Source organism: Dasypus novemcinctus, chromosome X (genome assembly GCF_030445035.2).
Source record: "Dasypus novemcinctus isolate mDasNov1 chromosome X, mDasNov1.1.hap2, whole genome shotgun sequence".
NCBI lineage: Eukaryota > Metazoa > Chordata > Mammalia > Cingulata > Dasypodidae > Dasypus > Dasypus novemcinctus.
In genome coordinates this window covers 146819926-146892014 of record NC_080704.1, presented here as the reverse complement: position 1 = coordinate 146892014, position 72089 = coordinate 146819926, and the positions used below count along the sequence as shown (strand labels likewise).

Sequence of the window (72089 nt, the reverse complement as noted above, 5' to 3'; positions counted from 1 at the left end):
ATGAATAAACTGACCTTGAGAGTCCCATTATACCATATTCTCCTTTTCCTCCCTCCTTTCTTTCCTTCCTTCTTGCTTCCACTCTTCTTCCCTCCCCTCCATTCTGTCCCTCCCTCCATCCTTCCTATCCTTCCCTCCAGCCAACCTTCCTTTTTGAAAATATTATGTATGTCTTTCTTATAATAATCATTCTTACTCATTTTGGTTTCTTTCAGAAACTTGCATAGCACTCTATATTTAGCAGGTGCTCAATAAATATTTGTCAAGCAGCAAAACTGATCAGAAGTGGTGCAGGGACCCAAAATAACCAAGGGGTCAATTTTGGGTGACTGAAACAGAGGAGGATGCCAGGGGGAGCTGGTCAGGGTGAAAGAAAGGTTGAACTTGAGCTCCTGGCAACTTATCTAGCTGATGTGAAATCTTGGGATGTAAATACAAAGGATAGGGATTTTCAGGAGTATCCCTACTTTCACCCCCACTCCAATTGGGGATATAGTGGCTTGTGGTTAACAGCACAGATTTTGGCTCTGGATTCATATTCTGGTTCTGCCACTACCTAGTTGAGTGACCTCAGGCAAGTTACTCAGTCTCTCTGAGCTTCAGTTTTTTCACCTTTAAAAGTGGGACAAAGTAGTACTTTATAAAGTTGTTATCAAGACTAAAGGTGGGGGGAAATGGACTTGGCCCAGTGGTTAGGGCATCCGTCTGCCACATGGGAGGTCTGCGGTTCAAACCCCGGGCCTCCTTGGCCCGTGTGGAGCTGGCCCATGCGCGGTGCTGATGCGCGCGGGGAGTGCCCTGCCATGCAGGGGTGTCCCCGCGTGGGGGAGCCCCACGTGCGGGGAGTGCACCCATGGGGAGAGCCGCCCAGCGTGAAGGGGAGTGCAGCCTGCCCAGGAATGGCGCCACCCACACTTCCCGTGCCGCTGACGACAGCAGAAGTGGACAAGGAAACAAGACACAGCAAATGGACACAGAGAGCAGACAACCGGGGGAGGGGGGAATTAAATAAATAAATAAATCTTTAAAAAAAAAAAAAAGACTAAAGGTGGGAATTGGACTTGGTCCAGTGGTTAGGGCGTCCATCTACCACATGGGAGGTCCACGGTTCAAACTCCGGGCCTCCTTGACCCGTGTGGAGCTGGCCCATGCGCAGTGCTGAGGCGCCCAAGGAGTGCCCTGCCATGCAGGGGTGTCCCCCGTGTAGGGGAGCCCCACGCGCAAGGAGTGTACCCCATGAGGAGAGCCGCCCAGCGTGAAAGAAAGTACAGTCTGCCCAGGAATGGTGCTGCACACATGGAGAGTTGACAAAGCAAGACGATGCAACAAAAAGTAACACAGATTCCCGTGCCAATGACAACAACAGAAGTGGACAAAGACGACGCAACAAATAGACACAGAGAACAGACAACTGGGGTGGGGGTGGGGGGACAGGGAGAGAAATAAAAATAAATAAATAATCTTTCAAAAAAAGACTAAAGGTTATGTTAAATGTATTAGTATAACACCTGGGGTAAATGGTAGCTATTAGTTAATAATTAGTATTAAGGTTAGGGGAATAAGCATACATTGAGAGAAGAATATCAGATTATGTCATTTCCCTGCGTAAACTACCCAATGGCTTCCTGTTACACACAGAATAAAATACAGACTCCTTCCCTGGTCTTCCCAGCCCTACATGATCAGATCCCTGCCCACCTCTTGTCTAGCACATCATCCCCCTCACTGTGCTCTACCTGGGTTCCTTGAACACGGCAAGCTTTTTTTTGGTTTCCTGAGGGCCTTTGCATTTGCTCTTTTCTCTGCTTGGAATGTTCTTTGTCAGATCTTTCATGGTAGGCTTTATATATATATACACACACACACACTTTGTAACCATCAAGATATGGCAATATTTTGGCTTTTTGAGATTTAGGTTTCAGCTCAACATCCCCTCATCAACAAAAGCCTTCCCTGACCAAGTACCTCTGTTGTACTCTTTTAGCACACTGCATTTTATTCTCATCACTGTTCTATTCATGATCTTTAATTCCCTTGTGTATTGTTTATTTGTATATCTGTCCATCCCCATCCCCATCCCCATCCCCACCTCCCCTCCTAATAAAAGGACCGTGAAAGCAGGTCTCTTAGCTTATTTACCTCTTGTCTTGGTTTACCAGGATGCTATGATAAATACCACACAATGGGTTGATGTAAACAACAGAAATTTATTGGCTCATGGTTTCAGAGGCCAGAAGAACAAATCAAGACATTAGCTAGAAGACTTGTTTCCTCCTGGGGTCGGTAGAGTTCTGGCTGGTCAGAAATTCTTGGATTCCATGGTGATGCATGTGGCAATGTACATGGCGATGCCCTCTTCTTTCTCTTCTGGGATCCCTCTGACTTCTGGCTTCTGGTTCCTTCTCATGTTTTTCCTCTCAATAGGTCTGAAAATCTTCTACTTACAAAGGACTCCAGTAATTCAGATTAAGGTCCAAACTCATTCCATTGGGACACATCTTAACTAAAACATCTTTAACAGATCCTATTTACAATGGGTTCACACCCACAGGAATGCAAATAAAGATCAAGAGTATGTCCAAATTGGAGTACATAATTTAATCCATCACATGTCTATATCCCCAGCACCTTTAACAGTGTCTGGCACACATGAGGCACTTGATACACATTTGTTGAAGCAATGACTGATGGTGAAGATGCAAGAGGAGAGGTGATGATTGATGGAAGAAAGGCCAACAGCAAGGGTGCCAGGAGAAGGGCTCAAAAACCCAGGTGGAAGAGTTAGCCTGGCACAAAGGAGGATCACTTATTTCTCTGAGACAGTAAGAAGGAAGATGGATGAGGCGAACCAGGAGACATTTTGTGGTACAGCAAAGAAGTCTGAGAGAGTTTCTTCCACTGGACCATTTTGACAGTTTCATAAAATAAAAGGGGCAGATACCTGCTGAGAGCTGAAGGGGGGTGGAAGAGGGGATTGGGGCTTGAGGGTGATGGAGGGATTTGGGAATAATTAAAATATCTGCTATATATTTGGCACTTATGCACCAGGCACTGTTCCAAGCCCTTTAAATATATTAACTGATTTCATCCTAATGACAACCCTATGAGGCAAGGTAATATTTATTATTGTTATTTTACAGATGTGGAAACCAAAGCACAGAGAAGTTAGTTAACTTTTACCCATGCTCATATATCTGGTAAGTGGTAGAGTTGGGATTTGAAGTTAGGCAGTCTGGCTATTAGAACCTGCATGAGTAACCCCTGATTTCCTGCCTCCCCAAGCACAGTGGGACAGTGATATGAAAGGTCACCAAGAGTTGAAGAGGACGATTGTGGAATGGTACACAGGAGACTTGGGGCAGTCAGCCAGCATTCTTGTATCAGGAAGCCCAGGAATGGGAGAGGAGAAAGTAAATGGGATGAGGGGAGGGCTGATTTAGGGTGGATACAGTAAAGATGGATGTGGGCTGAGGCATTCTAAAGTGCTAGAGAGAGGAGTTTTCTGGCAAGAGAAAACAGCATGTGCAAAGGTACTTTGGGAAATCACTTAGCTTGCTGGGAGGAGTGAAAAGACAGTGTCAGAGTATAGTGATGGAGGAATGGTTAGGGTTACTGGGAGGTAGCAATTTAATCCTTCAGAGTGCTATCCCTCGAAGTGTGGTCCAACCATTCCTATATCAGAATTTCTGGGTGTGAGCGTGGGAACCTACTCTTTTAACAACCTCTCCAGGTGATCCTTCTGTACATTGAGATTTGAGACCCACCAGTGCAGGGCCTTGTGGGCCATGGGAGAATTTGGATTTATTGTAAATGCAATAGGAAGTTACTGAAGGTTTTTGTTTTTTGGGTTTTTTTTAAAGATTTATTTTATTTCTTTCTCTCCCCTTCCCCCTGTTGTCTGCTCTTTGTGTCCATTCACTGTGTGTTCTTCTGCGTCCGCTTGCATTATCAGGTGGCACCGGGAAACTGCATCTCTTTTTGTTGCGTCATCTTGCTGCATCAGCTTTCCATGTGTGTGGCGCCCACTCCTGGGTAGGCTGTGCTTTTTTCACACAGGGCGGCTCTCCTTGTGGGGCGTACTCCTCACTCATGGGGCACCCCTATGCGGGGACGTCCCTGTGTGGCACAGCACTCGTGTGCGGCAGCACTGCACATGGGCCAGCTTACCACACGGGTCAGGAGGCCCTGGAGATTGAACCCTGGACCCTCCATATGGTAGGTAGATGCTCTATCACTTGAGCCACAACTGCTTCCCTACTGAAGGATTTTTAACAGAGAAGTGATGAGATTGATGTACTTAAGACATGCCGGCTGCTGTGTGGAGAATGGATTGGAGGGTAGCAAAGTTGAGAAGAGGTGGATCAGTAAGGAGGCTGTTGCAATATTCCAGTCAAGAGATAATGGTGGCTTATCCCAGTATATTAAAGGTGGAGGTGATGAGAGGTAGATGAGTGTGGGGCATGTAGTAGAGGTGGAGTCAGTGGGACAGAGAGATATCAAAGCTAAGTCCTAGATGCTTAGTCTGAACAATTAGGTGGATTGTATTGATACTCTCTGAGCTGAGGGAAGACTGGAAAAGGATCTGGTTGGGTGGTAGCAAAGGGATTAGAAATAACAGAATTCTATTTTGGATGTGAAGTTTGAGATGCCTGGGAGACATCTAACTAGAGTTGTCAGCTAACTAGTTGGATATGTTAAGCAGAAACTCAGAAGAAAGGTATGAGCTGAGTCATGTGCATTATAGAAAATACTTAAAGCCATGGAAATTGATAAGATGCCACAAAAGGACTTAATGGACAAAAGGAAATAATTAGTAAATTGTTTGAAAAATTGGAGGTCACAGGATGGAAAGGTGGTTTCATAGACATGAGGGAGCAGAGGTGGCAGACTGAGGGATCTTCTCATATAGAGGGAAAGATGGCAAGGCTTGAGGTAAGACTGAATGCTGGGTAGATGGCTGAAAAAGTGGAGGTAAGGGTCTCAGGGCCTCTAAGCGAGTGTTTCAGGTGGCTATTAAAATAAGTGTTGAAGTCACCAAGGATGATGGCAGGAAATGAAATAGAAAAGGAAACTGTGAACTATATAAGGACATAATTATGTTGAGAGAGTCAATATCTGAATCAGTGATTCTTACTATAGTCCCTGAAACAGCATTTTCAGCATCACCTGAGATGTGATAGAAATGCAAGTTGTCAGGCCCTACTGCAGACTTACTGAATCAGAAACTCTGGGGGTGGGGCCCAGCTCTCCTGTTTTTAACAAGCCCTCCAGAGGATTCTGATGTACAATCAAGAAAACCGCTGGTCTAAGGAGCTTTTAATATATTGATGCCTAAACCCTAACCATGGAAATTTTTATTCCAATAGTCTGGAGTGGAGCCTAGGCATGATATTGAGTATACCAGGTGATTCTATTCTGTATTCAGGGTTGAGATTTAGACAAGTTTCCAGATATTGGTAACACTGTTGGCTGGCAGGTGGGTGGGTAGGGGGACCACACTTTGAGAATCACAGTCCTAGATAATTCAAATGAGAAGCCAGGGGTCAGAAGCACTCATCTAAATTGAAGAGAGTGAAGTGAATGGCACAGATCCATGGCTTCAAAGCCTTATCAAAGAACAGGCAAGGGAAGTGGATGTGGCTCAACTGATAGAGCATCTGCCTACCATATGGGAGGTCTAGGGTTCGGTACCCAGGGCTTCCTGGCCCATGTGGTGAGCTGGCCCATATGCAGTGCTGCCATACACAAGGAGTGCCATGCCAAGCAGGGGAGCCCCCCAACAGGGAAGTCCCATGTGCAATGAGTGCACCCTGTAAGGAGAGCTGCCCCACGCAAAAAATGCAGCCCACCCAGGAGTGGCACCATACATACACAAAGCTGATGCAGCAAGATGATGCAACAAAAAAGAGACACATCCTGGTGCCGCCTGACGAGAATGCAAGTGGACACAGAAGAACACACAGCGAATGGACAGAGACCTGACAATGGGAGGGGGAAGGAGGGGAGAGAAATAAATACATAATCTTTTTTTTTTTTAAAGAACAGGCAAGTCTGGTTCTTTTGTATGCCAATAATTATGTCATCTGTTATTCAGTAGTTAGGAACTGTGCTTGTTAAAATTTGCTTGTCCCTTTGCTTGTAAGTACCATCCAAAGGTTATGTTAACCTTACAATTGTGCCTGACACATAATACAAGCTCAAGTATTTAATGAATAATAATAAAAGAACAGGCAAGTCCCTCTTTTTTCCCCAGTGAGCTAGGGGAAGGGGAGTAGATGCCACAGGAGAGACAAGGGAGAAGGTGTTAGGAATTGAATGTCTCCCACTGTTGTGGCTTGGAGCTATGTACCCCAGAAAGACATCTTCTTAAACTTAATCAATTCCTGTGGGAGTGACCCATTGTAAATAGAACATTTTGATGAGGTTACTTCAGGTACGGTGGGCCTAAGTGAATCAGTATGGGTCTCAATCCAATTACTAAAGGCCTTATAGGCAAGGCCTCAGAGAGAAAGAAAGACACACAGAGCAATCAGAAGCTGAAAGTCAACAGAACCCAGAAGAGAAAAGAAGCCAGGACAGGCTGCCATGTGCCTTGCCATGTGACAGAAATGCCAGGGATCAAGGATCACCAGCAGTCATGCCAGTCTTCTGGGAAGAAAGCATCACCTTAATGGCCACCTTGATTTTGGACTTCTCCTAACCTTGAAACTGTAAACCAATAAACTCCCATTGTTTAAGACAAACCATCAGATGGTATTTGCTTGAACAGCTGAGAAACTAAAACAGTGGTAAAAAGAAAGTAGGATGCTATTGCAAAATAGCTTTGAAATTGGGTAACGGGTAAAAACTGGAACAATTGTGAGGCGCTTGACAGAAAAAGCCTAGATTGCTTTGAAAAGACTTGGTAGAATTGTGGATGCTAAAGGTACTTCCAATGAGGCCTTAGAAGAAAATGATGAATGTATTATTAGAAACTGGAAAAAGGGTGATCCTTGTTTTAAAGTAGCAGACAACTTGGCAAAATGGAGTTCTGATGTAAAGTGGAAGACAGAATTTGAAAAAAACGAACTTGGATATTTAGCTGAGATTTCCAAGCTGAGCGAGGAAGGTGCAGCCTGGTTTCTTGAAGTTTATAGTAAAATGCGAGAAGGGAGGAATAAGCTGAGAACTGAACTCTTAAGCACAAAGTAACCAGAAATTGATGGTTTAGAAAATTCTGAGCCTATCCAGATAGTGTGCTCTGAGACTAGGGCCAGAAGCGGCTCTGTCATGGACCTCCCTGAGCTTTCAGAAAGCAAGTCCCTGGAAAATAGGGCTCCATGTGAGAGTTTAACTGAACATGTATCCAGTTGGCCATTTCATTGGAAGTCAGCACTGGAAATGCAGTTATGCAGGAAGGATCTGTATAATGTTCTATTTTCTGATGGTTTGGACCCCTGTGAATTGTAACACAAAGCTAAGATTTTGATAAATTTGTATACTGCCAGCCTGGATTGAAAGGGAAAGAGATGGGATGAACTGAAAGATTTACTTCAAGGGTAGAACCATGGAAAATGAGGTCTAGACCAAAGAGATCTCCTTGGGCAAAAAGAGTGGGCCCAACCATGGGGAAGGGCGGTCCACCCCTTTTGGAGGGGGCAGGCTAATTTCCCTGGTACTTGGAGGTGGCAGGGCTTGTACCCTGCTGTTCACAGAGTGCTGCATGTCAATGCTTGGAGATGGTTGGGGCTTGTGTTCCAGCATTTGCAGAGAGCCTGGCCATCTTCCCAATGCTTGGAGAAGGTAGGACCTATACTCTGGTGTTTGGGGAAAGCACGGACTCTGTGCAAGCACCTGGAAGGGGTAGGGCTGCTGCTCCATCAGGCCTGGAGGACAAAACATCATCCCATAGATGACTCTCAGACCTTGAAATCTAATGCAGTATGCCCCGTAGGGTTTCAGAATTGTTTAGGACTCATGACCCATTTTCCATCCAATTTCTCCAGTTTGGAATGGGAATATGTGATGGTTAGGCTAATGTGTCAACTCGGCCAGGTAATAGTGCCCAATTGTTTGGTCAAGCAAGCACTTTGCTTATTGTAATACAAGGGCATTTCATGGACTTTAATCATCAGAGAGTTGATTGCATAGATAGTTGGTTATATCTACAATCAACTGAGGAGATTGCAGTCAGCAATGGGTGACATATCATCCAATCAGTTGGAGGCCTTAAGAGGTGAAGTGGTTTCAGCATTCAGATAGAATTCCCATCTCTACTTCAGAAAACTGGCATCTCCGAGGGAACTCATTAAGGACCTTCATCGGAGTCCCTGACTTGCAACCTGCCCTACACAATTTAGAACTATGCATCCCCATGGTCACGCATGCCCACAGTCACGTGAGACAATTTTATAAAATTTCATACTATTTACAAATATCTCCTGTGGGTTCTGTTTCCCTAGAAAACCTTAATACAGAATGTTTATCCTATGCCTCTCCTTCCATTGTATATTGGAAGCAGATAACTTGCTTTCTAGGTTTCACAGGTACACAGAAGGGAATTGTGCCCTAGGGCAAACCACACTCATAATAGATTTTGATGAGACTTTGTACTTAGCATTGTTATTAAAATGACTTACAGCTTTTGGGATGTTGAGATGGGATGAATGTATTTTGCTCGTGGGAAGAACATGTCTTTTGGGGGTCCAAAGAGCAGGCTATGTACCCCAGAAAAACATGTTCTTTTTATCTTTTAAAAAAAAAGATAAATAGATCACACAAAACGTTACACTAAAAAACATAAAAGGTTCCCATATACCCCACTCTCCACCCCCCACCCATCCCCACCCCCACCCCTCCAACATCAACATCCCCTTTTATCAGGGAGGCACATTCATTGCATTTGGTGAATACACCCTGGAGCACTGCCACTGCGCATGGACAATAGTTTGCATTGTAGTTCACACTCTCCCCCAGTGCATCCAGTAGGTTATGGCAGGATAAACAATGTTCTGCACCTGTCCCTGCAATATCATTCAGGACAACTCCAAGTCCCAAAAATGCCCCATATCATGCCTTTTCCTCCCTCTCCCAGCCCTCAGCAACTCCCAGGGCAACCGTCTCCATATCAATGACACAATTTCTTCCATGATTAGAGTCACAACAGTTCTATAGTAGACCACCAGCAAGTCCCCTCCAATCCATATTATATCCCTCCATCTTGTGGACCCTGAGATGGTGATGTCCACTCCACCTCTAAATTGAGAGGGGGCTTAGATCCCATATGGCTGATGGATGCGATTCTCCTGCTTGCAGTTGTAGACACTCTTGGTTACCTGGTGTGGTAGTTGACCATTCTTGCCTCCTCATCAGCTGACCTGGGTATGTACAATGAACCGGAGAGTAGGTGCGGAAAAACATGTTCTTAAACTTAATCTATTCTTGTGGGTGTGAATCCATTGTAAGTAGGACCTTTTGATGAGGTTACTTCAGTTAGGGTGTGCCCCAACTGACTCAGGTTGTATCTTAATTCTATTACTGAAAGTTTTTTAGGGCAGGCCATAGAGAAAGAGAAAGTCAGAGGGAGCAGCCAGAAACTGAAAGTCAGCAGAACACAGAAGGTGGGAAATAGACTTGGCCCAGGGGTTAGGGCATCCATCTACCATATGGTAGGTCCGCGGTTCAAACCCTGGGCCTCCTTGACCCATGTGGAGCTGGCCCACGCACAGTGCTGATGCGCAAGGAGTGCTGTGCCACACAGGGGTGCCCCCCGCATAGGAGATCCCCACGTGCAAGGAGTACGCCCCGTAAGAAGAGCCACCCAGCGCAAAAGAAAGTATAGCCTGCCTAAGAATGGTGCCACCCACACGGAGAGCTGACACAATAAGATGACGCAACAAAAAGAGACACAGATTCCCATGCCGCTGACAACAACAGAAGCGGACAAAGAAACAAGATGCAGCAAATAGAGACAGAGAACAGACAACCGGGGTAGGGGGCAAAGGGGAGAGAAATAAATAAATAAATAAATCTTCAAAAAAAAAAAAAGAACCCAGAAGGGAAGAGAGAGGCCAGGAGAGGCCACCATGTGCTCTGGCAGGTGACAGAAAAGCCAAGGAACCAAGGATTGCCAGGAGCCAGTTCCAAGTCTTCTGAGAGAAAGCATGACCTGGATGGGACCTTAATATCAGACTTCTCCTAGCCTCAAAACCATGAGCCAATAAATTCCTGTTGTTAAGCACTGTATGGTATTTGTTTTAGCAGCCAAGAAACTGAAACAGTAAGATTGGTTGGGTAAAGATCAATTTAGGTGAGGAGTAAGAGAAAGCACAGGTAGCAAATAGCAAATATCAAAACTAGAGAGGTATTTATCTATGAGGCAGAGTAGTGACAGAAACTAGGTACCCAGGAAAGAACAAAGCTTTTAATAGGAACGATCAAAAGGGAGGTTGGCAGGGAGGAATGGGCAGATGGGCTTACTCACTGGTAGCAGGTGTGGTTATTGAGAGTTGACGGCAATGAGATGTCACATGTTGGTGACAGTAGCTTGCTATTCATTCTTTAATTTATACCTCAATCTCCATTCCCCAAAAGATTTGAGGTAAGACTCTTAATAGAAAAGAATGGAAGGTGGTGGGGTATCTATCTGGTGGTGGGGAGAAGGAGGGAAGTTGAGTAGGCTGAGCATTAGGTCTATTCTTACCTACCTGACAAGGTTATTAACATCAAATAAGATATAACGCCTTAGATGGGGTAGTATAGTCAGTATAAGATAATATATAATATTATATGCAGTGGAACACTGTGGGGAGATGGATAAGAGAATAACAAGTATAAAGCACCTACGATGCACCAGGTACTTTGCCAGGCATACTTCATTTCTTTCTCATATAATAATGCAGAGCATTGTGGGAAAGTCTGGATTTCATTTTAAATGCATTGGGTAATCACTAAAGGCTTTTTAATAAGAAAGTGATGAGACTGATGTAATTACACCATTCTTATGAGATAGGTATTTTGCGCATTCCATTTTATAGGGAAATAGAAGTTAGCTAGTTCAAGGTCACACGCAGGGGAGGAAGTGACAGGACATAAACTGAAAACCAGATTTGAGTTAAAGCAAATGTGGCAAAATGTTAACAATTGGTGAATCTAGGTTAAGGGTATAGGGTGTTCATAGTATCCTCCTTTCCATTTTTGTGTATGTTTGAAAATTTTCATAATAAAAAGTTGGAAAAAATAATCATGTCTGGAAAGGAAGGCCACTTAGGCTGCTATGCCACACTGCCTGTTGTGGTATATAAATTTCTGGGTGTCAGTCACCCAGGCACAAGGGGGGAACAACTCTCAAAAGGAATCCCTTCTGTGGTAGTGTGAGGCTTTTATGGACCCCAGAAAAATCATGTCTTTAGATCTACTCTATTTTTGTGAGTGTGAACCTATTTTAGGTGTCACCTTTTGATTAGGTTACTTCAGTTGGAGCGTGGCCCAGGGTGGGTTTTAATCCTCTTACTGGAGTCCTTTATAAATGGAATGAGTACGGAGAGACAGACAGAAAGCCAAAGGAGCTAAGAGAAAGCCATGGAAACAAGTTGAAAGCAATGAAACCTGGGAGAGAAGGGAGAGCCCAGTAGATGTCACTATGTACCGTGCCATGTGATTAGAGGAGTCCAGGAGGCAACTGATCTCTGGGGAGAAAGTGCTGCCTGATGATGCCTTGATTTGGATATTTTTTCACAGCCTCAGAACTGTAAGCTTGTAAGTTAATAAATCTCCATTGAAAAAGCCATATTGATTGCATTTTAGAAACATAGCAAACTAAAAAACCTTCTTTTGCCAAGGCTTTGGGTGGGGCTAGAAAATCTGTTCATGACAACACTGAATCAGCACATTCACCAGGGTAAAGCTCACAGTTGGAGAGAACTGGAAGAGGGCCCTGGTTGACAGGAAGTCTTCAGCTGAGGCCTCTTCAGACTCAAAGGGAACAGACTCAGAATCCACAAGTTTACGATGGAGAATGGCAGGGGAACAAGGGTACCATGCTTAAATTGGGGGTTTCCTCTTGAAGAGCTAGAGTGCTTATTAGAGCCAAACAAAAAGCAAAACAAAAAACCAAAAACCACCACCACTAAACAAACATAAGTATTATATTCATGGACTCCACCACTATAAGAAGCATTAAAATTTTAAAACTGGTTTTCAAAAGCTGCAAAGTGGGTCATGTAAAAACAGCCTTTCTGGGGGGCATGTTTAATTACTGAGGCGATATCAACAAGGTCAATTGAGTTCTCCCAAAATATGTATATTGGGAGTTGTCAGATTTCTGGGGATAGAGAGATCATGGATCTGACCCAATGTGGTGTTTATGTGTATTAAGAATAAACTTTCCCTCTAACAGGGTCAGTTTATTGCCTGAATCCTTAGGATTAAAATAAAAGTACTTGGCTAGCCTCTGAAATACTTTACTTCTGTATTAGTGTCTGAAAAATTCATGGCTGCTTCTGAGGGAAAATATACTGAGAATTTCTCTGAAATGGACAATGACAGTATAGGCAAGTGGAACCCAGTGACATAAGCCTCCTCCCTTCTCAGTTCTGCCTCACCACAATCACACTTCTGATTTTTCACACAACATATATTTATTCAGAAAAAAATTGGCAATAAATTATAATAAAAAAGATGACATGAAATACAGAATCCCACTAGCAGCTTTGCTTAGTGACCATGACATTTGGGGGAATATAACAAACAATTACAGAATAAGAATCAGAAAATAGTGAAAGGGAGACTAACGCAACTTCACCACATGGATTTCAACCATCTCTTCCCTAAAACCAATAAATGCAGAGTCCTTCCCTACCAGTTGGCCTGAAATCCTACTTCAGAGGAGCTATGAAATAGTGCATTAGAGGTACTTGGGAATTAGAGAGGTTGGGGTCCTGGAATAGGCACAGTAGGGAAGTGGATTTCTTATGTATGGTCTATTTCTTGTCTCCCCTACCTAGAGATTGTCTAAAACCCTCAACCCTGTACACATCCCATGATCAGAGTTAGAAAAAAGATTGAGGCAGTAAACCAACTTAGTGCTTTTACCTTATGAAGAAATACAGAGGATGGCTACAATGTGCTGCACACAGCCCCCAGTAAGCTCATCTTTGATCACCCAAAGATCCCAGGTTGGCAAGATACTAGAGAACATGCCCAGGAAAGGAATGTCCCTCTCTGTTACCAACTTGCTCCAGTCTCTATAATCTGCCTCTCCTGTGTTCATTTCCTGATCTCATTCTTCCATTAACTTGTTAAATGCCCATCTCCCAATCACTCAGATCATCAGCTGTTTGGCACCAATAACTGGACTCTAATTTCATAACTCCCACTCAGGAAAGGGTTTAACCAGTTAATCACAAGATACGTACCTTTTCTTCCCCAAGAACCCAACTTTAAAGAGCTGGAGAAATTGGAGAACTGTTCGGTGGTGGGGTTTCCCAGGCCCCTCCCCTTAGATACAATGAAAGAGTCGTGGAGTTCAATGCCCAAGATCATACACTGAGCCTGTCTGTTACGCTCCTCAGATTTAATGTTATCAGGCAAGAATGCATCATCTCAGAGTAGTTTTAATGAAAGAAAACCAAGAGGAAGCCAACTGCATCAGGCAATTTTGCAGTCAATGGTTGGTGGTGGTTAGTCTGCCAACCAACAGAAATAAAAATTTTTTTTTAAAAAGGCTGCCCCACAGAGCTTGAAGAAATGAAAAGCTCAGAGGGTTGTCTTGAGTGGGAAAAAGATAAGTTGTTTGGTTGGTCCCATTGTCCACAGTCTCTTACACAGCACTGGATAAGGGAACTGTGGGAGCCCAGGGGAGGCTCTAAATCCTTTACTTGTAGGGACTGGTTGTAGAGCCCAGATTCAGTTCTGCTGAGGGAAGGGGCTAGATCTGCCCCTTACTACATCAGGAAACTGGAGGGGATATCTCAATACCCCTCCTGTGGGAAGGAATAATATCCATAGAGAGGCCAACTTGAGGTGCAAAGATTCTCCCCGCCCCCTCCCTTTTTTTTTTTTTACTGTGGTTGTACAAGTATAGCTCTGGAGGTGGATTTCTAAGTGTGGATGGGCCGCATAAACACCCAGGATCAGTCCTCACCTATCATCTGAAGAAAACGTATAGGAGGAAGCAGGATCTATCAAACATGAATACTCTCGCCCTTGAAATGCTCAGAGTGCTTCCGTTCTCTTGTGATTCTCTCACGTCAATGGGATGTTCTCTCCTGTAGCCTGTAAAACTATGCTACTAAATGTGTTCTGCAACAGGAGACTATGGTTCCATCCCGTGCAGATTCATGGCAAGGCCAATGTTAAAGAGACATACAGATGACATTATTGTAGAAATACACAAATGCATGTAACAACCACATGCAGACCATTAACTCACTGTGGGAGATACCCGGAGAGTCACTAGCCCAACCCAGACTTCCTTCAAAGTGATAGCACTAGTGGAGTAGAGTGCAAAGGAGTGATATGAGGAGGGGCAGGATCAAATGAGCTTTAGATGAACTACAGACAAGCCTGAGCTACGAGCTATAGCAAGTAGTGCTTGTATGCCCAGAATGTGAATGTCTCAGAACCTAGGCCTAGGATGCTAGGGACAATCATGACAATTGGGTGGGAGGACAACAAACATCTCCCTAGATGGAGGAGTGTAAATAGAGATCTCTTTGCCTTCTAAAGAGAAAACAGAAAAAACACCAAAATATGGTAGCTTTGGCTTGGCAATATAAGTCTAGAAATATTCTGCTGTGTAGGATATGGCAAGGGGTAGAGGAGGGATTAGGAAACTCTCTGCCTTTTTGCATTGTAAATACACTTTTTCATGCCAATAACCTTGAAACTTTGCAACAGACCCTTCCTGTGGCTTGACTTAGCAAACCCTTCTGAAATACTTTAAGTCCGAGATCTTCCACCTCTAGAATCTCGGAGAGCTGTAAGAGGAAAATAATTAGTCTTCATCGCTCCCAAGCAGAAACCCCAGGAGGAACTGGATAGCACGCTGGCGGTCGCTAGGAGTCTGTCTTGCCATAAGGTTGGGTGGAGGCCTTAGGAGAAGACTAGTGAAGAGAGTAGCTAGAGGGTGAGAGAAAGAACAGGGAAAAAACCTTAGTCAGACATAACCTAAACAAAACCTCAGTTTTGGGGGTTGGGGGACCGTGCATAAGGACAGCAGGAGGAAAGTGACTATCATGGTCTACCTTAAATAAGGTATACACTGTATTACACACAGTTGTCCTCAAGAAACACCACCAAACAGTCAAAATTATGAAGTACTCTTACCGATCATGTTGGCACTGACGTTGCTGTATTCAGAAAATTTTAAGAGTTCTCGAAGGAAAGCCATCAAATAACGGAAAACATTTCTATGGCATCTTGGAAGCTGTGAAATCACCTGTTTTATTTTTTTAAAGGGGATGGACAGTTGGGAAAACAGATAGAAGGGAGTAAGAAGAATTTAGAACTGCCATAAAAGTAATCCATGAGCAAACAGAGATTGAGGTGAGGAATTCTCTTGTTTTTTATTATTATTATTGAAAAAAAATAGCCTTCCTAAAAAAAAGAAGCAATCCATGACCCAGCCCTTACTGGATCCCATTCATCTGATATAAGCCTCCATTATTTACTCCAGACCAATATGATACCTGCCAAATGCTAACTTCAAGGTCAGAATGGTCATACCATCTGGCCCCCATCCACACAATGATCAGGCCATACAGTTGTCACACGTTTACATGCATGCCCTGCCTCATAAGCAGGTTGTGTTAATTTGTTTTCTTCCCATTTCCCCAAACAGGCAGTCATGGTATCTGTCAAGCTGAACAGTTTTCTCCACAATGCCACTTAGCATGGATGGGGGATGTCTTCCTGATACTTGCTAGTCTGACTCAGAGGTAGTCTCAGCTATTGTATATCAAAATTATTCCAGAATTAAAAGCAAACATCAAGAAGCAAAAAAGAAGAATGGCTCCTAAGTGTCACCCTTCCTGGTAGTGTCAGCCAGAATTCACAATTGCACAATCAGCTTTACCAATCTTACCCCCAGAATAGAGGCATCCACCACCCCATTGTTTTCTATAAATGGAAATAAGCCACCTGGGAAAAGAAGGCCAATCTAATAGGAAATAGCACAACCTAAAATTTAAAGGTCTCAGGTCTCAATGCTGGTGTGAGTCTGCCATGAATAGTCAATCCAGGCCCATCCCACCACAGAGCTGGCTGCATATTTATCCTTGTAAAAGTCATCATTTCTGTCTTAGGGGAAACCTGCCCCAAACACAGCCTCAGAACAATACAACTCACCTGTCGGCAGATGCGGGGATCATGGGCAGAGTCAAGGCATCGTTGATAAAGCTCATAACAGATGACTGGCTCTGGCAGGGCTTCCAGGAAAATGAGCAGGGCTTCAGCTACGGAGTGATTACTGCCAGCTGAATCAACTGAAGTCAAGGGAAAAGGGCTCCAGTAAAAAGGCAACACAGAAACTCCCCTCCTCAAGCTCCCTCAGACTGATCCCTTCCCTTATGCAGGGCACACTGATTCTAAGAGGGGTTTGATATTTGCTTGGCCCAGGTATCCCACAGTGGAGTTGTCATAGAATTAATCAAAGACTCTTGGAGGATTTGGCCCAGATTCAGAGTCAGGGAATATAGTCTGCAGAATGACAGTTCATACTGGGCCAGCCCCACAAACTGGCTGCCAATGTTTTGCATCCTTTCCCCTGTTCTAGTGACAGTACCTGTGCTGGCAGGAGTGATCAATCACCTGAGGGAGAACAGTACTGGTACTGTGGGCCCTATGTTTGAGGCCTACTGAAAAGTCATTGTCACCTCCCCCTTGATTCCTTTCAGGGAGTCAGATACTGAGAGGTCAAAAGCTCCTGAAAGGAACAGCAAAAAGACGGTCTAGTCAGCAACAGCCTTGTAATAAGAGACAACTATGAAGAAAATGAATATGAAAACACAAAAATCAAATGTGGATGGGAAGAACAGTATGGCCAAAGTATTCATTCCGCCTCCTGAGCCTGTACTGTAAAGGATACGGATTGTCTCAGGAATGCTGGTATCCAGACAATCTATGATCTGCTGTAGCTCTTCTTGCATTCCAGGGGTTTGGAACAGATCCTCCTAACAAAGAAGTCAGAATGAAGGGAACAAGGCAAGACAATCACCCCTAAGTTTCTAAAGATCACCCAAGGATCAGAGGAGGAGCAGCAGGAAGCAAAAGCAAAAGGGAAGGGTGGTATATGTATTAATAATTAGGAATGGAGGTGTGAAAAGTAGCATATTTTTCCTATATAATCTCTATAATCTGTGTAAAATTTGATTTCAAACAAGAAAATTATCTCCAAAGGTTTTTAGCCTATACCAGATATAGTAGGGGAATAGATCTTTAGACCAGGAAGCCAGATGTTTCACTTCTAGCCTCTATCAAGAAAGAGAAGGCAGTCTTAACAGTATAATCGCACTCAAATATTGATACCACTGAATACTGGGGCAAGAGTATATGGCATATGCATACTAAACCTTGCTTTCAAGTTATACTACTCTTCAGTGGATAAGAAAATATTACCCTTCAATTTGGTCCCAAGAAATTCTTTTTTGGGGAAATGGACTTGGCCCAGTGGTTAGGGCGTCTGTCGACCACATGGGAGGTCCACGGTTCAAACCCCGGGCCTCCTTGACCCGTGTGGAGCTGGCCCATGAGCAGTGCTGATGCGTGCAAGGAGTGCTGCATCATGCAGGGGTGTCCCCCGCACAGGGGAGCCCCATGCGCAAGGAGTGCACCCCTAAGGAGAGCCGCCCAGCGCGAAAGAAAGTGCAGCCTGCCCAGGAATGGCGCTACCCACACTTCCCGTGCCACTGATGACAACAGAAAGCGGACAAAGAAACAAGACGCAGCAAATAGACACAGAGAACAGACAACCGGGGTGTGTGGGGGGGGGGCGGATTAAATAAATAAATAAATCTTTAAAAAAAAATGAAATTTTTTTTTGGAGGGATAAGTTGGAACAAGGAGAGGTGGCTGGTACTTGTGATAGGGTTTAAAAGAAAAATGAGGACCAAGTTGAAGAAATGGGCTTGAAGTTTGCTCTGGACTTTAAAATCCATAATGCCTCCATGAAAGCTCAAGTAGGCATTACAGACTCAGAGAAAAGAGAATACAGTCAGGAGACATGTAGTCTCAGCTCTGGTTCAGGCTCCGCCACTACACTTACACTAAAATCTTACATAAACCCCTTAGTTTGCATGCTTCAGTTTTCACATTTGTAAAGAGGGATACTACCTACCACCTGCCCAGGCGATCTGACAGTGCTGCTGGGTGGAAGCAGCTTGGAAAAGCTAAAAGCACTGTACTGACATGAGGTATATTGATATCACACAGTACTCACCTATCTCCCAAAGCTGCAGAGCAGGCCTACTTTCACTTACCTGTTGGCAGGCATATCTAAATAAGTGATCTACTAGAAGCCAGATCTCCTTGGGGACCTGAAGGGGTCTCTCACTGGCACCTTCATCCAAGGGAACCATCTGTAGAAGGGATTTCTCCTAATAGATGAAAAGGGATAAGAATCAAAGAGGTCTTAGAATAAAATCTGTGTGTAACTTAACCTCCTCCAAATTCTGCAAAAGTAGGTACAATTTAATCTTCATCTCTTCATCTCCTGATATTTTTCATTTTTCTCACTGGGGACATCCCTGGTCAGAAGATATTTGATACTGATTCCCATATTTAAAGGATCTCTGTTCCTAATTAGTTCACTTAACCTTTAAGCTTCATTTTGGTTTATTATGTTTATTATGTGGATGTATTCTGGGTTAGTGATCCTTTCCAGAACAAGTGCTCTAGCAATACAGTCATAGTAGAGTCCACACAGCACCAGAGACTTGTGAACCATTAAGTTACACTTGTCAATGCAGTACTTTGAGAGACCAGGGTCCACACTTAGGTTTTTGCTTAGTTTAACTTATTCTTCTTTCAGGTCTTACTACACGTACTACTATTTTCATGGTTGATTTAAATGAGGTCCTGTGGTTCTCAGGAATTAACAAGTTTTCCACATTAGACTCACATGAATGCTTCAGGCTTGAAAAAAGTTCAAACTTAAGGCACTCGTAAGCCTTAAGATCAAAAAATAATAAACTGAATATAGGAAACCAAGAGCGAGAAATATCATGAAAAGTCTAGGGTCTGGGTCCAGAAATTATTCTTTATATTAAGAGTTGTGAAAAGATGTCTAAGGGCTTCCACTCCTTTTACCTATCTTTTCACTTTCTGTTAGATTCTTCTGAAAGACCATAAAAGTCCAGAAGTGACATAAATTAGATCAATAACTAAATTTAAGTTTGAAAATGGCTGGAGAATAAATTCAAATGCCTTATGTTTATAAAGTAAATATCAATGATATAAAAACATCCGACAGAGGTTAAAATGCATCTGGAGGCAGCTTTCAGCAAAATCCCAGTGGAGAAAACTGTGACTCATGTACTGCATCGTCCCCCATCCCCTATCTTCCAGCATAAGGTCATATAATATATATGTTCAACTTTATTTATAACTATAACTTATAATTTGTTAAGCAAATTCCATCCACTACCCCCAGCCACATAGTTTAAAGGGAAAGAAAATAAGCATTTCCTGATTTCCACAGAGACCATGTAGACTAAAGCATAACAGAGGTCTCCTTTAAACATTATGTTCTTTAATAAGCACTAATGAACTTTTAAAGCCTGCTGTACCTCTCTGAGGAGATAGGGAAAAGAAAAGGAGCATGACAGTTGGTTATTTAAAATCTACTTTCTTTAAATTCATTTCACTTCCTTTCTTTCTTATCCTGGGATTCTATCATTCTATATTCATGCTCCCTATAGTTCCCAGAAGATCTATCAATGGCTCATCAACTAACTTCTTTCAGGTTGCAAGTATTAAATCCAGGCATCCACATGATGTCTGAGCCAAAACCCTGTCCATAATGTACTCTGCTAAGTTTCCAGACCAAATACAACACATGTACAGATTTTCTTTAGCAGATGCCTCCAAACTTACCATATATATAATTTTTCTGCACCGATTCGTGTACTTTTTTAAAAACCTGACATCCAATTGGAGCTTTTTCTGTATTTAGGCATTAAGGCAACACAAGGCACTGTCCAGGAAAGATGAAAAGACATAACATGGCCTGCTATTAACAGGGAAGGGCTAGGAAGCAGAGCTATCTCAAACCTTAGTGGCTTAAAAAGGGCAATATTGTCAGTAGGTTATATATACCATCCACTTTCCATTTTCAAACTCACGAGTGAAAACACAAAATGTCATACTTGTGTCTCTGAAGTCTAGAGAAAGATCATGCACAAGAGAGAATACTTTTGAAAAATTGTACAAAATTATCCTAATTTTCAAAGGGAAACACTTTGTCTTCTCTCACCATAACACACTCAGTATCTGATAAGCCTACGCTTTGTAACCTTAGTGCTAATAACTAAAGCACCAAAACAGTATTCCATCCCCATCATCAAACTACATTAAACTCCAGCAAATGGGGATGTCATGTTAGAAACTATATGAAAGTACTTTAAGAGTTTTTATCAATCCCATATTCCTCTATTGAAGCCAGGCTGTTCTCCAGGTAGCTTATGGAGAGGCAAGAAGCTGCTGCAGAAGTGCTTCATGAGGCATTCCAAAGACCTAGGTTCTAGGATCCTCACCCCACACCTCTGCTGCCAGGAGCAGTATGATTTTAGCAAGGTTTTCAACCTTCCTGGGCCTTAGATGTCACATCTATTAGAATGGAGAAAATACCTTACCCTGTCTGAAGGCAAAGAGCTGAACCAGATGATTCCATAAGATCCTGTTCAGCTCTGTGATTCTATTCTATGCTCTCTTTCTGGACCGTATCTGTATATTCTTTCATAATTATTCATGATTATCATGAACCCCAAGTGATTCTTAATGCAAAAGAAAATGGAGGAGAACTAAGCATTACCCTTCTTTACTTCATGAGGTTTCAGATATACCAAGACAGCTCTTCATTTCTCATTTTGAAAATACAAAACTAGAACCTGGAGCCATGGTGCTTTTCTGTACTGCATCTCAATGGCTTGACCTGTGCAGTAAATATCATTCTTGTACTTCAGACACACTCAAAGACAACTGGCAGGACTTTTGGGGATTCTCACCGAGTCAGAGGTCTCTGACATGGGAAAGCCTAGGGATAAATTCCAGGGACCACAGTTAAGTGTTAATCGAGCACAGGGAAATTCTCATAACCACCAACGGACTGCATTACCTTTTCTAGGAAGCTGTCTTCTTCCTGAGAGCAGAGCAGGAAAAGAAAGTCATTGACAGATAGAAAATGATTAGAATTAGAAACAGATCAGTATTATTAGAACTCACTGGCTTATTAGACACATATGCTTTTAAAAAGCTTTGAATTCTTCAAATAAATTATCATGGCAGAAAACGGAATACATTCTCCATATGCAAATTCTCTAATAGGCATATGACATTTTGTGCAATTCATTGAGAGTATTGCTCAAGAAATACATAGGAACAGTCCTACACTTTGGTGCCCTTTGGAAGCTGCCAGTTGACCCAGCCAAATGCCCACAGATGCCTTCTCCTTCTTATCTGCTGCCTGGAGGCAGACCCTGCTGCCACACTGTGTGGCCTCCTACCTTACCCAAACACCACTTCAATGGATGGACTTGTTTGTGGGCCCAAATGTGGCCACATGGAAGGAAGTGGCAAGCTTCTCTCCTCTCCACTGCCATTCCTTTCACCCTAAATAACCTCCCAAGCAGTATCCCAGAATCCTTCCCATCTCTCCAAACCCACACTGCTTCTCAAAGGTCCCCAGGATATCCAAACGTAAACGAATTTCATTTCAGGCCTTTGTGGGCCAGAAGAACCATCAACATCTTTTACTGTGTTTTGTGCTTTTTGCCCACTAATAAAAGCAATGACAACTATCACTGCCACTGAGGAAGCAGGTACCAGGAAGTGAGCAGAGTGCTTATATACAATGCCATTTAATCTGCACATGTGTGCAAAGGAGATATCATTACCATTTTACACATGAAAAACCATAGGCTCTGAGAGCTTAAATTATCTGCCCAAGGTCACACTTACACAGGTCTGTCTGACTCCACAGCCATACGCTTCCTCAGCCAACTCAGTAAGGACAATGGGAGCAGCAGATGTGGTTCAACCAGTTGGGTGCCCACCTACCACATGGGAGGTCCCGGGTTCGGGTCCCAGGGCCTTCTAAAGAAGACAAGCAGACGCACCTCACCCGCCGCAACAAGGAGATGCCTAAATGAGCAGATGCTACAAGGCAGCAGACACCGCAGCCCATGGGGAGCGGATGTGGCCCAGGCCGTTGGGCACTTGTCTCCCATGTGGGAGGTTCTGGGTTCAGTTCCCAATGCCTCCGGGAGAAGGTGAGCAAACAATGAACAGACATATATGAGCAGACAGACGGGGGGAGGATAAATTTTTTTTTAAAGTAAAATAATAAATCTTAAAAAAAAAAAGGACAATGGGACTGCTTCCTGGACAGACAAAAGCTGGGGGAATGTATTCCACTCCAGAATGGGCTAATTGCAGTGAGAAATTCTAGTTAAAAGGCAGCATGATTAATGGAAAGAGTAGAGGCAAAGAAATGTTCTGAATGCACAGTAAAATCCAGCCTGGGAAGCAGCAGGAGCAGACTACAAAGCTGCCCAAGACCACAAAGGTATTAGAACCCAAGAACCCAGATCGGCAGGCAGGGAGAAGAGTCATAAACTGCAGATGCTGCACAAAGTGTGGAGGCTGCAACACAAGTCACAGCCAGCCTGTGAAGTGCCTCAGGTCTGGCACCTCCTTTCCAGCCAAATACAGAAACCCCAGTGCTGGAAAGAGCTAACCAGGGAGCACAAACTTTTTAAAAAAAAAATCTAGTACTATTTGTTATCAAATAGAGAACCCAACTGTCTGACAGAGACTTCTCTATTTTTCCTTCCATGAATACATGACACATTCCGAGTAAAACTACGCACTGTTTTTGTAAACTACAAGTCAAACAAGGCTCTCAAAGAAATTTTATTTGAGTGGGAAGGCAGGGTAAAAGGGTGGAACACAGAGATGAGGATACATAAAAGAAAAATGCATGCTTGCTGACTCTGGCTTACAAATGAGTTGGGGTGAGGAGTTCCAGAATTTATGGCCTTATGTTGATATAATTCAGAATGAGTTCTTAATAAATGGTTAAAAAATAAAAACAAAAACAAGTGGAACAGGGGTTTAAAGGAAGGAAAGATGGCTTTCAACTGGGGCTGTCACAGAGTTTTCACAGTGGAGATGGGACCCAACTAGCCCTTAAAAGATTCTCAGGATTTTAAAGGGTAGAGATGAGGAGGGAAGAGTTGTAAGCAGAAGGGGCAGAAAAAAGCAAAAGAACAGAGAAGGGAAATCACAAGGTGAAATTAGGGAATAGTCAGTCACCTAGTTTGTGGGGAGCACAGGGTATGTTGAAAGAATAGTGGGAAATAAATCTGAAAAGGGATGCTGAAGTCAGACTCTGGGGGACCTTGAATGACAGGTTAAGGAATCTGGATTATAGTCAGCAGGCATGGGGGAACTGACTACCTCTCAGTAAGGAAGTGATAGGCCCCAAAGCAATATTACAGAAGGATCAATCTGACAGCCCTGGATAAGGAGAATTGAAGGTTAGAGAGATAATGGCAAAAGGAATTGTTCAAAGGCTATCAAGATAGGTCAAGCATGAGAGATAAAAGCTTTAAGTAATGAAAATGAATATATTTTTGGAACGAATGGATACAAGAGAAAACTCTTGAAAAAAGACTCAGAAGGACTTTAAATAGACCCTGGTGGAGGGACAGCCGGTTTGCACTGCGAGTCTACATCTCTAGGTTCAGACATAAAGAAGTGTAAATTACATTTATTTCAACACTAGTATCAATTTTGAATCTAGAAACAGGTCACATGATCTCATTAATAAACAGCCTATTCCTAAGGGAGTCCTAAAGTTATTACTAACTCTCTGAAAACACTACATGATGATCACATTTTAAAAAGTGAACCTATGATGACTGCACAGCTCCAATAAAAGTGAAAGTCACTGTGTGTACACTTTGGATAGAACCTACAAGGCATGGGACTGTCTAACACAGTAAACCATGATTTGGAAGATGGTCCGTGGTTAACAGTACAAATATGAGAGTGTTCTCTCATGAACTATATAACAAACATTCAGTACTAATACATAGTGTTAATAATAGGGGGGGTTTGGAAAAAATATACCAAGTTAACACTATGGAACATAGTGGTACTAGTCTGATCATGTTCTTTCATAACCTGTAACAGATGTTCTACAACAATGTAAGATGTTGGTGGAGGGGTGATGTATGGGAATTCTGCATATTATGCATGATTGTAAGACCACAACTTCTCTAATAAAAAAATAAAAATTAAAAAAAAATTAAGAAGTGAACTTAGTCCAGGATTTCCCCAGTTGGGCAACTATGGCACACAATATACATAAGGCAAATCATTCTTTACCCAAATACTGGGGTTATCTCAGTAGTAAACACATGCTTAAATAGCATAAAAGAGTCATCTCTTTTATGGTAGAAGATTCAAATTTGAAAATAAAAAGCAGAAAACTGAACAGAAACTGAAGTTCTGAAAAAGATTACTTCAATGTGGAATATAGAGAGAAGAAATATAAACTATATACCTAAAGGATAAGAAATGGGTGGTTAGATGAATAAGAAAAAAATAAACATTTAGTGAAGAGATCACTGGGTACAAATTAATCACTGAGTTGTTATTCTTGTTCTTTCAAATTTTGGGTATTCATTCTTCTAATAGTCATGACCCCAAGCAAAAATGGTTTTGCCATCCATCCCTCGACTATTTTCATCTCTATATTTACAACTCTTTGCTAGTTCTGGCTAGTTGAAGCCTGGCCTCCTTTCCATCTGTCCATTCTATAAACATATGGCATGCTCCTTAAAGCACATCAATTTATAACCTCATACTGATCATCAAAACCTTTTGGTGGTTCTAGAGTTCTAGATGCTCTCTGGCCCAAGCATAAACTCATCTATTGACTATAAGACTCTTCTATCATTTCCCCAATCCTACCTCACGAGCTTTACACTCTTTGTTTTCTTTTCACTCTTTCCAATTTTTCACTTTCATCCTTCTAACCTTAATTCAACATGTCCCTTAAGCCTAGAAGATCCAATGCATTAATGTATGTCCCTTAAGTCCTTGGACTTGACTCAAAATACTCTATGACTAACTCCAAATCACATTCCTAGTCTACTTCATTCTTGTGTGATAAATTTATCACTTCTAGTCATGCTAATGCACATGCATCCAATATTCATTAAACTCAAATTTGGCTGATTCTGAGATCAATTTTTATAGAGATTAGCTGGCCAATCAATAAGCTTTTATAGTGTATAAGGTCTTGAGTAAACAGCGCAGGAAAGCAATCTGCTGCTCATATAACTCTATCGCTCATATAAATTAAGCTCCATAACATTTATTTTAGGTGTCTCTCCAAAATATTGACTTAACAAACACACTGGACATTAATCAGTAAAGGAAGTTAAATACTTAGAATATCTCTAACCAAACAGCCTATTAACCATGATTTAAAATTTAGACTTATTGTACACACCAGTATACTTTTATTACCACTAAATTATAGAAACCTACATAAACCCTGTAATATTTGATATCCAGAGTGTAACTAATATTGATTATATGCTACTTAGTTAATAAAACAGAAAAATATATCTTAATCGTGGAAAAGAAAAAAGATAATTACAAACATATTCTCATCTGTTTGCCACTTGTGCTAATTTAGACAATGGCAAAAGTCACTATCATTGCAAAGGGCAGTTATAACTAATGTCAGGTATTTCCTTCTGAATTTGGGGGGAGGAGGATGTGGAACAAGCAGCTTTCTGAAACAGTACATAGAGATTTGATATGTGTACTGAAAAGGTTATTTCCTGTCTCACTGATATTTTAGAGTAAATAATACAACAGAGGACAGGTACCATTAAATTAATTGTTTCATCTCGTGGGATTTGAAATATCATCCCGGGGCTTAGAACAAACATGAACAAACATTAGAACTAAAAATGCATTTCAAAAGGTCAAAATTAAGTCAAAACAGGATGAAAATGCATTAAAAGTAGGGAAGAGGTCATATTTTTTTTTTTTAGCCCCAAACTAAAATGGATAATTTCCTTATCAATGAGATACAGGTATCTAATAACACTGAAATGCAACAGACTGAAAAGAATCAGAACCCTAAATCTTACAAATTAAAGCTTTAAAAGATAAATGATGACCACACACAATTTAATAAGAACTCAGCAATTTTGTAATTAGAAAATATCAGGGTTCTACTTTCACCATGAATCACTTGTGCACAAAAAGAAAGAAAAGGGCTTGCTACAGAGCCATTAATTTCACTAATGATTTCGGCTACTTGATGTTCACAGGTAAACGTGAATATCAAGCCTGACATCATTTTAAATAAAATAAAACCTTTTTATTCTAGTTGAGCTTTAATTCTAGCCACTTCCAGAGTTAATATGGGAAAATTAAGGTAAAAGGTGTTATAATGCCTCCCCCAACTTTAACCAGGAAATGTGGGGGGTGGGGGTGGGGGAGAAGATTGTAAAGGAATAAGTGAAAAAATACCAAGAGGAAACAATAAGATAAATTCAGAAAATGGAGCCCCTTTTACTGCACAACTGAACTAGACTCTTTAAAAAGTTAATCATTTTATGTAATCTAAAGCTTCTTTAAAAATTAAAAAAAATTTTTTAAAAAAGTTAGTCATTAGAGAAAAAAAGTAGAGAATTGTTCTACTGTAAAAGACTACAGAGACCTAACCAAATGTAATACAATATTTTCATTTAGAGGAAAAGTTCTTAATAGGACAGGCTTGTTACCATATCACTTTATGTTACTGAAGATAAGAAGCATTTCCTTCATAAGGACATTGATATTACAGCTTGACTGTGAGGGGGGATTAGCCTCTTTCCTTTCTTATGTGAGATACATTAAATCAAACTCCAATGTACATTATAATCATCTGGGATGCTGATTAAATGTAGATTCCTTGGCCCCACACCCTGCCATTCTGATTATAGGAACATAGATTGGATTTTGGTTTTTAAATGAACTGGGGGACAGTGTAAACTACAATGTAAACTATAATCCATGTGTTATATGGAATACATCCAAAATGTATTCACCAAATGCAATGAATGTGCCACAGTAATGAAAGAGGTTGTTGAAATGGGAGTGGGGTGGGGTGGGGAGGGGGGTATAAGGGAACCTCTTATATTTTTTAATGCAGCATTTTTTGTGATCTATGTATCTTTAAAATAAAAGACAAATACAAATTTTAAAAAATAGGCATATATGTATATGTTTGTTAAAACTCATCACTTAGGATAAGTGTATTTCATTGCATGTAAATGTTAAGTAAAATGAATAAACTAAAAATACTGGACTCTAAAAAAAAGCTATAATGGGGAGTGGGTATAGCTCAGTAGTTGAGTGCATGTTTCACATGTACAAGGTCCCAGGTTCAATCACTGGTACCTCCTTAAAAAAAAAGCTATAAAAAGAAATTCTTGGGACAATTAGGGAAATCTAAATATGGACTGGATATCAGATGATACTATGAATTACTGTTTTCTTAGGTGTAATAACAGTATTGGGCTTTTATAGAAGTTTGACCTTTTCCTTAAGAGATGCAGGCTAAAGTGGTTAGTGGTGAAGTAACATGACATTTCCAGTAAATTCCAATGGTTCAGCAAAAATAAAGTATATGTGGATGTATGCACATAAGGTATGTGGGTGTTCATTGTACTAGTCTTTCAATTTTTCTGTACATTGAAAATTCATCTGGAAAAAATAAAGTTGGAAATGGTGTTTGGGTGGGATGGAGAGAAGGGGTGAGGGGGAAGGAGAACAACTTCATTATTTAGAATGATCTGTATTATAAAAGATGAAATACTAAATACGAAAGACAGGAATATGATGGTAGAAGAAAAAAGTTATCATAAGAAATGTAAGTATGTCGGGACATAAATTTTTGAAAAAATGCTTTTCTCTCAAGCAGAGGTAATATGGAAGCTCTACAGAAACAAATTCCAACGAAGAATGCAGAGGCTGGACTCCAGTGTTTTAATCTGCTTTTTGGGTCACAGCTGCAACAATCCATGGCAACAGAATAGATCGCACTCAACAAGCCAGCAGCCTGCTTGATGATACAATCACTTGCCCTGGCTAGGCCAAAAGGATAGCATGAATACTATTGTTAATGATAACATTTGGCAGCCACTTAATTTACTTTGTTAAAACAACCAAGATTATACTTTTGTAGCCCAAAGAGGTTGGCACACAGACTCAACACTATTTTCATTTAGAAGACAAGTTCTTAATAGGATGAACTTGTTACTGAATCAATTTATGTTACGGATGGTAATAAGCATTTCCCTCATAAGGACACTGATATCATAGTTTGGCTGGGGGATGGGGGTGAATCACCCTCCTTTCCTTTCTTAAATGAGTCCTACTCAATAAGCACCAAACTTCAATGTACATTATAACCATTTGGGGAGCTGATAAAATGAGATTATGAGGCCAACACCCTAAGATTCTGTTTCCATTGCAAAAGTGGTTGCAGGGAGGCAGGTAATAAGCACCCCCAGGGATTCTGATACAGGTACTCCAAGGTTCACCTGTGGGTCTATGCTTCAGTAAGTAGAAAACTGTTACTTTGGTTAGATACAATGCAGTACAGTGAGAGTAATGAATAATTTTGTCACTAACGTACTCAACTTTCGGCATGTGAAAAATGGTGCCTCAGTTCTCTCGTATGGTTAGTGGGCATAATATACACATACATTCTAACATACAAAAAAGTGACTTGAACTATAAGGACCTTTTAAAATAAGCACTATGTCTTTGAGCAGAGAGTCTTTAACCTTATTCAGTGAGCTTAATATTATCTATCATATTCCCGACAAGAACCAGCTACAGATTGCCCTCTCCTCTTTTCCCTCAGGCTTAATCTAATTGAAGTAATACTAAAGTAAAATGACATTCTCTTTTATCACTTGACAGTCCCAAAGAAAAGAGAAAGCAGAGACAATGAGGCCATCAGTTAAATATTATGAAAATTATATCTAAAGGAGGGTTAAGTCTTAGGATGTTTCTTACCAAGTCTATGAGTTTGGTAACAGGAACTTCTCGGATTGGTCTTTTCATTCGGCACAAAGCCTCTAAGGAAGTACCAAAGCAGCTTGGGAGGTAATTTCCACTGATAGTCAAGAAGTAATCTTTGCCTCGATCCAGGTGAAGAACAAGAATATCTTCAATCTTATCTTCCCCTGAGTTCAAGATGGTCACAGAGTCTTTGCTGACATACACATCAAGGGAAATGTCCACGGTCTCATCTGAAACGTAAGAAATGACACAAGGTAATAGAGAAACTTCCAGTGGAAAAGGAAAAAAGGGCATGCGAACCAACAAATAAGTGTCCTCTAAAAAGTCATCAGGCATCAAAGGGGAGGAGACTGGACACACAATAGAGGTATTACAATTATAATAAACAGTGATGATACATGTGGTTAGAAAACAAGAAGTTAAAGAAAGGAGGGGATGGGAAGAGATGGTACATAGCAAGCAGATACATGGTGAAGGGAAAACTCACTTGGCTCCAAGTAGCCCTCAAAAGGTTCAGCTCGAAGCCATGGTTTGCAGTACTGGCTGTCATTAAGTTTAGGGATGAAAGAAAAATGGCAGGGAACCTGTCCATTGTTGCTGATCTGGAACTTCTCCTTTTGTAGTTGCCGAAACTTCACATTCTCAAACACAAACTGGGAATAACAGACAGGCACAAACATGCATCACTAGTAGGGGAAGTAAGTCAGTTGGATTATTTCATAGAGAATATGAATAAAGGTAAAGGTAATTATTAATTAGGTGTGCAATTGCCATATGCATTCACCAACTGGGCCAGCTTCACACCCATCCACTTTCATAAATTACTATATCCCATTGGCAGAAGAGTTATGTGGCTCTTGCCTACTTTTCTAGGTCACTTTGACTGTTCTTGTGATCCTAACAGGGTAATCCAACCCTGGTCAAGGGCACACATCCTGTAACCAAGTCCTGGTTCCCAAGATAGAAATTAACCAGCAACTCTGAAAGATTAAATACGAGCGGCTAACATCTGAGAGCTTTCTACATGCCAGGTACTGTTCTAAGAGATTCACATGTATTAACTCAAGTAATCCTCACAACCACTCCTTTTCCCAGAAAAGAAAATGCAGCTCTGAGAGAGTAAGATACTTACCTGTGGTCACACTTCATAAAACAGCAGTTCTGAGATTTGAATGGAGGCAGCTTCCCTCCAGTATACCCCCTCTTAATCACTTTGCTGTGTTGCCTCTCTAAGTAATATGGTTTCCTCTGTGCTAACCACAATGGGCAGTAGACAGAGAAGCCATGTATTTTGACTCACCTCTCTCCTGCTGAGTTCTAATGAAGGAAGAAAGTCATTTTCCATTCTGTCCATGATGCGTACACTATCTTCAAAGACTTTCCGATACTTCCCTTCATCCACAACCTTCACCTGAAAGAAAACAAATCTTTTCAGACTTATATGCTCCTAGCTCATCTGCCTCTGAGATTATCTAACAGTTTACAACTGATCATTACAGCAATCACTTCAAATAAACTGTGGTGTGAATAACACCCTTAAACATTTTCTGATCTCTTGATTCATTCACAACTTTCACCTGAAAGAAAATAGATCCTCATTTTAGTTTTGTGTTCCCAACCTGTATATCTCTAAGAATTTAACTATTTTTAGAAGGTCAAACAAAAATTGAAGTAAACATTACAGAAGTACACTGTAGCAGATTGATATGGTTATAAATTCCAAAAACATATTGTATTATGTTTGTAATCTGGTTTGTACCTGGGCGTGATTAAGTTATGATTAGGGCTTTGATTGGGCCACGTCATTAGGGCATTGAGTCCCCACCCCTTGGTGGGTGAGGATTCACAGATAAAAGACATGGCAAAGGACAGAGTTGAGGGGTTTCTGATGTTGGAGTTTTGATGTTGGAGTTTAAAGTTGAAGTCTTAAGCTGGACCCCCAGGAAGTAAGCATGCAGAACAAAGGAAGAGAGGACCTGAGCCAGGAGATCACCACAGAGGAATAGATGGCTCCTTAGACATGGCAAAAACCCCAGGGAGACAGACAGAGCTGTTTGCCTGGTAAATCTACAGCTGACCTTGTGGAGAGAGGCAAAGTCTAGAGAGCCTCATAGTCTACAGCTGACCTTGTGGAGAAAACAGAAGCGCTGAGCCCAGAGGAACCCGGGAAGCCTGAACCATCACAGACATCAGCAGCCATCTTGCTCTAACATGTGGAAATGGACTTTGGTGAGGGAAGCAGTTTATGCTTCATGGCCTGGTAACTGTAAGCTCCTAACCCAAATAAATTCCCTTTATAAAAACCAACCAATTTCTGGTATTTTGCATCAGCACCCCTTTGGCTAACTAATACACATTTTAAGGAAAAGGTAGGTAAATTTAAATGACTAACTTCCTGGAAAAGTATAAACCTCTATGTTAAGAAGTGGCAATAATAAACATTTGGGAAGAATGTTTTCTTGTTTCATTAAGTTATTTGGTGGTGGAGAAAATATGATGATTGTGGTAAAAATGATTTCTTGCTCTGTACAAAATGACAGTGTCAAAACATACCTGCTGTTTCTAACAACATCATAAAGTAGTGAAATAGCAGAAAATAAGATAAAATGATTTCACTATATTAGCTACTGTGCCCAATGCCAAGAATCATATTAGCACTCAGTTTATATAATGGCAAAGGTATACTTATAAATGGAACCTCCATCCGTTTTAGAAAACAGCTGACAAAAAATGTCTTAGACTAGAGTAAAAACCATGACAATAGGCAAAAATCACTTTTACTAATAAATCAAAAAATGTCTCACTTGACACAGCACTTTAAGTTTCCTGATACTTAAAACTCCATACAGGGAGCAGATGTGGTTCAAGCAGTAAAGTGCCTGCCTCCCACATGGGAGGTCCCGGGTTCAGTTCCCGGTGCCTCCTAAAGAGAATGAGCAAAACCACGAGCAAAAGCAACAAGCAAAATCAACAAGCAAAGAGATGAAGGAGCCAACACAGGGGGGCCAATGTGGCTCGGTGGTTGAGCGCCAGCCTCTTGCATACAAGGTCCTGGGTTCAATCTCCAGTCCCAATATCTCAAAAAAAAAACTTCATACAAATCAATGCCAGGAAGTAACATAATTAACATAGCATTTTAATTTATTGATATAAGTTTCTTTTTAGAATAGAAAAGTTCACTTAAGTACATGTCAAAAAATAAAAAAGAAAAGAAGACTGATATATGCAGTAGAGGTTCTAAATCAAATGTGGAAATAAGAGCATCAAAGCAAAGCGACATATTGTAAAGACTAGGGAAGTTTTTACATATTTAAATTATAAGTCTTAGAGAACTGAGGGCCAAGCAATCACTTTGGTGTCACCAGGGTCCATACCATAGTATTAGGCTAAGATGAAATACAAAAAGATCAACTAATTTGCTCACCACCATAGTTAATATTAAAAGTAAAAGTGAGAGCTGGTCCTCTAGTGCAATAGTGCAAGACTCTTTCCAAAAAACCAGTATGGTCTGTGGCCCACTCGCAACAGAATCATCTCAGGTAAGTCTTTAAAATGCAGATTCCTGGGCCTACTAATCACAATCTCCAGGGATGGGGCCCATGTGTCTAGATTTTTTTAAAGCTCCTTTAAGCAATTGTTATGTCCACCAAAGTCTGAGACACCATAGAATTTTACCACCCCATACATTTATTTTAGAAAGGAAATTACAAAAAAATTTGGAATTAAGAAAAAAAATTACAATGGGCTAGATCTTTATGTAATAATATGGGCTAGCTCTCCATAACACACTGTTGAATTAAAGGAAAAAGAAAGCAAGTTGCAGACCAACGCATAAAGTATGAGACCATATATGTTATACACCCACACACAAAACAATACTATACTGTCTATGGGTAAATAGAAAAGCATATGCAAAGATCTAAACTGCACTGCCCAATACAATAGCCACTAAGTCACATTTGGCCATTTAAATTACTTCACATTAAATAAAATTAGAAATTCAGTTCCTTGGTCAGAGTAGCCATACTTCAAGCACTCTTTAGCCACATGCAGCTACTGGCTACTTTATTGGACAGCATAAATACAGAATATTTCCATTATCACATAAAGCTCTATTGGACAACATTGGTCTAGAACAATACAATCCAAATACAAAGGGTAGTTGGCCTGGCTGGGGTGTAGGCCTTATCTATAAGTTTTACTTTAATTTTTTTTTTATTTTAAAGAGAAAGCACTTTTGGATTCCTGTGCAATTTAAACATCATTAAAAATTAAAAAGGTGGGAAGCAGACTTGGCCCAGTGGTTAGGGTGTCTCTCTACCACATGGGAGGTCCGTGGTTCAAACGCCAGGCCTCCTTGACCCACGTGGAGCTGGCCCACGCGCAGTGCTGATGCGCGCAAGGAGTGCCATGCCACGCAGGGCTGACTCCACGTAGGGGAGCCCCACATGCAAGGAGTGCACCCCATAAGAAGAGCTACCCAGCGCGAAAGAAAGCAAAGCCTGCCCAGGAATGGCACTGCACACACGGAGAGCTGACACAACAAGATGACGCAACAAAAAGAAACGGATTCCCATGCCGCTGACAACAACAGAAGCGGACAAAGAACACACAGCACATAGACACAGAGAACAGACAACTGGGGTAGGAGGAAAAAATTAAATAAATAAATAAACAAATAAAATAAATCTTTTTAAAAAATTAAAAAGGTGGATAACTTAATGAAGCAAGAAAACATTCTTCCCAAATATTTATTATCGCTATGATTCTTGTCATAGAGGTTTAACTTTTCTAGGAGTTAAGAAGGTGAACAAAAACAGGAAGACTGGAAAAATTTCGCACATCTTACTGGATGATCTGGATTAATAGGTATGGAGTATTAAAAATATTTCAGGGAAATGGATTTGGCTCAACTGATAGAGCATCCGCATACCATATGGGAGGTACAGGGTTCAAACCCAGGGCCTCCTGACCCATGTGATGAGCTGGCCCACGCACAGTGCTGATGCGCACAAGGAGTGTCATGCCACACAGGGTTGTCCCCTGCATAGGGGAACCCCATGTGCAAGGAGTGTGCCCCGCAAGGAGAGCTGCCCTGCGTGAAAAAAGCACTGCCTGCCCAGGCGTGGCGCCACACACATGGAGAGCTGTTGTAGCAAGATGATGCAACAAAAAGAGACACAGATTCCTGGTGCTGCTGACAAGAATGCAAGTGAACACAGAAGAACACACTAGAAATGGACACAGAGAGCAGAGAACCGGGGGGGGGGGGGGGGGTTCCAAGGATTTGAAAAATAAATTAAGAAGCCAAGCATAGCTGATAAAACCAACGAGGTTAGAGTAGTTTAGAGAAAGATAGCATCTTAAAAATGGATTAAGAGAATCCAGGCAAAGAAAACAGGGCACAAGTACAAGTACAAACTAGAAATTCGATGAGTGAAAAGAAGTATCTGAAGGTATATTTAGTCAATAAGCTCTTTGAAACTATTGAGGCATTGTAGGGTAGTGGAAAGAACATAGGCCCTAGAGTTAAATAGACTTAAGATATGAATTCCAGCTCTCCTTCTAACTGAATGAGCTGAAAGAAGTTATTTAAATTTGTTGGTTCTCCAATTGTTCATCTGTTAAATGGAAAATATTTAACTCAAAGCATTGTTATGAGGAGTAAATGAGATGTGTGTAAACTGCCTAGCACAGTCCCTGACACATAGCTACTAGCTACTATTTGAGAATCATTTACTATTTTTATTATTATTTAAAAATTTCAAAACAGAAAAAAGTCATGATTATCTTGATGACATTTAAAACATATTCTAAGACCAAGAACTAATTTTATACTTAAAAGCCCCAAGTCATTCTTCTTTAAAATAGGAGCAGGAGCCTGTTCTCTCTGCCCCCTAGCTTTGGCTATTACTCAGGCTGTTTTATTTTCTGAATTTCAGGACTTGAACTCCCTGCCATGCCATTTGAAGAAGGGAAACTTTGTGAGTGGGTTCAATTTCAACACCAATGAGCAGGTGTTGGAAGATCACTTCAGTAGCTTCAGGCCTATCTCTGAGGTGGTCATCATCAAGGACTGAGAGACTGATTCAGTGGTCTCAGGGCTTTCGCTTCATCACGTTCACCAACGCACGGCATACCTCAGATGCCATGTAAGTCATGAATGGAGAGTCCCTGAATGGCCACCAGATCCGTGTGGACCATGTGGTCAAGTCAGCCAGGGGACCTGGAGGGGGTGCCTTTGGGGGTCATGGGCGTGGTCACAGCTACTCTATGTGGTGGGGACCAGGGATATGGGAGCAGCTGGTACGACAGTCGGCCTGTAGAATATGGATGGTCCAGAGACTATGGTGGCAGAAACTAAGGTGGTTTTGATGGTCACTCAAGGGAATTACAGAGGCAATTATGACAACTGAGATGAGGCATGCACTCATAATTTAGGAAGCAATTTCTGAACATACCTACAAGAAATCACTGTCAAGAATGTTATTGCTAAGAGGTGTTTTTCACTCTGTTATGATACCACCACTCTGATTATATATTATAGAAGAACTTCCTAAAAATGTTTGTGAATGTCATCTTTTTTAATACTGGAAGAAAGAAATATTCTGTTGTGTCTCATATAGTGTTTAGGATGTCCTTCATGAAGCTGATTAAAAAGATAGAATTTCAGATTTTTAGAGGGTCACTTTAACTGTTTTATGGAGCATAGACTGGACTGAGGACAATGGAGGGGGAGAAGTAGAGGGATTCACAGCTGCTGGAACCTTAATGTGAGAGCTAGAAATATACCAATAAAGTAAAAGCATTAGATTTTCAAAGATAGCTTATATATTAATGATTTATTGCTACAACTGTGATATCCTCAGAAAAAACAATTATATTGCTATAATTCAGTTGTGTAAATACCAAAAAAACAGTGTTTTAAAAACCAAGTCCCCATGCCCTGCCCTAAGAAAGAGAAAGGTCATAAGTGAAATTCTCTTATTTTTCCTGCACACTGGGTATCTGATTTTACTTCCCCAGAGTGAGTAAGAAAGTGTTGTTTTTAAGGCAGAAAGTTTTAAGTGTTACTGCACAGATTTTTAAAGAGTTGATTTTATAAGAAATCTTTAAGGAAAAATTTTGGAAGGAAGTAAGTAATTCTGAGTTTGCTGAAAATGGCAAAAGTCTTAAGAAGGTAATTTTTTTCCTAATATCAAATTGTACGAAAATATAAATACCTGTTTTATAATACAGGTTCATGGACATAATACCCAGAAGCTGAAATCATAAATTTGGAATGAGTTCCAGGGATCTGTATTTTTAAGCTAGTGCACAGAAATGAATAGTCTGTACATACTTCAAACAATTGTCTATGAATATTTTATCTCAAAATTAGGCTTCAAGGGACGAGGATTTGGTCCAACGGATAGGGTATCTGCCTACCACATGGGAGGTCCAAGGTTCAAACCCAGGGCCTCCTGACCCATGTGATGAGTTGGGTCACGCGCAATGCCGATGCGTGCAAGAAGTGCTGTGCCATGCCATGCAGGGGTGTCCCCGTGTAGGGGAGCCCCATGTGCAAGGAGTAGGCCCCGTAAGGAGAGCTACCCAGCATGAAAAAAGTACAGCCTGCCCAGGAGTGGCGCCACACACACAGAGAGCTGATGCAGCAAGATGATGCAACAAAAGGAGACACAGATTCTGAGTGCCACTGACAAGAATACAAGTGGACACAGAAGAACACACAGCAAATGGACACAGAGAGCAGACAACTGGACGGGGGGGGGGAAGGTGGGGAATGGAAGAGAAATAAATAAAAAATCTTTAAAAAAATTTTTTTAAACTTAGGCCTCAATAAAAAATTGACAATAATAATGCTAATTAAGATTATAAAGTTCAGATACTTATATTCTAGGTATTTGAGATGTACACAGACTCTGTACTTTTCTGGAAACTGCACCTTCTTCCTTTTACATGATTATTGAAGGGTGGCCATTTCCTATAAAATGACCTTTTTCTGCTCCATACTCCTAGCTCCAGCCACATCCAATTGGTCCAGAAGTGTGGACTTGACCCCAGGCTAATCAGTGCCCTTGCCAGGACCAGATTCAAGCATCTTGGTTGAAGCCATAAGACAGAAAATGTGGAAGTTTTACAGTACATGAAGAGTTGATGAGCAGTAATAGATAAGAACTAAGCCTACACAGAAAGAACAAGAGACTATGAAAATAGTCTTGATAGCATTTGGATTCTGGTTCCAATTATTCCTGAAACACAGTTTCATTCTTAACATGTACTTCAGTATCTGTGTTAGCAAGCAATTGCTTTGTAACACATTACCATAAAGCTTAATGGTTTAAAAACAACAACAACAAAACAATGGAATTTGAAAACAAACAAGCAAACAAAAAACAGGAGCAGAACAAGAGATGTTGGTGACATCTATCTTAGAAGCCAAAACTTCACACAGACTCAGGGGAACGAAATCTACCTACTATACTCTCTCTGTATGTCTGAACTCATTAATCCTCCTAAACAGGTACCATTATTATCTCCATTTTATAGAGGAGGAAACTGAGGCACAGAGAGGTTAGATAAATTGTCCACAGCTACACAGTAAGAAAGTGGTGGAGCTGAGCTTCAAATCCAAGCAGTCTAGCTTGCAGTCCATCCTAATAAGCACTATGCTATTCTGAATTGCACAGAATGCAGGACCATAGGTCTGGAAAATCCAAAAGAAATAATCTAAATGCACTAGCTGTAATAAATTTAATCAACAAGAAGACAGGATATTAGTTGCATACTAATAACACACAGGTGGAAAATACGAGAAAAAAACTTTACTCACAGTGGAGAAAAAATTGAATAACTGCCCATTAATACAGTCCAAAATGCAAGAGAGCTAAAGAAAAACTTAAAACCTATGTTCCTGGACAGGAAGACACTAAACTTCTTAAGTTAGCGTACAGATTTGGTTGTATTCTGACCAACCTATACCTTTGCTCCTGCTGCCCCCTCCACACACCGGGAACCTCTCTCCCAGTGCTTCTCCCTTCTTACTATTTGTCTGATGAAAAGCTACTCATCCTCCAAAACTCTTTATGCCCAATGCCTTTAGAAGGCTAAAGTTACTATCCAACCTTATTAAGTAGCGTAAGAAATATCTGGGTCACTAAAAGGCGTGGAGAGTTAAGAGCTCTACGGATAGCATTTAGGAGGGTCAAGGGCACTAACTTCTCAATGCTACAAATGAGTATTTTATTATGTAAACATTTAATGGCTCACTGAATTACTGATGTGTTCTGAGTCTAAATAATGCTCTAAGAATAGATACTTGGCCCACAAAGAAGTGCACGAACAAACAAGCATTTACCCCAATACGGAAGAGGGCGCTAACAGGCTTGTGGTCACTGGTTTTCAGTTCCATGTGACTCCGGTAATGAAGCTGATAAACATTTGTTCCTCTCCAAAGAATTCGGTCACACCAAGCTGGAACCCGGCATTTCCCACTGCATATAAAGAGATGTATTATCAAGAGAACATAGAGCATGCCACACAAGAACTTAATACCCACCATACTGACTCAGAACTGGGTTAGACACTTCTGTCATATACTCCAAAGAACCATGTACATCTCCTTCTCCAACAACCCTATTATCATTCCTACCTTACTGCAAGTTTTGTGAAAGGGCTGTCTGCTATTTTGCCACTGAACTCCTAGCACCTAGTATGGAACCTGGTGCAAAGCAGGTGCTCAGTGAACAGTTACCTAATGAATGAATAAATTGTTCTCCTAAGATTATGTCTTTAACAATGTCGCCACAGGGCAAAGTATAATAGCACCCTCTTAAAAATATTCACAGAAGGTCGGGATTATATTCTGAATACTCCATCCTCCTTTGTACTATGAACTGCAGTAACATTTCATTCCAGGCTGATAACCTATTAATAAAGTCTAAAAATACAATCCCATGTTCCTAGACTGATCCTAATCTCTAGCGATGAGTAATAGTAGAGATTTCTCATTTAAACCTGGACTTCTATGGACAAGTCTAGCTTCTCCAATAGGGATGAACTAACATCTAAACATGCCAATCTGAACATGTAACAATTCATCAAATATCAAGGGTAGGGAAAAACCCCATTCCTCATTCTATTCATCCTATTCTATGTATCTGCTTATGGTTCAACCTAAAAAATTCCTAGCCCTTTACCAACATGAAGAGACTGAAGTAAGATCAGGTCTTAACCTATTCCATAAGAAGGTTCTTGTTACTTTACCTGGAATCCCATCGGTCTGTTTTAGAGTCATACTTATAAGTGGGAATAAACTTGATATCCCCTTCTGTGAAGTCAGCAAAAGCTTTTTTCTGTGTACGCTGAATATTTAGCTAGTGATAGAAAGAAGTATCATATAAGCAGGGAAACATCATCTTAACATAAGTGATAATGAGGTTGATCAGTCACGGGTCCCATTTTTAAGTATCTAGTTCCACAGCTTTTACAACTGAGAGTACAATTTCTTTACCTTGTAAATTAAATCTTGGCATTTTAATAGCATATAAACATCCTCAGATAGAATGCTCATCATTGGCACATCACTAATTTTTACTGCTATTAGTGGTCAGGGATAAATTGGAAAAATGAAATCTGAATAATTCTAAATTCCCTGAAGGCAGGCAGGAACCTATTATATATTTTTTAAAGCACACAAATGTTAAACAAATTCCAAAAGCCAAACTCAGTAAATAATTACAACTTGTTTTGAAAGTTTTCCTCATTCAAATGTTTACCAGAGTCGGAATTTATTCTAACTGTAGCCCTTTGGGAGGCAGAAGGGAGGGAAAAAATACAAAGAAATTAGCTAACCAAACTCAATGTGAAGGGAGGCACAGCCAAGAAAGGATCACTACAAAATCCCTTCTACTACAAAACACCTGAATTTCACTGTCTTTAAGTCAAAAGGGCTCACATGGGGATTCAAAGACATTCAAATCAAGTCAAAACATTATCTTCCCTAAATAGGAAGTATTCACTTTTAGCAGTCAGTATTCATATGTTAAAGTAAAAACTCAAGTCACATACCAGATTCTGAGGCAAATTTACAGCCTCAAATACCAGGAGAACTAGGTTCCTGAATATCCGGTTTTATTCAAATGTTACAGAATTAATGCTTTCCCCACAGGTTTTAACATCTATATGCCAGCTAGCCCCACTGATCAATCAGTTCCCATTAGACAATAGCCTCCCAGACAAACTTCTTTTCTGTGCTTTCCAATCTCCCACATAGGCCTCCATCTTTTACCTCCTTGGTCAGCCTGCCAAGCAATCACAGAACAGTTTTCCCATCTTCTATCTGCCAAACTACATCAACATAGCTGAAGGCCCACTTCCTCCAGGAAGTGTTCTCCAATAACCACCCATTCTCCAATTCATTTATACAAATCTTTGAAAATCTTTTCTTGATAAAGACTTACTGAATAAATGTTATTTTATCATTAATGCTATCTCCCATCTTCCCATCCAAGCTCCTAACAAAAGCATTACACACCTGTGTTCAATGTGTGTTGCATCACTGGTAACCGTTTTCACAAGACAGTAAGATCTTCCCATCTATTACCAGAGTGAGGCACATCTTCTAAACCTAACAATCTTATCAGCTCTCTAGGAAAGCATCTCTAAAAAATTACTCACCTGGTCGAATTTCAAAAGTCTCTGAAGGTCATTCTTATTAATAAGACTTTTCACCTCACTGGCATCAGGCATGCAAAGTCTATAGTTCAAATCTCCCAACCAAATGACAACACTGAGGACCAAGAAATATATGAACAGAAGTGGCAGTAATTAGCATAAAAAGCAACTAGAGAAGAAAAATTGGTAGATTATTGAAAAAGATTCATTTATCACTATCTGACAAGGGGTTTGAAGCTGTAACTGATCCTTCAGGGGGCAAGTGTTAGCAATACCTGAGAGAGTCCCCGGATTACAAACTAGGTGGGAAAATAGGCCCTCCATACATGAAGAACAAAAATGGGGGAAATACAGTATATGTATGGGATTCAGAACACAAGAAGTTAATTGAGAAGCATGAAGTTTATTTGCTGGACTAGCTTCCAAATTTTGCCTGGCTATTTGCCAGGTCTCTAGGAGAAGAGAACCTGAATGTTTTCTGCCTCTTAGAGCACTGAGGTTCTGCCGGCTCTCCATTAAGGTCTGCATGGTCTGAATGATAGCTCTCCCAGGCAAGGCCCACTAGGAAAAGTACGTCCAGGGCTCACCAGTGTAGCCGACCTGTTTTCCCCTGCTCAAGATCCACAGTCCAAGCATTCCAGGCAGGAAGGAGACTGCATGCCATGGGATCCTCAGGCTCCCAATCACTCTAACAGTCTCCTAGATTTGCTGAGTGTCCCACAAAGGGAGACCCCGAAATTACCATGCCAAAGTGAATTCTCTTGTGAGCTATCTCAAGTTCCAAATGGGTCACTTTCCTCAACTGCAACATGAACTTACAGACACCTTGGGAAATAAATTTATGGAATTACAGGGCAACTTTATGTCCACAAATTTCAAGGCCTTGACTTTTCCACTGTGAAACAAAATTCCATACAATCCTATTGTTGACACAATATAGAAACAATGCAATGCCACTATCCCCAAATTATCTTTCACTTTCGTACTAATTCCCATCGCAAACCAGTTATTCCAAACCACCTTCTCAGAATTTCAGTTAACAGTATATACTTCTTTACAACCCAATTTCTTTATATCTAATACATTCCTCAACGGATTTCTGCTTCTATGCTTGTTAAGTTCCATTCATTGTTGACCCAATGGTGTCTTTAAATCCCCCCACTCCTATTCTTAATAATTCACAGTCAATAAAAATAATAATATAGCTGTACATATACTGGGTTGGAAAGAGATCCACTATAAATAAAATAATATGGTCCTATATAACAAGGATATGTGTGTTTATAATTGCACAGAAAGAAATCTATAACAGCACTGTTCAACAGAAATATAATGCAAGTCACAAATGTAATTAAAAAATTTTAGAAGCTATATTTAAAATGTAACAAGAGGGAAGCAGATGTGGCTCAACAGATAGAGCATCCACCGAACCATACAGGAGGTCCAAGGGTTCAATACCCAGGGCCTCCTGGCTCGTGTGGTGAGCTGGACCATGCGCAGTGCTGCTGCATGCAAGGAGTGCCAGCCCACTCAGGGATGCCCCCAAGTAAGGGTGCCTCCTGCACAAGGAGTGGCCCCTGTACAAGGAGAGCTGCTCCACGGGAAACCACAGCCCACCCAGGAATGGTACAACACACACAGGGAGCTGATGCAGCAAGATGACGCAACAAAAAGAGACACAAGTCCTCAGTGCCACTTGATAAGAATACAAGTGGACACAAAAAAACACACAAAGTGAATGTACACGGAGAGCAGACAATGGGGGGGAGGGAACAATAAATTTAAAAATAAATCTTTAAAAAATAAAAAATAAAATGTAACAAGAAATAAGTGAAAATAATTTTAATGATGTATTTTGCTTAAGCCAATATATCCAAAATATTATTTCAACATGTAATCAATATTTAAAAATGGAGATTATTTTACATTATTTCCAAGACTTTGAGATCCAGTTTGCCGTTTATGTTTACAGCACATCTCAATTTGAATTAGCCACACTTCAAGCGCCCCCTGGCTGTTGTATTAGACAGCACAGATCTAGAAGGATACACACCAAACATGGTGGTTTACCATTGAGAGAGCGACTGGCTGGGAAGGGTGGAGGAGGAGAAATAAGGGAATTTTACTTCTACCTTTTATTACATTTACAATGAGCATTTCTATTTTATAATTTTAAAATACAAGAAAAACTAACTCCGATTGAAAGACCTCTTCAGCATTACTCTAGAAGCCCCACTAATACAACTAACTTTTTCTCTGATGTCAAAACTAATTTCTCTACCTCAGTGATTCTGCTATTCCTTAATGACCCTCTCTTTGTGACCCCAATCCCTAAATGGTAACTCTTTACTCTTCACAACTCTACAGCTTATTACCACATTTACTCTTTTCTTATCCCCACTATTCAAAGTTAACCACTCACTCATGTTTCATGATGTTTAGCTGAGGGAGGGTCTGATTTGGGACCACAAAACTCATTCGCGCACAGATGTCCTTATAATCTTGATTCCTTCTCTCAAAGTCCTCCACATGGGCAGCCAGGTGGGAATTGACAATGCAAAACGTAGTGTTATGAAACACAAATCTCACAGCTACACCACCTTTGTTTCCCTGTCAGCAAGAGGAATTATTCAGTTAGTACAAAGACACAACTAGCAAGTCAACTTCACATGGACATAAGAAACAGTTAACCTCATTCCCAAAGAAACTCACCATTTTCCCCATGATTCCAGTTCCAACTGTTTCTGTAGCAATATCACGGATATGTCGCCACTGGTCCTTTCTGGCAAATATAAGGAGCATCATCCCAACAAGGCGGACTAGTTGAACCTATGAGTTCCACAGAGTTAGAAAAGGTTAATATGAATTCCACTCTTTGCCACATATCTAACTAAACTCCCACAAGTAATTTTCTATTAAGAAGACAAACGATGTCCAAATCTGAATTCACGTCCTCTAATTTCCCAGTGGATCCCATAAAAGGGGAAACAAAATTTCTCTGGGGAAGCTCTAAACTGGCTCTTCAGGAAAATAAATGAATGAATGAATGAATGAATGAATGAACGAATGAATGTCTTCAGGGGCAACAAGTACACCCGGCTCTAGATCCATTATTTTATTCACTTTTTAGCCTACCAGGAGTAGGCAACATTACAAATTTAAATAATAAACATAAAGCCTCTATCCCAGCTTGTTCCCTCCACTCTTCTTAGTTTCTCATTTCTGATTTTCTTTCTAAGCAATTTAAAGCTATAAAATAGCAATCCTTTTTACTTTGATTATTTTTAAACTGTGAACTAGAACTAGAAATACATGTGAAATATGTATTAGTAAGGGACCTATATGGGAAGAATATCATTTTTAGAAGTCTTATTACCTACATAAACTCTTAGAAGATGTAGACAAAAATTACTCAGAGTACTCCTTTTAAAGGTTTAGTATGAAAGCTCCATAATTAAAATGACTCTCCTGTTAGCTAAAAATGCCTCTATCACATGCCTTCTAAAGACCAACAAATTGGCCCACCTTGATAAAGTCAACTCTACTCCTCTTACCTTACAACCAATTTTAGAACTCATTTAAATTCCACAAGACTTCTATCCTTACTCCAGTTCCAAAGTATACCCGATGCACTCAAATGCTTTATATTTTTCTGCAAAGTATGCAATTCTGACCACTGTCAGTGAATAATTTCAATCTTAAACTTTTACTGCACAAATAAGTAAAATGCAATGCTTTTGAGTTAATTATTGATATGAGAACAATAAAATTCTTTTCTCTTAAAAGCTATCCAAGCAAAAAATTATAAGATCAGAAAGCTTAGTGAATTTTTTTTGTAGGAAACAGGTATAAAGGATTGGTCTGCCTTATCCTAGCGTTACACATAAGGAAGCATTCAATTAAACTGTTCTGTTGCAACAAGTTATAAATAATGGAATAACTGCTTGTAATTCTCATGAGTCATATACTAAAGATAATTGAATGTGGCTTACTTTCTTATACTTGGCTTTGGAATGTAAACCCCTCTCCACAGCCATAGACCACTCTTGTTCCTTCATGGATTCAAAATAGAAAAAGGCCTCTGTGCTCAAGTCCAGTTCTTGGAATCTGAGAAAACAAGATCTGAGATCCATACGTATCCCATAATTATCTCTACTTCCTGTCCCATATTCTGAAACATTAGATGGGAAAAAAAGAATGGGTAGTAGGGAGATAAACTGTATAGAACTGCTCTGTTTACCCAAATGATCAGTTAAGGACAAGCAACTTTCTTTACAAAAGACTCCCCAGCAGTATATGCATAGGCTATGCAAAAAATAAACAAAAACCTCCACAAGGGATAACAGTAGAGCTTTGTTCTTATATCCCATGAATGGTCACTGTTAGAATTGACTGCAAGTCTCAATTTCTATGAAGAATAAAGTTTTCTATCAGTTTTGAGAGGATTAGATGCTTCGTTATATCATTTTAGCTTTCTTTTCCTTTCTGATTTCACAAATTTGACCCACAAGTTAATTCTCACATACAGTCTAAGTAGTAAAACCTTGCCAAATAGTTCTATTTTTTTTTTAGGAAGTACTGGGGAATGAACCCAGGACCTTATACACAGGAGGCAGGTGCTTAACCACTGAGCTACATCTACTCCCCAGTGAGAGTTGATTTTATTATTTATTTGTTTTGTTTTTTTAGGAGGTACCGGGGATCAAACCCAGGACCTCATACATAGGAAGCAGGCACTCAACCACTTGAGCTACATCAGCTCTTCCCAGATAGTTTTTTAAAAAGGATAGAAGGTTGTGGTTGAAAGGGGAAGTTTTGGGTTGTCTATGTCTCTAGAAGGAAAGCTAGAGGATAAAACATGGGACTGTATAACACAGAGAACCTGGTTGCAGACGATAACTCTGGTTAATAGCAAGAATATAAGAAAGTTCTTTCATGAACTAGAAAAAAATGTACATCACTATTACAAGGTATTAATAACAGGGTGGTATATGGGGAAAAATACACCTAATGCACACTATAGACTATAGTTAAAAGTTATTATTCCAGAAGCAGATGTGGCTCAAGCAGCTGAGCGCCTGCTTCCCATATGGGAGATCCTGGATTCAGTTCCTGGTGCCTCCTAAAAAACACAAAAACAAACAACAAACAAAACCAACTCAGGGGAGCCAAAGTAGCTCAGTGGTTGAGCGCTGGCTTCCCACATATGAGGCCCCGGGTTCAATTCCCAGCCCCTGATACCTCAAAAAAAAAGTTAATATTCTTTCATCAATTGTAACAAAGTACTATTCCAATATCCAATGCTAAGTGTCAATAATAGGTTTGTATAAGGGGTATGGTTTTTTCTGTTTGGAGTAAGGAATATGCTCTAAAATTGATTGTGTTGAAGAATGCACAACTCTGAGATTATACGAAGAGCCACTGATTGTATACTTTGTTTTCTGAGTTTTTTTGAGGTACCAGGGATTGAACCCAGGACCTCGTACATGGGAAGCAGGTGCTCAACCACTGAGCTACATCCACTCCCCAATGAGAGTTGGTTTTATCATTTGTTTATTTGTTTTGTTGTTTTTTAGAAGGTACTGGGGATCAAAGCTGGGACCTCATACATGGGAAGCAGGCACTCAACCACTTGAGCTATATCTGCTCCCCTGATTATATACTTTGGATGGATTGTATGGTGTGTGAATATATCTCAATAAAACTGCCTTTAAAAAAAAAAAGGGAAAGAAGGCAAGATGTCATGTAAACTAACACCAAACATATAGCCAAAAGGAAATTCTGGAAGTGGTATTTACCCAATACAGTAGATATCAGGAGGATTTGGATCACAGTTCAGCCAAGGTTCTAATCCGCTATCTGGAGACTGACCATTCACATTCCAAGTTCCAACAAAAAATCTAATACATAAGACCAAAACATAATTTGAAAACAAAGTTCAAATATGAACTGAAATTAGTTTTCTCTTGTCACTTCTATACAATTATATGGTTACAAAAAGTTAGCATAATTTCTCAAAATGTTTTGCCATACATGTAAAAACTTCTTGCATCTCTAACACAAAGGCAGTAGGTTTATTTTCTTTAAATTTTACATTAAGTGAACCTACTGAAAGGAACCAAAATCTTTATTTAAAACCACAAAGTTAATTGCTCTACTATATTTCCTTTCAATTAAACTCCACTCAAACTCATATTTGAAGGGAGAGCTTGTGGATGGGAAAGTTATCTTCATGCTGGCAGCTAGTCTAATATGGATAATTCTATAAGGAGCTGTAGTTTAATCCAAAAACTCACTTTCCAACGGATTACAAGGACATCTGTGTACAAAATTCTGGTGAGGCAGATATAGTATGACAGGGGAAAGCATGACTATCTTAATTGTTTAAACACAAATGGAAGCATCATTGGGAATATGAGGAACTGGATAGGGATATAGTTATGATTGAATTGGAATAATGAAGCATAATGGGTTAGCATATGGGACCAGCATCTTGGATGAGAAGGGCACACACTATTTATGAATACCAAAGAAAGATGTTGCTGCTTTGCACATCAGGGACATGCACCACACCACACCGCTTGTTTTAGTTTCCTAGCTGCCAATACAAATACCACACAATGGGTTGACTTAACAACAGGAATTTATTGGCTCACAGTTTCAGAGGCTAGCAGGCTTGCTTCCTCCTAGGGTCAGTATCTTCTGGTTGGCCGGCAATCTTTGGGGTTTTGTGGCTTTTCTGTCACATGGCAACGCACATGGTGGCAATTTCTTTCTCTGTCAGGTTCAGTTAACTTCCAGCTTCTGGCTGCTCCCCATGGCTTCTCTTCTGCGTCCAATTTCCTTTGCTTATAAGGACTTCAACCATATTGGAATGAAGCCCACCTTAACTAATAACATCTTCAAAGGTCCTATTTACAAATGGGTTCACACCCACAGGACTAGGACTTGGAATGTGAACACGCCTTTTATGGGGACAAGCTACCTTCTAGACCCCAAAAGACATGTTCTTTCTAGATGCAAAATATATTCATCCCATCACAACATCCCAAAGCCTTAAGTCATTTCAGTAACAATGTTAAGTACAGTCTCATCAAAATTGATTATAGGTATGTTCTCTCCTGGGGCACAATTCCCCTCTGTCTGTGGACCTGTGGAATCCAGAGAACAAGTTATCTGCTTCCAATATTCAAAGGAGGAACAGGTATAGGACTAACATTTCAATTCCCATACGGAGAAATTGGAAGGGAAACAGTGGTTATAGGTCCCAAACAAGTCCAAAACTCAGCAGGGAAAACTCCTTTAGATTTCAAAGTCTGAGAGTCATCTGTAGGTCAATGTTTATTCCTCTGGGCCTGATGGGGTAGAAGTCCCACCCATTCCAAGCATTATGCTTTCCCGGAACACTGGGGTTTAGGCCCTATTCCAAGCAATGGGATAGCTGCACTCTCCCTAAATAATGGGGCACAAGGCCGGCCCCCTTCATGCATAGGCATGGACCTGCCCTTTCCACATACATAGGTGGGCCTATACTCTTGGCCCAAGGAGATCTTCTCGGTCCAGACCTCTACTTCCATGGTTCTGCCTTTGAAAGTCATTCTTCCTTTACTTTATCCCTTCCCTGTCCTTTTCAGTCCAGGCTGGCAGTGGTTCTGCTCACACAAATTTTGCAAAAACCTTGTTGCCTTCATATACAGTTTTAGTGCGTCCAAACCATCAGACAATAGAACTTTCCAAAGAGCCTTCTTTTATTTTTTTTAAAGATTTATTTATTTATTTATTTCTCTCCCCTCCCCCTCCCCACCCCGGTTGTCTGTTCTCTGTGTCTATTTGCTGTGTCTTCTTTGTCCGCTTCTGTTGTCAGCGGCACGGGAATCTGTGTTTCTTTTTGTTGCGTCATCTTGTTGTGTCAGCTCTCCGTGTGGGCAGCACCATTCTTGGGCAGGCTGCACTTTCTTTCATGCTGGGTGGCTCTCCTTATTGGGCGCACTCCTTGCACGTAGGGCTCCCCTATGCGGGGATACCCCTGCGTGGCAGGGTACTCCTTGCACGCATCAGCACTGCGCATGTGCCAGATGCACACAGGTCAAGGAGGCCTGGGGTTTGAACTGAGGACCTCCCATGTGGGAGATGGATGCCCTACCCACTGGGCCAAGTCCAATTCCCAAGCCTTCTTGAATAACTGTATTTCCAATCTTGACTTCCACTGAAACGGTTGACTGGATCCATGTTCAGCCATACCCTCTTTAGCAAAGGGTTGTTTAGTTAAACACTCACATGGAACCCTGCAAACTCAGGGAGATCCCTGATAGAGCTGCTTCTGGCCCTAGTCTTAGAGCTCATTATCTACATATGTGAAGAATTTTCCAAATCATCAGTTGCTGGGTTTTTGTGCTTAAGAGTTTAATTTTCAGCTTATTCCTTTCCTCTTTGCATTGTACTATAAGCTGCAAGGAGAAGCCAGGTTGCACCTTCCACATTTAGCTAGGAAATCTCCTCAATTAAATATCCAAGTTCACTGTTTCCAAATTCTACTTTCAATTTGACATCAGAAAACAATTTTACCAAGTTCTTTGCCACTTTATAACAAGGAAACCTTTCCTCCAGTTTCCAATAACACATTTGTCATTTCCTCCTCCAGTTTCATTGAAATGTCTTTAGTGTCCTTATTTCTATCAACAGTCTCTTCAAAGCAATCTAGGCTTTTTCTATCAAGTGCCTCACAATTCTTCCAACCTCTACCCATTTTACCCAATTCCAAAGCTGTTTCCACTTTTTAGGTTTGTAATAAGAGCACTCCACTTTCTGGTATGAAAAAACTGTTTTAGTTTTCTAGCTGCTATTATAAATACCATACAACGGGTTGGCTTAATAACAGGAATTTATGGGCTCACAGTTTCAGAAGCTAGCAGGCTTGCTTCCTCCCAGGGTTGGTATCTTCTAGCTGGCCAGCAATCTATGGGGTTCCATGGCTCTTCTGTCCAATGGCAATATACATAGCAGAGTCTTCTCTCTCTTCTGGGCTCCATTTACTTCCAGCTTCTGGTTGTTCCTTGTGGCTTCTCTTCCATGCCCAATTGCCTTTGCTTATAAGGACTTCAGCTATATTGGAATGAAGCTCACCTTCATTCAATTTGGGCACACCTTAACTAACAGGACCTTATAACATCTTCAAAGGTCCTCTTTACAAATGGGTTCACACTCACAGTACCAGGTTTTGGTGAACATGCCCTTTGTGTGGGGCATGAGCCAATCCCCAGCACTACATTACACACCCACCCACACCCACACACAGACCCAGGGTCCAAGAAGGAGTATATCAACAAAAAACATTGAAATGTAAAATAATATAGAGAATAGCAATGGAAAGAGTGCAGCATAGACTTCTCAAACAAAAGAAGACAGTGGGTACAACTTTCTTTAGTTAATTTATGAAAGTAAGTAAGTTCAAACCTAGTGGTAATGGTGGACTTTAATTTTCCAATATTAGCTAGAGAAAAATTCAGCAAGCCAGATAAACATGTTTGCTTATGGAATAAGCTATGGAGAAATTCTCTAGTGCATGTGAATTTCATTTGATTCTCTGTGAATAGATAAAAACCTTAGTAAATATGGTATTATTTGTAGTTAAAAACCCAAGGGCAATGGTTACCTCTGCATTATTCTGTATATGATACTGACCAGCATAGATACAGGGGGCTTGAATCAGATGATCATTCCTTTTTATCATGCACTAATTCTTAATTAAGCTAATAACTTAAATATTAAAGGACCATTTTCTCCTATAACTACTAATGTTTTAGATTCAGGAAACAGAAGAGACTAACCTGAAAGGTTGAATGTTGACATATTCTTTCTCACGTTTTGCCAGGATATGTTTGATGAGACCTTCCCGCTGCCCAGTCTGGGTATTTGGTACAAAGAGTTTCCTCATGGTGTTAGTCACTTTGGGCTGCTCCTTGTTAGTAGCTTCTTTTTCACGTGGAAGTCTGATAAGAGAATTATAAGTAAAATTGCCTAAAATACAAAAGTCTCCTAATCAGAAATATATTTCTGACATAGGGCTTACATTCTATTCACTGAAGGAGGTGGGGGTGGGGGTTCTCGATGAGTCCCCATAGGCTGATTTTGAGAATTTATTTTCTTGTCCAAATTCATAGATGAAAAATTATCCTCAAATCCAAGATGCCCTGAAAGATACAGAACCCAAAATCAAAGGGGTAGGGGAAAGAAAGGCTAACATCAAGATATCCAGGGTATATGGGGTTGTCCATTTGATCAGTGGCATTAATAAACAGAAAGGAACCAGAAGAGTAGTAATAAAACTTCGACTAGGTAAAGAAGCACATCTGTTCCTGAAGCTCTGAAAAACTAACTAGAACAATAGTAAGGTTACATTAATCTGGAACATGAATAAAATAGCTAACATTTCTTGAAGACTTAGCACAATGGATAAATGACAGGAAGGGGTTATAGTCTTACCTCATTTCATCATCATAAAACCCTATGAGGTAGCTACTGTTAAAAATCTTCCCATTTAACAGAAAAGCAAATGGAAGCTCAGAGTTGTTGAATAACTTCACCAAGGTTGTAAAACAAGTGATAGACTGGGAACTCAAACCCAGGCCTTCTGGCTCTAGAACTTGCACTTTTAATGATTCTGCTGAGCTAGCTCCTGAAGAGTTAACATGCCACAGAAAGGCTTAGGAGAGAATATTAGTCAGTGGGCAAGGACCAGCTAAAACTACTCCACTGCAGAATGTGCCTGAGATTGACATTAATCCACCTTACCTCATTTGTCCAGATAAAAATCTATTGACTCTGCAATGGTCATAACAACCAGGGGAAAAAGAATCCTTTCAATACCTGAAAAAACAGAAGGTTTGTCCTTAGTGTCTAATTTCTGGTACCAGCTGGATGAGTCCTTTTGCTCTGGAACAAGCAGTTGTGACTGAGCTGGAGAGAGAAGGGTTGTGGTCAGAAACTGGGGGGTCCTTTGTATTAAGTGGAATTTACCATAACCAAAAGCCATTCCCTCAACACTCCTTAAATGCATCGGCCAGCACCGCTCTTGAATGTGGGAATGTAAAGAATGAGCTGAAAAATTAAGGGTAGCTCTGGGGTCATTTGGGGGACATAAGGGATTACTGTCTGAGGTACGCTGATTCGGTAAATTGGCTCTGTGTCCTTAAAGTTAAATATATTTGTTCCCTAACTTATCCCAGGGTTCATTCCTGAAGAAAAAAACAAACAGCCATTAAGGCTGAAGCAGTGAAGTACTGTGCTAATGGATACTAGGCTCTGTATCGGTATGTCAGGATTTCGAATAGTAGGAAGAAAGTTGCTGAGTCTTGAGTTACCTTCCTGAACAGCAAGGACCTCTGAGAGGAACTTCAAGCAGTGTTCCTCATCAGGAATTTCGAAGCGGCGCTCTCTGGTCCAGTCTCCCTGAACCCGTATTTTGCAGCCACCTAAAAACAATTGAAATCCATATACAGGAGCTATGGAATACAATGTTTTATTGTGATATTTTCAATTTATCAGGTTAATAGGATGAACTGTGTCAATGAGCAAACTAATATAGTGATATAGCACATAATAAAATCATAATTTCCTACATTTTGATATATTTCTTATATGTCAACACAGGAACCTCCAAACCCTAGTCAAAGGTAAATTCCCTAGTGATTCCTCTCCAAACCCTAGCTGGAAATTCCTACCTTTACAAATCCAGATCATTTGTATTAAGAATATCTGAAGCATGAAGGGAATAAAGGAACTAGGACAGTTTGTTCATAGCTACAGATTTTACCTATGTGATTAAATTTACAAACTAATTAAAAAAAAAGAATAGCGGAATTGGTTTGAATTATTCTATAAAGAAACATATATACCACATGACCTCAAGTGAAAAATGTATGTCTTGCATAAACTTATAGAAGCAATTAATGACCTATGTTCAGTGGTAGTTTGGTTCAACTGTAGCCAATTGGTAAACACTATAATTATAAGCAAAGTTATATAGGCCTTTAGTTTCTCATGTGTATAATATCCTGTCTCCCCTTTTCTGATACCATATAGCTATCACCTGTATCAATCGTTTGGATATGGTGATCCAAAAAACCAAGGTACTTATTCATATTATTATTTTAACTGATTTATTACATATAGTGCTTTCTCATGCCCTACAAAACTATAAGCTCCTTGACAGCAAGAAGCTGGCTTGCATACACAGATTACCCAATGCCACACTTTCGATAGTCTAGGGTGACCAAACTGTCCAGGTTTGTTTGGGATTGAAGGGTTTTCAAGACTAAGAAAAGGAAAGTCCTAGGCAAACTCAGATGGCTGGTCACTCTCCTGGTGACAATGATGTTAGATTTCACACACAGATGGCATTTATTAAATGACTGTAGAACTGGACTCCTTTGCACTTATAAACAACAAAGAGATAAGAAAATAAAATGAAAATCCCAGTTTCTTATGATGGAAATCCACTTCTATACCTTTGGCTTTCATTTATTCCTTTGTATTTCCTGATATTTCTATCTTCAAATATTGGGTAGAAAAAAGGAATTTAAAATTAGCAATCAAAAGAAGAAAAGAGATTTTAAAAATGGAGAAAAAAATGAAAAAGAAGGCACCCAAGAGGACCAGAGAAAAGAAAATTAAGGAGGGTGCCACTGTAACAAGAATAAAAAGGAGAGGGAAATGAATACAGACCGTCAATTAGGAGCAGCCTTGAAGATACAGGGAAAACCTCCTTCAGGGCATAACCAGTCCTTCCTTTCTCAGATAATTTATATTAAAAGTTGCAAAACAAAGAAGAACCGTTTCTATCTGATAGAAGCGAAGAACAAGAACACATATTGTTTCTCTCCCACAATCCTTGAAAGATATATTTTAGCAAATATTTTAAAAATTGATCCATTTAATGGACAGAAGACTGCAGAAACTGCTTACAAAATAACACTGGATGCTATCACACAATGTTGTTGTGGAAAGAGGACAAACTACCCTTTTTCTCCCTTCCAAAACCCTCAGGACCTCCAACTTACCAATCAGCAAATTCTCCTACATCCTCAACTTCTCCGGATATTCATTACCTCCATCCATCAGTGGTTTAAAATCACCAGAGGTATTCTTAGAAAATACTGTCACTGGCTGCTCTACCAAATGGTGGCATAAAACACTCCAAGGTGCTGTTCCCCCACAGAATCTTTGAAAAATTAGCAAAATGACACAGCCATCTTCCTCAAAACTCCCCAAAACAGTTAAAGAGTCTCAGTAACTGGGTGAGTGCCTAAGAGAAAACGCAGCTTTAAAAATGGTAGAGGCTCAGGGCACTCTTGCTTGCTCCTCCCCCACCACTGGCTCAGTTTGGTGCAGGCCTGCACTCCCACTATGGGTGCCTGGCCCTGGTTCGGAGGGAGCAGAGTAACCTCTATGCACATACTGGGGTGCCAGGATGTCAGTGCCAATCTATCAGGTGGCAGTTTGAAAACCTGAACAAGGAAACTCTTCTTTGACTCAAGTAGCAACCTGAAAAACTACACCAGGAAACATCTCAGGTTGGGCCCTCACAGAACTTGCCTTGAGGCAAAAGCAGCTTGTGGACAACTAAAGTAGTGTAAGACCCGGGGATGAGCCTCCCTGGCACCGAGGGATCACTACCAAGTACCAGCTGATGATGCAACTAGAAAATGACCTTGAATTAAAGGTTCAACGCGGACCAGCAGAATATCCCTGTCTACATATAATAACAGGAGTTAAAAATGCTGTTTGACCTAAATTAAGGGGGAAATGGAAAGGACAAATGAGTTTATATGGCTATGAGTCTCTAAATAAGAGTCTGGAGGATGTCAGAAGGATTGCCCTTATGCACACCTGAGCAGAGTCTTTTATTTTTTATTTTTTTTATTGACTTTGTAATAATATTACATTAAAAATATATATGTGACGTCCCATTCAACCCCACCCCCCCACCCCACCTCTCCCCCCACCCCCAGCAACACTCCCTCCCATCATCATGACACATCCATTGGATTTGGTAAGTACATCTTTGGGCACCTCTGCACCTCATAGTCAATGGTCCACATCATGGCCCATACTCTCCCCCATTCCATCCAGTGGGCCCTGTGAGGATATACAATGTCCGGTGATTGCCTCTGAAGCACCATCCAGGGCAGCTCCATGTCCCAAAGACGCCTCCACCTCTCATCTCTTCCTGCCTTTCCCCATACCCATCAGCCACCATGTCCACTTTTCCCAATCCAATGCCACCTCTTCTATGTGGACATTGGATTGGTTGTGTCCATTGCACCTCTATGTCAAGAGGAAGCTCAGATTCCACATGGATGCTGGATGCAATCCTCCCACTTTCAGTTGTAATCACTCTAGGCTCCATGGTGTGGTGGTTGTTCTTCTTCAACTCCATCTTAGCTGAGTGTGGTAAGTCCAATAAAACAGATTGTAGGTGCTGGAGTCTGTTGAGCTGAGCAGAGTCTTAGAGACAGATAAAGTAGATGCAACCCCAGGTATTGGTTCTTTTGAGGGCTAAAGAGACCCACAGGCTCTATGGTCATGGCAGATGGGGTTCACTGCCATATCAGTTGGCCCTTCTTTGGAGCTGGTGTTTCTGCGTGATGGAGCTGGACACAGATGGGATCTCTTTTCACAAGGCTTTCATGCTACTTTACTGGAATTGTAGTTGGTGCTGGGGTTTAAGATATATCTAGGGGATTTGAATCTCTGGACCGACAGTATGATAGCCAGGCCCTGAGCCTCAACAGACTTCAACTCCTACACTCTGATTTATTGGACTTACCCCACTCAGCTAACATGGAGTTGAAGAATGTCAACCATCACACCATGGAGCCTAGAGTGCCTACAACTGAAAGCAGGAGGATTGCATCCAGTATCCATGTGGAATCTAAGCCTCTCTTGACATAGATATGCAATGGACACAACCAATCCAATGTCCACATAGAAGAGGTGGCATTGGATTGGGAAAAGTGGCCATGGTGGCTGATGGGTGCAGGGAATGGGAGGAAGAGATGAGATGTGGAGGTGTTTTTGGGACTTGGAGTTGTCCTGGGTGGTGCTTCAGGGACAATTACCGGACATTGTAGATCCTCCCAGGGCCCACTGGATGGAAAGTGGGAGAGTATGGGCTATGATGTGGACCATTGACCATGAGGTGCAGTGATGCCCAGAGATATACTTACCAAATGCAATGGATATATCATGATGATGGGAGAGAGTGTTGCTGGGGGGGGGGGGGGAAGTGGTGGGGTGGGGGTGGTGGGGTTGAATGGGACCTCATATTTTTTGAATGTAATATTTTTACAAAATGAATTAAAAAATTAAAAGAAAAAAAAATAAAGTAGTGTAAGAAACAATTAAGTCAAAATTACTGAGGAATAGGATTACTGACAGATTCCAGTATACAGGGGCCATGAGCAAGCCCAAGCCCAGTACAGGACTAAGACTCAGACAAGACCGTGGGGACCCTGCACTTACTTTGGCCTCCAGCTGATCTTCTTGACAGGAGGGCTGAACTATGAAGGGGAGTACCAGTCAAGGCAAAACCAATTTGCAGACTGTCAAAGGTGTTTTTCTGCGTTGGTTAGTCTATTTTTATTAGCTTTTGGCATACAAGGAAAACTCTATCATACTTCTGCCTGGATATAAACTTAAGGAACACATAGCTCAGGGACTGAACCCCAGGATAAACACATTAAAATATTAAAATGCTATTCCATCAGCATTAAATCCTCTTCTAAGTCCCTCCCATTTTAATAACCAAAAAAACCTTCCTGGACCCCCATATTTCCTTCCACCTCTGGTCAATCACTATATTCCCCTCTGCAGTCAAGCTTCTTTATTTATTTATTTATTTTATTGACTTTGTAATAATATTACATTAAAAATATATATGTGAGGTCCCATTCAACCCCACCCCCCCACCCCCCTCTCCCCCCCCCCCCAACAACACTCGTTCCCATCATCATGACACATCCATTGGATTTGGTAAGTACATCTTTGGGCACCTCTGCACCTCATAGACAATGGTCCACATCATGGCCCATACTCTCCTCCATTCCATCCAGTGGGCCCTGTGAGGATTTACAATGTCCGGTGATTACCTCTGAAGCACCATCCAGGGCAGCTCCATGTCCCAAAGACGCCTCCACCTCTCATCTCTTCCTGCCTTTCCCCATACCCATCGTCCACCATGTCCACTTTTCCCAATCCAATGCCACCTCTTCTATGTGGACATTGGATTGGTTGTGTCCATTGCCCCTCTATGTCAAGAGGAGGCTCAGATTCCACATGGATGCTGGATGCAATCCTCCCATTTTCAGTTGTAATCACTCTAGGCTCCATGGTGTGGTGGTTGTCCTTCTTCAACTCCATCTTAGCTGAGTGTGGTAAGTCCAATAAATCAGATTGTAGGTGCTGGAGTCTGTTGAGGCTCAGGACCTGGCAATCACATTGTCAGTCCAGAGATTCAAATCCCCTAAATATATCTTAAACCCCCACATTAACTGCACCTCCAGCACATTAGCATGAAAGTCTTATGAAGGGAGATCCCATCTGAGTCCAGATTCATCATACATAAACACCATTTCCAAAGAGGGGCCATCTGCCCTGGTAGTTAACCCCATCGGCCATGACCATAACTCCCATGGGTCTCTTTAGCCCTCAAAGGAACCAATATCTGGGGGTTGTATCTGCTTTATCTGTCTCTCTGACTCTGCTCAGTTGTGCATGAGGGCAATCCTTCTGCCAGCCTCCAGACTCTTTTTTAGAAACTCGTAGCCATATAAACTCATTTCTCCTTTCCATTTCTCCCTTACTTTAGGTCAAACAGCATTTTAAAGTCATGTTATTTTATGTAGACATGGATATTCTGCTGATCTGCATTGAACCTTCCGTATAAGGTCATTTTCCAGTTGCATCATCAGTTGGTAGTTGATAGTGGTCCCTCGTTGCCAGGGAGGCTCATCCCCGGGTGTCATGTCCCACGCTGGGGGGAAGGCATTGCATTTACATGCTGAGTTTGGCTTCGAGACTGGCCACATTTGAGTAACATGAAGGCTGACAGGAGGAAATTCCCAGGCACAATGTTGCTCTAGGCCTTGTTCTTATTTTAGGTTTATCAGCTCACAAGCATAGTCATTAGCATCAGGGGCTCACTGTTGAACCCTCACTCCCTCCCGGTCCCCGCCGCTGTACCTGGGAGACTGTCGCTGCTCCCCTAGGGACCACGACAGAGCACCACTGGCCAGGAACCCAGTACCCCCCCTGCTGTGGTTTTTAATTGTTGCCACTATGAGTATATCCAAACATTACCATGCACCCTGGACATATGTTCTGTACAGCTCCCTGTCAGCCATATATCACCTGTCATTGGTATCCCATACCAGTATCCCTCCATTGCCATTATTGAAACACTCTGTGATCCAGAACTCCCCGAAATTTGAAGCCCAATATAATGTCATGGTCCCTTACTAGGGAATGGCATATAGCGATGGGTTTAAAGGATAGATAAAGAACTTGGATAAAGTTAGATAAAGAACTTAGATAAAGAATGTTGACTTGAAAAAATTCCACATCCTATCTTTTTCTTCTTTTTTACAAAACAAAAAACAGGGAAGCTGATGTGGCTCAAGCAACTGGGCTCCCATCTACCATATAGGAGGTCCAAGGTTCGATGCCCAGGGCCTCCTAGTGAAGGTAAACTGGCCCATGCAGAGTGCTGGCCTGCACAGAGTACTGCCCTATGTAGGAGTGCTGGCCCACGTGGAGAGCTGGCACAGCAAGATGACGCAACAAAGAGAGATACAGAGGAGAGATAAAAATAGACGCCGCAGATCAGGGAGCTAGGGTGGTGCAAGAGAAAGATTGCCTCTTTCCCACTCTGGAAGGTCCCAGGGTGGGTTCCCAGAGCCGCCTAATGAGAATACAAGCAGATATAGAAGAACACACAGCTAATGGACACAGAGAACAGACAATGGAGGGGAGGGGGGAGAAATAAAGAAATCTTTAAAAAACAGTCACCACTACTCATCTCCCATTTCTTTCTTTAATGAACTCTAACATGACTTCTACTCCTACCACTCCTCTGAAATTGCCTTGCAAAGGTCACCAATAACATCCATATTGCTAGATCCAATGAGTACTTCAGTCATCTTACTACATCTATCAGCAGAAATCAATAGTTGGCTACTCCTTGAAATACTCTTTACCAAAGGCATACATGATACCATCCCTATCTAGTTTCTCTCTCTGGTCACTAATTTGTAGTGCCCTCTGAGATATTTCCTCCTTCATCTAACTTTTGAAAAGTAGAGTTCTTTAGGGTTTAATCCTGAACTCTTTTCTCATTCTACACCAGCACTTTACAATATGACTTTCTGTGATGATGGGCATATGTAACATAAGTGTGCTGTTCGATATCGTAGCCAATAGCCACATGTGGCTAATGAGCACTTGAAATGTGGCTAGTGTAACTGAGAAACTGAATTCCCAATTTTATCTTTAACTTAAATTGAAATAGGCACATATACTTAATGGCTCTCACAGTAGATAGTATAGCTCTATATACAATCATATCATCTCTCATGGTTTCAAATTCCACCTATGTGTTAATGGCACAAACCTTTCTTCTGAGCTTAATATGCACACATTCAACAACATATTTCAAGCTAAACATGGCTAAAACTGAATTCATGACCTCCTTAAAGGAAAATGCACTCCTCCTGCAATGTTTCTTATTTCTGCAAGTGGCACTATCATCCACATTCATGCTAGAAACCTAGGATTTATCCCTGAGATCTCCTTTCCTCTCACCTCCTATACCCAAACCAATTCCTGTCGATTTTATCTCTAAAAACATTTACTGTATGTCACTTCTCTCCATTTCTATTGCCACCATACTCTCTAGCCTTAACTACTGAAATAGTCTTCTATCTGGTCTCTCTGCTTCCATGCAAATCAGATACCACCCTGGAATAAAATTCTTATTCTTCCCAGTTTTAAAATCTAAAAATTTAGATTCCTTACCACAGCTTACAAGATCCTACCAGATTTGGCCCTTGCCTACCTCACCTTGGTGCTCAAGCCTCACATGTTCCAGGTACCCTGGCCTTCTTTCGCTGCATAGAAAGTGCCAAACTACTTCCCACTTCAAATATGCATATAACCCTTAATCCGGAATGCTCTTCTATCCATTGTCACTAACTCTTAGCCTCTCTGGTCTCAATTTAAATGACAGTTTCTCAAAGAGGCCTTTCCTGACCATCCTGCTTAACTTTGTTACCTCTATTATAAAGTCTTTGTATTACTCCTTGATAGCACTTATCAAAACTGCAATTATATAAGTATCTATACCTCATCAGTTTAAAGTCTGTTTCCTGTACTTAGCTCCATGTACTTATCTCCAAGTACTATGACTGTATTGCTTTCTGCTATATCCCTAGAGCCTAGTAAAGTGTCTGGAACATAAAAAGTATTTGTAGCTTTACAGAATTTAATGAATTATAGGCATCTACATGATGCTAGTACCAAACAGCACAGAAGCAGGAACCAAAGCAGGAGCAGCAAACTTATGTATGTTGTTCTCCACTGATTCTGCAGCACTAGAACAGTGCCTGGCAAATAGAAGGTATGCAACAAATATTAATTGAATATTAAATAAATCAGGAGTTTTAATGCTAGGAAATTAGTATACTATAGTTCATCAATAGGTCAAATATAACTATCTCCATAAATACTGAAAAGACAATGGATAAAATTCAATATATATCCATGATTGTAAAAACCATGCAAAAAAGAAAAGAAGATGAAAAAAACACAAACTTGAAATAGATGTAGATTCTAAATATGGTAAAAACAAACAAAACAAAACAAAACAAACAACCCCAAAAATCCTCTCTCAAATCAGGAGCAAGGATCAAAACAAGGATCATCATAATTATTTATCATTGGTCCCCAAATCCTCATTGGTGTAGTGAAACATGAAGCAAAACTAATAGCTATAGCTACTAGAGAGGAGACAAAATTATAATTTGCAAGGAAGCAGACATGGCTCAAGCAACTGGGCTCATGTCTACCATATGGGAGGTCCAGGGTTTGATTCCCAGGGCCTCCTGGTAAAGGTGAGCCAGCCTGCGCAGCGAGCTTATGCAACAAAATGATGCAACAAAAAGGAGACATAGAGGAAAGACAATGAGAGACACAACAAACCAGGGAGCTGAGGTAATTCAAGTGATTGAGTGCCTCTCTCCCGAATTGGAGGTCTTGGGATCGGTTCCCAGTGCCTCCTAAAAGAGAAGACGAGAAGAAAAGACAAGCAGACACAGTAGAACATATATCAAATGGACACAAAGAGCAGACAGCGAGCGCAAAAAACAAGTGTGTGGGGGTATAATCTTTTTTAAAAAGTATTATTTGTAGGTGATTTGGGCTGTCTACCAAAAACAAAAAACAAAAAATAGAAAAAAAGAAAAAAATTTTCAGTGAAGTGGCTGGATAAAAGATAAAAATCCAAAACTCAGTATCTTTTCTATATATGAGTAATGACCAATTAGACGATAACAGAAAAAAAGATCCACCCATAATAGCAGCAAATAAGCAAATAAAATCCACCACGGAATACTTAACCTAAAAAGTATGATATGCATGATATATGGGAAGAAACTACAAAACTTTACTGAGAGATATAAGAGAGAATCTAAATAAGCAGAGAGATGTATCATGCTGCTTGACAGTGACTTAATTTTAAAATAAGTCAATTTAATAAAATTGGGCACAAATAAATGGCAAAATATTAGGAGTTAAAAATTGTGTTTTAGAAAAATTTTAAATGACATGGAAAAATGTTCCAATATAATGTTAAAACAAAAACTGTGGGCAAAAGCAATATGAAGATTAATGTAAAAATATAAATAAAAGACTGGAAGGAAATACATCAAAATGTTAACCACATTGGTGATCTCTGGGTTGCAGAAGCATAATTTTAATTGATACTTTAAACTCATCTGACTTTTCTAAAGTGTATATAATGAAGATATATTATCTTTTTTTTTTTTTAAAGATTTATTTATTTAATTTCCCCCCCTCCCCCGGTTGTCTGTTCTTGGTGTCTATTTGCTGCGTCTTGTTTCTTTGTCCGCTTCTGTAGTCCTCAGCGGCACGGGAAGTGTGGGCAGCGCCATTCCTGGGCAGGCTGCTCTTTCTTTTCACACTGGGTGGCTTTTCCTCACGGGCGCACTCCTTGCGCGTGGGGCTCCCCCACGCGGAGGACACCCTTGCGTGGCACGGCACTCCTTGCGCGCATCAGTGCTGTGCATGGCCAGCTCCACAGGGTCAAGGAGGCCCGGGGTTTGAACCGCGGACCTCCCATATGGTAGACGGACGCCCTAACCACTGGGCCAAAGTCCATTTCCCGATATATTATCTTTATAGTCAGAAAATTTTAAAAAGCATTTAATATCAAAATCCAGACAATGGAAAATACTTTGAAGTTTTATGTATGAAGCCCAAGCATCAGTATAAAATCTGGTTTCATTGCAAATATTATTAAATGGGCAGAAAAAAGAATTTTATTCAAGTGGTCACTTAACTATTCTTCCCCTGTGATTCAGTATCTTGAACTCTGAACATAGCAACACACATTTAGAAATTATGTTAATTTCTAAAATGTAAGGAGAAGTTACAATAAAACTCATGCTGCAAATTAGATATTTATAAGAGATAGGCACAGCTCAGTTCATCTTCTCAGCTTTGGATCAAATACCACTTTCCACATCAAGAACAAGAAATTTCAGTATCTTATTTCAGCAGCAATGTTAGTTGCTGTTGAACTGCTCTTGCTCTAGTTTTGCTTTCTCAGTGTTGTTTTTGCCTTCTCCTTTGTAAGCAGAATAAGACATAGGTACTGAGTTATTTTCTCTGTCAGATACCCACAGTAGAAGCCAGAATCTGAGTTAACACTTAGCCTTTCATAATAAGCCCTTAAGGCTTCTAAAATTCATGACAAACGAAAAGAATAATAAAACTAGAACCAGAAAAAGTCAACCTAAATCCTTCAATATGAATTAATGGCACCAATGGCAGGGACTGTGACAAAATTATACATAGCCCATAGCCCCTAGCTAAGTGCCAAGTCCCACTCATCCAACAACTCAACCAAGTGTTAGCTAATAATGCAACCGGTTTGATTTAGATTTAGTGGTCAGATACGTTTTATTCCCATAGCAACCTCACAGTAGCCAAGGTAGCATTAAAGTACCCATTTTCTCCTCCCTGTAACAATACAATTAGGTGATAAACAAAGAACAGCTTGCACAATGAGGATTTGCTAACAGATAAAAATGAGAGAAGAGGGACAATGAGATGGAAGACCTTGTACCCTCGATAAAGAATCAGATGCCTTAAGGGGACAGACTTAAAAAAAAAAAAAAAAGACCGAAAGCTATGCCTGGGACAAGTAATTTAAGGGACTCTGCAGTTTCCCAAAATACCATAACAAATAAAGGAAAGCATTATGAGTTAACATACAAAATTAAAAATAGGGTGGAAAAAAACTTAAAACATGATAGCACTTTAAAAATAACCAAAAAATAACTCATAAACCTTATGTGCTTTAAACATCTTACTAGCCTTCTCTAAAATTATCAACTCCACAACAATGATTTAACTGAAGGCAACAATACTGGTAGCTCCCAGAAGTTCAGCATTAGAAGAGCAGATCATATTTTCAATTTGTATAAAACTTTTTGTCAGTCACCTGCTTTTTGCTTAGGCTTAGGCTAAATTTTTTTTAGCATTCCTCCCAATGCTTATTTGTATGGCTACCTTAAGAAAACATAGAATATTGTATTAAATGGTAAAATAAAAGATGTGCCCAAAGTCTTCAAGTAAATATTTACTGAATGAAATCAACTCTATTCAGAAAGATACTCACTGTTTGATGCTATGTCAATCAAAAGAGTTTCTTCTGCTTCTGAGGGGAAAAAAAAGTATAGGATAAGGGAAGAGAAAATCATTCATTACAACCAAAAGAATTATAAGCCTAATTAAATATTTGCTTCTCTGAGTCACCACTCCTAGGTCTTAGAACACATTTTAAAAATCCTTTGCTTTTTTGTTTAGTATTTTTTTAAAAAGGACTTTAATAGCACTGGGCTCTAACAATTATGAGTAATTCAACTAAAAGAAAAATGAACTGAATAATTAACCAAATTGAACTCCTCAAAGCAAATCAAGGAATGACAAACAGGAGGGAAAATAACACATTGATTCAAGTAAAGGTGAGTTTAATTCCCCTCTGTAATTCCCAACTGTAACATACTGATTAATATAATATAATTTAGCTGTGTCATTTAGATACTTCTTATAGAAAGCCAAGGTAGTAACTACAAAGGCCCAGAAATGAATGACTTTAACTCAGATCTATTCTATAAAAATTTCCCAGTGATCTCATTATCTCTGCCCCTGTCCCACATAGGGGCAGAGTATACCTGAAGTTCAGGCTATAAGGAACACCTGTGGGCCCAAGGCCAACCACACCCAACAGGACATATAAAACAGGCAATGCACACTCTCCAAGTTCAGAGTTCTTTCATCTCAATGGCTCTCCTGGACTTCCTTCCCTAACTAAAATGTCTAGACCCCATATACCTATTCCTCTCTGACTTATCTTGATTTGACTTTTTTTTTTAAGATTTATTTTATTTATTTCTCTCCCCTTTCCCCCTCCCCGCCCCCCCCCTCCCCCGTTGTCTGTTCTCTGTGTCTATTTGCTGCATCGTCTTCTTTGTCCGCTTCTGTTGTTGTCAGCTGCATGGGAATCTGTGTTTCTTCTTGTTGCGTCATCTTGTTGTATCAGCTCTTCGTGTGTGCGGCACCATTCTTGGGCAGGCTGCACTTTCTTTCGTGCTGGGCGGCTCTCCTTATGGGGCGCACTCCTTGTGCGTGGGGCTCCCCTACACAGGGACACCCCTGCGTGTCAGGGCACTACTTGCGTGCATCAGCACTGCATGTGGGCCAGCTCCACATGGGTCAAGGAAGCCCAGGGTTTGAACTGCGGACCTCCATGTGGTAGACAGACACCCTAAGCACTGGGCAAAGTCCGTTTTCCTCTAATTTGACTTGTAGTACCTGCCCGACCCTCCTGGCTAGTTAAACTCTCAACACTGGCCCCTTTGAAATAGCGTGGATCTACCGTGGCCAGAAGGAGTGGTCTCAGCCTTTTCCAGGTCACTCACTAGACTGTATATTTGACTCCATTATTCATGCACAATAAAAGAATTGGTAAAGAACTGACTTGCCTAATATTAGACAGAAAATAGTCTCAATACCATTACCACCACAAAAAACAAAGGAAAAATATGGCCCCACCATTGTTCATTAGTAACTTTTAGTTCTGTAATACCTGAGCATTTATAGAACATTTTCAAAACAGTCTGGTCAGGTGGGGAAAAAGAAAGGATGTGAAAACTCAAAGAGGTAAGTTCCTTTTATCATGGGAAACTACCATGTGCATGCACACATATTTTCCCAGATTCCAAGAAACACTGCAATCTAACAGTCTGCTATCTATCTCTTATTAAAAACAATACTAAGAGGGAAGCAGATGTGGCTCAACTGATAGAGTGTCCGCCTACCACATAGGAGGTCCAGGGTTCAAACACAGGGACTCCTGGCCCGTGTGGTGAGCTGGGCCACGCGCAATGCTGCCACGTGCAAGGAGTGCCGTACCACACAGAGGTGTCCCCTGCATGGGGGAACCCCACACACAAGAAGTGCACCCCGCAAGGAGGGCTGCTCCGTGCGAAAAAAGCACAGCCTGCCCAGGAGTGGCGCCGCACACAGGGAGAGCTGATGCAGCAAGATGACGCAACAAAAAGAGACAGATTTCTGGTGCTACTGAGAATGCAAGAGAACACAGAAGAACACACAGGTAATGGACACAAGAGAGCAGACAATGGGGGGGGGGAGGTGCAGGTGGGGAAGGGGAGAGAAACAAATAAAATAAATCTTTTAAAAAAAAAATACTAAGAGAAACAGGGTAAAAGAGATCCTGGAAGTAGCACAAAAAGGTACAGAGCTAATAGGATACTAGTCTGAAGTCATGTTTTTGGTTTTTCTTCTCTTTAAAGGTCTGGGTATGTCACAAAGAATGTTTAGACATTGAAAAGTTAGGTGACCACAGCAACTTACTAAGGCATGCAGGTGCCTATTTAATGAACATGTCTCTCCCAAGGCTAAATAGCTATGACTTTATTTTATACAATGTGGATACTATTCACTATAGGTATTTTTAATTGTTAATACATCTGCCTTAAAAAAACTATACGACTTATTAATAGTAATTCCAATTACAGGAATAAATCATAAGGAAATAGATTTGCAGTAAGATTTACATACAGAGATGGTCATATTACACTACTGAAAAATAAGAAAAAAAACCTAAAGTCAAACACAGGGGAATCATGACATGGGCCATTCAAAAATGGAATAGTATATAGCCCTTAATATTATAGAAAAGCACTCATAATATGATGGCATGTGAAACAAACATATAAAAAAAACTGTGTATACAGTATAAGTCCCCCCACCCTGTGCTAGAAAAAAGAAAAATACTGTCTATACAGTATGAGTCTCCCCACATGTGCTAGAAAAAGAAAAATACTGTATATACAGTATGGGTCTCTTCACATGTGCTGGAAAAAAGAAAAATGTTGTGTTTATCTCTGAAGGATGGGAAGGATTATTTTCTTTGCTTTTTAAACTTTTCCAAGTATATGTATGTGAGATATATATGTGTGTATATATATATATATCTTTTCTTCTTAATCAGAAAAAAAAATTAAATGTAGTTTAAGAAAGAATCAATGCAAGATAAGATTCAATGACACTTCCCTCAAGGCTCTCCTCAAGTTATCCAAGAAGCTACAAGTGATACAGAATGTTTCAGCCTGGTCAAATCAATGGGCCTGCTGAAAACAAAATGCATTTTTTCTCTAGTTATCAGTTTCTTTTCTAGAACAAGTTGAGATGACAGAAGCAACACCTCCTACACAATCCTCCAAATTTTTGAGTCTCACTGTAACAGATGAAATAACAGACTTTCTGTTCTCAATCCCCAAATCTGAGAGTAGGACATCAAATATATTCTTCCCTGGAGTCAATTTTCTTATGATTCACCAATGTCAATGTTTGAACCCAGCACAATAAGGGTATGGTACTACAATCTGGCAAGGCTTGTTGCCAAATATTTTAATTTCAAACAGTGTCAGAAGAAAGTGCTGAACATGTGCAAATCCAGGCAACTTTGATGCTTTACAATGAGCAGTGTATCAGTTAAGCTACCAAATGTCTTTTAAATTCACATATAGATCAGTCAGCATAAAAGACTACATACATAGGTAACACTAATACCCTGGCCAGGGAAACAGGTGAGACAATATATAGTTCAGTATAACTCTTTAGGTCTCTTCAGACAAAGCATTTATCATCCTCTCATGGTAGACTAGTCATGTTACCTTTTAATGCAAAAAGTAATACTTTTCATTTCACTTGTAGTGATAAATTTTATGTATAGTATTATACAGTGCAATAAGGACCAAGGAAATACATTATAAAACTAGCTAAGAAATTAAAGCTAGTACCTTGAACACATCTAAAGTGGCTATTTATAGGAATGATATCTTGAACATGCTGTTCCTTCTCATGCAACTGGATTATTAACCTAGGAAACAGAAGAATGCATCAGTGAATAACTACAGAAAATCTAAACATTTAGCAACAAAATACAACACTGTCTTGTTATACAAACCTAGTTTGTAATTTTTTAGACTTGCTACATCTAGTTTCTCAGAGCTGAGCATTTATTACAGCTAGATATTGCTCCAGGTCTGAAAAGATGTTAGTGGTGATCAATTTTCAAATACCCACTCTGTCCCATACACCTTTAAGAACATTTATCAGTCTATGTCCTAAAAAAGCACTTACAATCTTAGGAGCATGAATTACAGAGTATTACCCTCAAAGTATGCACACCAGAGTAAAGAACTAATAGTTAGATGTGAACTCCATGAGGACAAGATCTATGTTTGTCTCTTTTTTTTTTAAAAGAGGTACTGAGGATTGAACCCAGGACCTCGTATATGGGAAGCAGGTGCTCAACCACTGAGCTACATCCACTTCCCAATGAGACTTTGTTTATTTTGTTTTAAGGAGGTACTGAGGATGGAACCCGGGACCTCGAACATGGGAAGTAGCTGCTCCCCTGCCTGTCTTTTCATTACAGTATTTCTGGCATCTTGCACAATGACTGGCACACAGCAATCACTCATGTCTGTTGAATGAATGAATCAGAAAATTCAAAAATTAGTTTTTCAATTATATTCCCATGGCTTTGACCAAAGACTGGTTCTGTCTTTTCAAACAAGCATACAGGTTCATGAAGGAGTAAGAGGATGTGCCCAGCCAGCCACATCAATTAAAACCCCAGTGACCAACAAGACAGCCAGATTGTCTTCACATCCCTCACACTGTTGCTTTGGTTTTCGACTTCATGCTGGTATTCCCAAAATAAGCATTACTGAACTAAGTTCCCCACTATTAAATGCAAGACTTATAAAATCCTGAAGTCCTCCCAAAATATTAATTTTCCGAGCTTCTCCAAAGTCATCGGGTAGCTCATTTTCCTTAGGAATGTTCCTTTCCTTTTCTCCTGGAGAACATCTATCTATCCTTTAAGACCCACCTCAAATATTACCTCCTCTGTGGCCTCATCCTCTTTGTTTGCTCCACTGTTACAGCATTTACACACTCTTATAATTATAATTACCCCCCCCACACACACACTTATTTGCCCTCCTTGAAAGCAAGGACCCTATCATATTGAGGTTGTTTTTTCAGGAGGTACCAGAGATTGAACCCAGGACCTCATACATGTGAAGCATGTGCTCAACCATTGAGCTACACAAGCTCTGCTCTCATATTCAGGTTTTACTCTTGCCTAGCAGGTGCTCAATAAACATTTGCTGAATAAATAAACTAGCTTAATTAACCTATAAACAGACTAATTTCTAAATATAACTATTCAACTTCTGACAATGAAAATGTCATTTCTTGGAAGGGTTTGATTTTTATTTTGTTGTCTTTTAGGGGGGCTTAAAGTTTCAGCTTTTTGGATCTTTTTTTTCAAATGTGTTAACTTTGAAGGGGATAACCTGGAGAAAGGAATTGCTTAGATAGATCTAAGTCTTTTTGCTCTGATCCTGCTTGTTTAATTTACAGGGGTTTATACATTTTTTTATTTTTAAATTTTTTTAAATTTAATTTTGCTTTTTCCAGGGGTTTGTATTTTAAGGTGATTGGAGAACTGTGGTATAGGCCCCCTTCAACCTGGAAAGTTGATGATTCAAGCAGAGTACTGTAAACCCAGAGGAAAACCAGTAACTAGATAAAAAAACTTAAGGGTCAAGGAATAGGAGCTTACTTTGAGGAAAATTAATACAAACCAATATGATCTCAGAATAAATAATGTAGACTAGAAATGATACTGAAAATGAGCAAAAAATCTTCAATTAGACTGCACTGATAAAAATCATAACAGAATAAAAAGCCCAAACAGGATGAGGAAGTCATCTCAAGGCCAGCTGCTCACTCCCGTATTAGCTGAAAAAATCACAAACCTACTAAACCAAGGAACCAGATCCTGTGCTGTGTTCAGCTGAAAAAGGTAGCTATTTTATTTAATCCTCAAAATTTTATGTTGACAAATGGAAGAAACCAAGACACAAAAATTTTTACTGGTTTGCCCCAGGCTCATATCTCGAAAGTGGCAGAATTGAGATTTCCACCCAGGTCTGTGCATTCCAAATCCATTGTTCTCTCCACCCTATCCTAGCCTTTGGAAGTGGCAGTAGTGTTCCAGTTTTCAATTTCTTCCAGTCCCACCACCCCCTTATTTCATAAAATTAACTTTTCTGTTGAATTTAGTTTTATTAAACTGGTCTTCCAGGGTCTAAGAACACCTGGGAAAAATAACATGAGTTTCCCACATCAACAGAACTGACCAAGCAGGACCTAGAGATAAGCTACTTCACAGAACCAGACGATGTCCAGTTAACATGGCACCAACAGTCTCACAAGAGAGTAGGCTAGGCTGGTGGGAATTTCTTCTATATGAGTTAAGATAGCATAGACACAAACTGAGCCGGAAAGTCTGAAAGAAGGGACTGAGAAATATTAATTTTAGGCAGAATCCTATGTTGGAAGATGGAAGGATTTAAACGGTCAACAACTTTTAAACTGAGAAGGAATTTTAGGTCAAGAAATAAGTTGACCCCCAAGGGAGGAGGTCTGGGCACATAGAGATAGGGGCCTAAGGTGGTCACTATAGATACTTTTTAGATGAGGCTTGAGTGTCAAGGGAGTGAGATTAGGAGTTACATGGTGACATCTTATCAAAACAATCTTTAGGTCAATCAGTCAACAGTCTTACTAAGCTCCTATGTGCAAGGCAAAGTGGAACGTGACACACTGATAAAATGCCAAATGTCATTTATACTTCTTCACATTTCATTACCTTTTCTCTCCCACAGTCAAGTCAATGTGTGAGGCAGTTGCTGGCCTCCACTAAACCATTATTGAATTAATGAACATGCCTTGGAATAAGCTGAAAGTTTAAATTTTATGGAATAAGGGGGTGGGGGGACTGGAAGGACAAGCTGAATGGGCTTAAGAAAAAGGCTAGCCTGTAATGCCTGTAACTTTAACAATGAAGCGTTTCTACAGGGCTTTTACTTTTTGTAAAAACACCCGCGCATTTATGATTCCCTCAGTCACAACCCCAAAGGCTCACTATAAGGTTAAGGCAGTTAACGATTTTATTTAACCAGGAAGGAAACTAAGGCCCAGAAAGCTTTATTGACTTGTCCTAGGTTACACAACACTTGTCAGTTGCTGGGGCAGGAACTAAGAACCAAGGCTTCCTGCCTCCCTGACCATCGAGTCCTCCCACTGAGCAACACTGCCCAGAGCAATCTAACGCTTAGCAAGTCGGGGGTGGGGGTGGGGAGAGCACTCGCACCCGGGACTGAACCTGCAACCCACGAAGCCTCAGTGGGAGGAGGGTGGACAGGTCACCGCGGTTTGGCGTTGGGAGGTAATGGCAGGCTCCCCTCTTCTGCGAGAACCAGGTGATTACTTACTCATATTGCCCGTTCCTCTGGGCTAGGGTCAGGGCGCAGGGCTCCCGGAGAGGCCCCTTCATCTCCACACCCTCGACAGTATGCGGGCGCGAGTCAAGGGTCTCCTCTAAAAGTGCGGCCAGGGAGGGGTGCGCGGTTGGGGAAGGAGGCTGCCTCCCGCCCCTCCGCCCGCCCTCTCCGGCCCCCCAGGCAACGCCTCCCGCGCCACCTCCCCCTCCCCCAGCTAGGCTCGCAGCTTCCCGGCCTGGCCGCCCCCCTCCCCGTTAGCCCCTCGTCCCCCCCATTCCCCGGCCCCGGCCCGGCACGGCCTCCCCTCCCCCTCCTCTCAGGCGGATACAGCAAGGGGCTGGGCTCCGACCGGGAGCGGCGGCTCCATTGGGACGGCCTCCGGTCTCAGCGGGGCTGCAGACTGCGGGCGGATCCGAAGACACTGCCTCCCTCACCCTCACGCCCACCCGCCTGGGCTGTGCGTCGTTTGCAGACTAGCTCCACGCCGGAGCGGGGAATCGGGAGCCTGAGCCGGGAGCCGGGATCTTGACCCGAGAGAGAGCGGCGCCTCGCGCCCCTGCCGGTTTTCCAGGCCGCCGCAGATTCCGCCCCCTACGGCCAACCTGCGGACTGCAGCGAGAGACCTGACGGACTGGGGGCGTCGTTACCAGGTCCAGCACGGAATGCATCTTAAATACTACCTGTGACATCAGAATCGTTCTGGGGACTTGGAAGATGACCACAGGAACAAAATACAGTCACATCCATGAGGGAGCTCAAAAGGTCTTGGGCCAATAGCACCGGCCATCATCCAGTCGAAAAATCTTTATTAATGTTAGCTGACACCATGCGAATTATCCCACCTCTCGGATGTTCTTTCCTTCCTCT

At 40.9% G+C, this 72089-nt stretch overlaps 1 protein-coding gene across 2 annotated transcripts; it reads right to left on the bottom strand.

The window, feature by feature from the left end:
- Positions 1–12598: 12598 nt before the first annotated feature.
- OCRL (OCRL inositol polyphosphate-5-phosphatase) lies at positions 12599–71791 on the bottom strand. Of its 2 annotated transcripts, XM_058291276.2 has the most exons (24): positions 71551–71791; positions 71214–71284; positions 67659–67738; positions 63950–63988; positions 52335–52445; positions 51841–51930; positions 51044–51164; positions 50802–50963; positions 46773–46874; positions 44967–45081; positions 43687–43803; positions 43397–43584; positions 40978–41089; positions 39565–39674; positions 38657–38792; positions 30599–30709; positions 29786–29951; positions 29293–29528; positions 21311–21334; positions 18456–18572; positions 17066–17150; positions 16327–16454; positions 15307–15418; positions 12599–15099 (listed from the first exon to the last, which is right to left on the bottom strand). In XM_058291276.2, exons 1-24 carry the CDS (start codon positions 71587–71589, stop codon positions 14975–14977), a joined length of 2697 nt encoding a protein of 898 aa, XP_058147259.2. In that variant the 5' UTR covers positions 71590–71791; the 3' UTR covers positions 12599–14974. The 2 variants fall into 2 exon arrangements, with proteins under 2 accessions (XP_058147259.2, XP_058147260.2); XM_058291277.2 differs by lacking the exon at positions 21311–21334 and having other exon boundaries at positions 71551–71754.
- Between the last annotated feature and the right edge of the window lie 298 nt (positions 71792–72089).

Coding starts and splice junctions, on each gene's coding strand:
- OCRL (XM_058291276.2), bottom strand. CDS start 71,589: ATGGAGCCGCCGCTCCCGGTCGGAGCCCAGCCCCTTGCT. Junction 18,573..21,310: donor AAGACAGCTTCCTAGAAAAG/GTAATGCAGTCC, acceptor TTCATCTATTAG/GAGAAATCCCTTCTACAGAT. Junction 15,100..15,306: donor CGTCAGTGCCAACATGATCG/GTAAGAGTACTT, acceptor CTCACCCTCTAG/CTACTCTCTTCACTAGTCTT.